Here is a 58,232-nt window from a genome sequence, read left to right as displayed (position 1 = left end):
GCATAGGAAACGTGCAAAATTTTGAAATTCTTCCTGATTGCCTGTTTCCACAAGAGACTGATAAATGACAACACTAATGGAACTGGTCCCCTTGAATATGTTATATTGACTCTAAATTGCATTTTCTGCTTAAGACCACATCAACACAATGACATTGCTTTCCTCCAAGAACGCCAGCACCAAATCAGAAAAATGATAGTTAATTGCAAGAAAAGCTACTAAGGCCACAACTGTGAATGGGCAAACCAGAGAAAACTGGATAGACAGGTCTGAGAATCAGGAAGTAATAAGAGACCCATCAGTCAGCAGACCATTGATCTGGAGAGATAAGAAAGGCTTTGAAGAACAGAGAGTGTGTGCGCTCAGGGCAGGCCCCGGGTCAGAAATACAGCATGCGAAACAGGACATTTGCTAAGAAATCGTCTAACCATCAAGAAAACAATAAGGGGGTAGGCGAGGATCTCTTATAGGACAGAGAAAGCACTAATCCTAAAAGAAAAGATAGATAAATTGGACTTTGTTAAAATTAAGAACTTATGTTCACTATAAGACAGCATTAAGAGTGTAAAGGCAAGCCGAGGCTGGAAGAAGATATTCACAACACGTATTTTCAAGAAAGGACTTGGGGCCGGCCCCCTGGCCGAGTGGTTGAGTTTGCACGCTCCACTTCATCGGCCCAGGGTTTCGCTGGTTCGGATTGTGGACGCAGACGTGGCACCGCTCATCAAGCCATGCTGAGGTGACATCCCACATGCCACAACTAGAAGGACCCACAGCTAAAATATACAACTATGTACTTGGAGTGGGGGAGAAAAAACAGGGGAAAAAAAAGAAGATTGGCAACAGTTAGCTCAGGTGCCAAGCCTTGAAAAAAAAAAAAAAGAAAGGACTTACATCCAGAACATAATTAATAAAAAGATTCCCCCCTGAGGTCTCTAGCAGAGGCAGTTTATTGCACGGATCTTTGCTGCCAGACATCCCAGGCCTTTTAAGGTAGGGAAGGCGGTGGGGACAACCTGCACTTTGCTCAGGAATATCTGACTTGTTGCAACATTTAATTACCCGTTCGATCGTTACAGAAAAACTCTCAACTGTAGCCGATAGCTGTTGCTGCAATAGTAGATTGCCCATACTTCTAACTCTTGTGCTAGCTTTATGTGCCAGGTTTTAATATCCTTGAGCCTGGGCAAGTTCTCAGGCTTTTAGAAGAAATGTGATTTGCTTGCACAAAGCTGATTGGTTTTGAGAGATCATTAATGTCCTTGAAGTGGTTTTTGTGGGTGCGGAACAAATGGTAGGTTTGAATTGGCCCCCCTTGTAAGAGTATTGAAATTAAATCTGCTTAACTTAGGAAGTCATGTTCATGCCCTGATTTTATAGACAAGTGTCCATAAATAAACATTGCGATACTCGAAGGAAAAAAAAAAGAGAGAAGAAAAAGATGGAACAGCCGCTGCACTAGCAAAAGAGCAAAAAAGCATATGAAAAGGCAATCAAAATCAGAAGTCATGGAAATGCGAATCAAAACCACTACACACCCATCAGAATGGCTAAAACTGAAAAGACTGACGACAGCAAATGCTGGGAAAGAGGTGGAATAGTTAGAACCTCCGCACACAGCTGGCAGGACTGCAGACTGGTACAAGCACTTTGGAGAACACGGGTTAAACCTGCACCTGTCCTGAGCCCGGAGCATCCTCTCCTGAAGCCGCCCCCAAACGAGATGAGTGCATGGAGCCCCCAATCACACACACAAGAAACTGAATTGCAGCTTTATTCCTAACAACCCCGAATGTTGGAGTGGACACAGCCCAAATATCAATCAGCTGGAGGCCAAGTTGAACCCACCGCAGTCTCTCCGTACAATGAAATACGACGTCACAACGAGAAAGGACAAACCCGCCCTCGCTCGGCGGCAAGGAGGCGGCTCACAGACGTCACGCCGAGAGAAGGACACCTGGGAGTCTGACTTCACTTACACAAAGCTCAGGGCCAGGCAAAGCTAAAGTGAGAGAGGTCAGAACAGGGGTCACCTGGTGGTGGCGGGGGTAGGGGGGAGTCGGGGGGCGGTGAGGGTTGAGCAGGAATTGATGGAGTCAGCAGGGAGCCTTCCCGGACGGGAATGTTAGACGTCTTGATCTGAGGGTAAGTACACAGGTGTGTACACGTGGAAAATTCATCCTGCTGTAGACGTAAGGTCTGCACAACAAAAATGAATACCACGGCCAGGCCAGCCCGGTGGCACAGTGGTCAGGTTCACACGTTGCCCTTCGGCAGCCCAGGGTTCCCCAGCTGGGATCTCGGGTGCGGACGTGGCACCGCTTGTCAAGCCATGCTGTGGTAGGTGTCCCGCATATAAAGTAGAGGAAGATGGGCACTGATGTTAGCTCAGGGCCAGTCTTCCTCAGCAAAAACAGGAGGATTGGTGGCAGATGTTAGCTCAGGGCTAATCTTCCTCAAAAAAAAAAAAAGGAATGCAATGGCAACTGATAACTGACAAGTTGAGGGCAACAGACAAGATGTTGGCTCAAGGAAAGACTCCTGGCGTACCCTCCCCAGGTCAGGCTCTAAGACCCAATGACGTGCAATGTGGGCAGCCCAGGCCCACAGGTGCAGGAAGGTGTATGACTCACCTGGGAAACCAATCAGGACGTGAAAGTTGGCCGCATCCTGGCAGATAAGGAAAAGATTCGCTCCTTATTTTACTCAACACAGAACGAAGGGCCACAGTTTATCAGGCAGTTAAGCACACAGGGTGCGTGGGTGTGTGTGTGTGTTCATGTGCGTACACACAAGTGGTCGATTTTTTTTACATAAGAAGTTATCTTCCAGTACAAGCGAGAATTCTTCAAGGTGGTGCACGGGGGCTGACTCAAGGGCCTTGGAAAGAGAAATATTCAGAAACTGGGTAAAATCTGTCTGCTCTGAAGATGTGAACTTCGACCCCATTGGCTTAGGTGTAGTTTCTCTTTCACAGACTCTATTTGTTCAAGATGGCTCTATTTGTTCAAGGTGGGTCGAGATATAATTTACCAGTTGCTAATCTTGCCCCATGGTGGTCTAACGGTTAGGACTGGGTGCTCTAACCGCTGTGGTCCAGGTTCGTTTCCCGTCAAGGAACCACACCGCCCGTCGGTCGGTTGTCATGCTGTGGCGGCTGTGTGTGGCTGTGATGCTGAAAGCTCTGGCACCAGGATTTCAGGCACCAGCACGTCACCCACAGTGGACAGGTGTCAGCAGACCTTCCAGACTAAGACAGACTAGGAAGAAGGACCTGGCCACCCACTTCTGAGAAAAATGGCCATGAAAACCCTGTGAATAGCAGCGGCATCTGACGTGGCACTGGCAGGTGAGGGATGGCGCAGGAGGGCTGGGCAGGGCCACACACGCGGGCAGAATCGACTCCACGGCACTAACAACGAGGAAATATTGCCCAATCTATTTCTTTACTGTAGAAGGGTAACAAATAAAAATCCGAGATAACTCTATGTTTGTTTATATCCTAAAATTCATTACTTTTAAATGCACGTTCATTCATTTATCAGATGTTTATTAAGTTCCTGCAATGCGCTATGTATCTAAGTCATAACCATCCTCCAAGGAGGGTCAAAGCCTATAAAACTTTAACAAAAGGAAAAAGAATTGCATTAAGCATTCCATAAAATTTTTGCCTTTCAAATGTAAATTTTATTCCTATTTGTTATTAGTGGAAGAGTTGTACACAGTCCTGAAAAAGAACAGCTCTTCAGTGTATAAGGATGCTAAGCATAGATCAAAAATATCTATGACGTTTGGGGCTATTGCTGGGAGATACTGGTTTACCAAAAAGATAAATTCTGACATGTAGCGTAGATGAGTGTTTTTGAATCTTAATATGCATAAGTAACTCGAGGCACTTATTCAGGACATTCAGGGTGGGGTCCGAGAGTCTTCGTGTTTAGTCACCGAAGCCAAATAACCCAGAATAAGTTTCCCCATACGCATCTCCACGTTACCTTTGCAGACATGCAGCAAATATATCTCCAACAAATGTATGGCTTAAGTACAGGAAAAAGTTAGCACAACAATAATGATTTACCTCTAAATAGAATCACAAATTTGGAGGACACCTTTAAAATGGTAAGCTAGAACTCCATCGTTGTGCTGGTTCTAAGAGACAAGACTGAGGACTTTGTAATAGTCTTCATTTACGAACAATCTTCGTTTCAGACTCTTGCGGTGTATGCTGGTTGTGTGTCAATGGGCAGAATGTGGCCCGGTGTTTAGCCCAATCCACTTACTAATGAGCTTTAATCGTCTCGCTAAAAGGGGAGGAGGGGCCGTGGGGGCAGCTGGCCCTCCCCGCCAGCAGGAAAGGAACTAGTGCTGATCGCCTGTGCGAGACTTCCGTGGGGAGCGTTCCTGTGTCCCTCGGGAGCAGGCACTACTTAATCCATAATGTCCAAGTCCCTTCCAATTTCAAGACTCCGTGATGGCAGTTCAACTTCATTGTCACCTAATGGGTCTTCAGTGAGTAGCTTCTGAACTGAGGCAGTGAAATTCACGCCGGGTCATAATTTCTTTCGCTGTCATTTCATGGTTGACGGTGACGTGCAACCTCAGTACCTATAACAGAGGGATGCAAAGAAGGGACACAAGGCAGCGCTGGTTCCCAAGGCCACGGCATAAAGAGAGACCCTTCGATTCCCAGCACTGCCTTCCAGCACCCAACGCAGAAAGCAAAGAGGAAGAACTAATTGGCCGGGTGGGCTCGGGTGAGGCCAGCAACAGCAACGGCAGTCTCCAATTCGCTTTCTCTTTTACAGAACGCTTGCTGTCACATCTTCCTGCTTGGTTCTCAAACACCCCTAGAGGTGGGACAAGGACCATTGTCCCTATTTGACAGATGGGAAAACTGAGGCTCAGGAGGCAGAAGCCTCTTGACTTCGAGTCTGAGCTCTTCCCACTCCTCCATGTCGCTTTGCTCAGCCCGGGGCAGGCGGCCGCAGCTCACAGCTCTGTGTCCTCTTCTGGGAAGTGGAAGAGTTGAACCAGTTAGGACCTCGAGCCTCTTCCGGATCTAAAGAAATGCCTGGTTTCTCCAGGAAGAGTTGTTCTCCAAACCAAAAGACGAGCCAACCAGGAACTTGTGGGAGGCGCTGGGTAGAGGACACAAATGGCTGAAATTTCTTTACAAGTTAGTCATTTCCTTCCTGACAGCCTTCTTGCTCTGAGCTCTTCCTTCTCACCCTGGCATGCAGTCATGCAAATAAACGCATCGTCACTCGAGAGTCAAGCCGGAGATCTGTGCGACCCATACCTGCGTCATGCCCTGCCCCTGGAACACGTGTGAAAGTTGTGCTGGTGTGATGGTCGTGTGAGTTCCCACTGAGCCTCTGGAGGTGCACAAATTCTCTTTCCTCATTCCGCTCCGGTTCTCTGGGCTGCTCTCAAGGTCCCCTGGGGTTGGGGATTACCCCTTTGTAGAATAACTTCCAGGGGCTCTTTTTCAGATTTAAGTAAATGGACAACCTGATTGTTTCACGCCAGGATGTAGGCTCCTGGAGAGACAATGCTGCTTACGACTGTGGAAACTCCCCCCGCAGAAGAGGCACCGTCACCCTTTCGAGCCGTGGATGTCAGATGTCTTTTCCCTAAAGACTATTCTCATGTTTTTACATCCTCATTTGTTGCTTGGATCGGGCTACTCACTGTTTCAACACATAAGTCTCCCTGCGTGAGGCTACGGTCTGGACATGTGTGCCCCCCCCAGAATGCCTGTGTTGAAGCCTAATGCCCAAAGTGGCGGCTTTAGGAGGTGGGGCCTTTGGGAGGTGATTGGGTCGTGAGGACAGAGCGCTCATGAACGGGATTAATGACTTAGAAGGGAGAATCCAGAGAGCTCCCTGGCCCCATCCGCCACGTGAGATTACAGCTAGAAGGTACCATCTACGAGCCAGACATCAGCCTGGTCTCGGCAGTTGCAAAAGAAACATGACTGAACAGAGACCCTACGTGTGCATAGACTGGAAAATACAATGTCATAGAGAAGACCCGAGACTGTTTTGAAGATAATGTGGAGGACAACTCCACCAGATGTCCAGTATTGAAACTAAGAGAACGTGACAGGGACACAAATTACAGGCTGAAAGTAATGGAACAACAGAATCAGGCCAGAGACTGTCCCACTATATCTGTGAGAACTTGACGTATGAGAGAGGAGGCCTCGGAAATCAATGGCGGAGAGGGCGGGCTGGTCAGTAAATGGTGGAGGAACGTCAGCCCTCCACATGGAAAATAGAGGAAAATGAGTTCCGTGAGGCACAACAAACACACAGCAAATTCAGATGGATTAAATGTTTAATTGTAAAAGACAGCATGTAAAAATTCTTAGACAAACATATAGGGCAATAATCTTATATCCTTAGAGTAGGAGAGGATATTTTAGACAAGACACAAAAAAGCAGAAACCATACAGGAAATGAATGATACATTTAAATTTTCTATCCCACGGAAAAGAGAAAGGTAAACAAGACCACAGCCTAGAAGAGACTTGCAGCAGAGAGTGTAGACAGACTGTTATCCAGAAACTGCAAGAATTCCAGAAAGAGCAAAAAAAGCGGGCACACAACTAAAAGAAAAGTATGCAAAAGATAAAAATGAAATATAGAGTTACCGTATGACCCAGCCATTCCACTCCTAGGTGTATATCCAAGAGAAATAAAAACATATATCCATTCAAAAACTTTTACACAAATCTTCATAGAAACATTATTCGTTATAACCAAAAACTAGAAACAACCTAAATGTCTGTTACCTGATGAATGGATAAACAAAATGTGGCACACCCATGCAATGGAATATTATTCAGCCATAAAAAGAATGAAGCGCTGACACACGCTACCACACAGATGGACCTTGAAAACATCATGCTCAGTGAAAGACGCCAGTCACAAGGGACCACAGGTTGTATGATTCCATTTATATGAAACGTCCAAAATAGGAAAATCTGTAGAGACAGAAAATAGATTAGTGGTTACCTAGGGCTGGGGAGTTTGGAGGAAAATGGGTAAGGGTGTTCTCTCATTGGTTTTCTAAAAGTGATTGTGGCGATGGTTACACAAGTCTGTGAATATACTAAAAGCCATTGAATTGTACACTTCTTTTTTTAAGTATGCTTTTTGGTGAGGAAGATTGACCCTGAGCTAAAATCTCTTGCCAATCTTCCCCTTTTTTTTAATCTCCCCAAAGCCTCAGTACATAGTTGTATATCCTAGTCGTAGGTCATTCTAGATCGTCTATATGGGACGCCACCAGCATGGCTTGATGAGTGGCACACGGGATCCGAACCAGCAAATCCTAGGCTGCTGAAGCAGAGAGCACAAACTTAACCACTTGGTCATGGGCCCAGCCCCAAATTGTACACTTTAAATGGGTGAATTGTACGGTATGTGAATTATATCTCAATAAAGCTGTTTTTAAATATTTTTATCTAAATGGATAATTCATAGAAAAGAAAAATCCAAGAAGCCAATAATCATGCAGAAAAGATGCTCACCTACAATGGTCATGAGGAAAACGCAAGTCAAAATGACGAGGCAGAAGTTCATTCTCATCGCGTCTGCCTCCGAGTCTCAGGCCCAAGCCTGGCGAAGAGCGTGGAGGACCGGGCAGCGTCAGACATGCTGATGGCGTGAAGTGGTACCCGACCTCGGCAAACTCTGGGAATGTCTAAAGGGGGTGAAGACGCTCATCTCTGAGTCAAGAATTCCTCCTCTAGGCGAAGACCCTGGAGAAATCCCCACAGGTGTGCTCAAGGAGATACAGAAACAATGTTTATTTGGGCCACGTCTGTTACCGTGAAAACGTGGAAGCAACACAGATATACAGGTGGATGGATAAACTGTGGCACACGAATGCAAAGAATACTGCAGTTCAAATGATAAGCTTTAAAAAAATAATTCTGAATCAAAATCACAAGTTGCAGACTAAATGCATGCAATAGCAAGTCTGTATATAAAGTCCGAAAACATGCACAACCGGACTAGGTGTTGTGACAGAGTCGCACGAGCGTAGGAGTGAAGCTGAAACCTGCAGGGGAGTGATCTACTCTGAGTTCATGGTGGGAGTTACCGTGAGGGGGGAGAAGTCAAATGCAAGCCGCGAGAAGGATCCGACAGGGCCTCGGCTGGGTCTGTTACGTTTCGTATAATAACAACAGTTCCAAGTGAGCATCGCATCACGCTGAGATTCGTAAGACTGGAGGCAGATATTCATTAAGCCGTTCTCTTCTTTTCTGTCTGCTTCAAAATTTAACAACTTTTGAGAAAAAGTGTTGATATATATTGCTACCCCGAAATGTTCACATGAACACACACAGGAGATGAACACGGAGACAGATAGCTAAGCTCCTGGAGGCAGCATCCAGAAAGATGGCCCAACCAGAAGCCTGGCTGCCAAGGGGATGTGGGGGCAGGAATTCAGGATTCAGAACTGGCGAGTACAGAAAGCCTGCAGCCAGGGCACCCCAGCAGAGAAAGCACGGGGCACGGAACTTGCAGGTACGAGCATGTCTGGGAGTGAGAGCCAGCAGCCAGAATAGCTCAAACTAAAAGCAGAGACCAGACGACGGACGAATCCAGAGATGGGAACCAGGCAGAAGAGAGACTCAGGTCAGAATCAACATGCTCACACTGAACCACAGAGACGAGATGAACATTGCAACGGGCACATCTAGGACAAGGAGAGAATTCTGCATTGCTCCTTGAACCAGGACCAACTCTTTAACCCGACTGTTTAGGAAGCATACACATGTGGTGCGTGCTGAATGAGGAGGAGGAGCAGAGAAGAGCAGCTGTCCCCTCTGTCAGGAGCCTGGGGCCTCGCCAGCAGAGAAGGTGGGACAGGTGCTCAAACCACTACAATCAGAGCAAATATATGCGCGGTTAGAAGGACCTGAGCAGGGCCAGCACGATGGCAATCCAGAGGGAAAGATACCAATGCGTACACGCAGACATCGTGACAAAACCCTGGGGAGCTCTTTCGCACAGGCTCCTTGCTGGAGCTTCTTGACAATCTGGCAGGTGGACAAGCTAAGTACCAGCACCCCCACTGCACACACGCAGAAACTAAGACGCAGTGAGGCACAGAGTCCACCAAGCAGGAAACGGAGGAGAAGGAGAAACCCGGGTTCTCTGATGTGAAGGAAGTGGGGCTCACCCCCTGCATTGAGTTCACCCTCAACTGGAACAATCAGGAAAGACTTCGCGGAGGAAGCAGCATTTGAAATAGGCCTCCAAGGCTGAGAAAGGCTTTTTACTGGTAGAAGATGAAAAGACCCAAGCAGGAGAAAACATCGTGCCAGGGACCCGTGAGAGAGTAGAAAGCCTGGTTTATTTCTTGGAACCTGTGCTGCCTCGTGCATACAAGGAGAAGTGTAATCAGGCATGTTGGGCATGCCAGGGGACGGTGGTGGTGGAAGGGGACGGGAGCCACGCTGAGAAGGGCCTTCTGCACCAGAACTGGCATGCTGTGCTGGGCGGGCTCCTGAGCGGGGTGGGACACAGATGGGGGCCCCCTGAGGAGGACGGTGGGCAGGGAGCCTCTGTGGGCAACTTCACCTCAGGTCGGCGACAGGAGAAAAGAATGCATTGTGTCACTCAGAAAAGTTTTTTGTGGGTGGCTGGTCTCCCTGACCATGAACCTGGGGGTTTCCAGAAAGGCAGTTCTGCTTTCCCGTCTCACGGCTTCCTCCGGCCGTCCAGCTGGGCAGCGCCTCGTCCACCGTCTTATCCCTCACATGGAGCCAGCTCTCCGAAACAGAACGGACTCTATGCAGAAAACATTAACTTTTCATATCCTCAATTTTTTTTTAAATGTGGTTTCAATACTGTCTACCTTAATAAACACTACACAAATTCCACACTGGGGAAAAAAAATTAAATCTCTTTGCCTCTGAAATAGCCGAGCATCTCAAACATCACTTGGGTACACCTTGTGAACGTCCTAAAACCCACTGAATCGTACACTAAATTGGTGCACTTTATGGTGTGTGAATTCTAACTCGATAAAAAGAAATGAAGAGAAACAAGCGTAAAATAGCAGTTGTGGGTCTGGGAGTGGAAGCGTTTCAGGCTCAGCATCACGGGCGATTTTTAGCAATGGTGCTACTTCAGAAAAATTATAACTGAACGTTCAAACTAAAATCACCAAAATGTTGCTCTATGCATACCAGAAGTTGTTGAATGATATGGTTTTCACCCAAGGTTTTCCACTTCTCTCTTCTGGTTTTGACTGGAGGAAATTTAAAAATTATGTCATCCAAAGGCTTTGTGATGGCCTGTCTCCTCGCTCTGGAGGTATCATCCGTAAAGGCCAAAGGAGGAAAAAGAGAAGAGAAAATGCAAGGGACCTCGGGGCAGAAAGGGTGGCCAGGCAGCCTTGAGGAGGTGACATTTAAGTTGAGACATGAAGAGCACAGAAATGGGCCATGTGAGCTGGAGGGGAGCAAGCAGCCTGGCCGCATGAAGTCATGTGGGCAAAAGTGGCTTGTAAACTGCAAAGCTCCAGGCAGCTCTGACCCAGTGGGGGCTTCCAGATCTCGGGAGAAGTGGCCAGGGACACAGGAAAGTGGGGGTCGAACCACATGAAACTGATGAGCCCGAAGCTGAGGAGCATTATCCCAAGCTGGTGGCAGTGTGCTCCTGCCAAAAGGCAGTCAGCAAGGGTCATGCTGGAGAAGGTACATGGGAGACATTGTAAGTCCTCTCCTTTCAGTGGCTTCCTGATTAGACCATTTTTGAGAGTAAAAAAATAAAAATAAATGCACTTGTCGGTTCTTGCCGGAACTTGATCCTGTTCAGAAGCCTTTTAAAGAGGAGAGGAAAAAACGCATCGTTAGTTTCAATTTGCCAGTCAGGAATGCAAGCAAGTCACAGCAGCAAAAGGCACGGAAAAGTGAAATTTTGAAAGGAAAGATCAGTAATCCTCTGGTCAGGGGGGTGCTTAAACTTTTTTGTGTTCTGGGCTCCATAGTGGGTTGAATGGTGACCGCTCCAAAGAGCTGTGCCCAGGTCCTAACCCCAGGACCTGGGAATGTGACCTTGTTTGGAAAAGGGGTCTTTGCAGATGTAAGTTAAGAATCTCAAGATGAGATCCTCCTGGATTTGGGGTGTCCTTGGAAGAAGAGAGGACGTAGGCACACGAGGAGGACAGATGAAGGAGGAGGCAGAGGCTGGAGTGAGGCAGCCCCAGGTAAAGGACCCCCAGGGCTGCCGGCAGCCCCCAGAAGCTAGGGCTGAGGCATGGAATGGATTCTCCTTGGGGGCCTGTCGACACCTTGATTTCAGACTTCTGGCCTCAGAACCATGAGAGAATAATTTTCTGTTGTTCTAAGCCCCTCAGTTTTTGGCAATTTGTCACAGCAGCCACAGGAAACCCATACAGACGCCTTTGGCAATCCAGTGAGGCCTAATGGGTCCCTAGTCAAGTATAACGTTTTTAAAATGCATATAACGAAACGTATAGGATTGAAAAAAATAATAACTGTACTGAAGTACACCTCTCTCCACGGACCCCGTGGGCCCAGGTGAAGAACTGGGAGACACTTCTAGGGCTCTCACTGGAGAATTTCTTGGTGCTTGTCCCTGTCTGGTAACAGGAGACACCCAGGAATCCTGCTAATTGAGTGACTTCCGTGTATCAGAACCCCTTAAGAACAGCCGCTGGCCAGGGGAAGGGCCATGTGTCACTCATGGCCATTTATGCATTCTGCTGTAGATACAGGAGTGTCCCCAGGCTTCTTTCACAGGAAATCAGACTGGTATGCAATGCCCAGCTTCAGTGCCAGGTGACTACGGGAAATGGAAAGCCCCGAACAGTGACTTTTAAGAGGGACAAAGGAATACAAAACACTTCTGTTACAAATCTTCTATTTAACCGGCTCGTAAAAGGCACCAAAGCATCATACCACATTTATTTCAGGGAAGAGGTGAGTGACACCAGGCTCTTCAAGAGGCCCAGGTGGTCCTTCAACACAGGGTCTGCTTAAACTCCAGCGGTGCCGAGAGTGAGTCTGCACTGCCTGCTGTGGGTCAGGGCTCCTCTCCCCACAATGGGATCCAATCCTCCTCACCGGGAAAAAAAAAGATTGTGATGACCAGCCTTTCAACAAATACTGTTTTTGCCTCCAAAACATCAGAGATAATCTTGCCTAAAATCAGCAGTGCATTCAACCTCAGAAACCCAAAAGGACCAAAATTGTTAGCATCAGATCACTGTGCTCCCTGAAGTACATCCTTAGCGGGAGGACCAGTTGCCAGCTGGCCTTGGTCAAACACTTGGGAAGATGGTTAGTTCAGAGAAAAAGAGAGAACTCTCAGGAGCGATGGCCAGAATCCACACTGGATCAAACGGAAGTGTGGGATCTGCACACGCCCTCACCTCCTCCAACACTTTCCCTTCCCCACCTCCAGAGAGCCGTGGCCTCAGACAGCCCCATCAACCTCACTGTGACATCCAGACCAGGGAGGCAGGAGAGCCTGCCACCGACTGAGCCTCATGCTTCCACGGACCCCTACCCATCGCAACGAGGTGGACAGACCCAAGACTCCATACTGTAATCCCTGGACTGTGAAGGTGATGAGACATCAGGCCCTGATTATATTATGTTACACGGCAAAAGGGATTAGGAATTAAGGTTACTAATCAGCTGATTTCGTGTGACTCAAAAGGGAGATTATCTGGGTGAGCCTAATCTAATCATATGAGCCCTTTAAAAGCAGAGAGTTTCCTCCAGCTGGTAGCAGAAGGGGAAGTCAGAGTCAAAGTTTGAGGGGGCCACATGGAAAGCATGACAAGGAATGTGGGTGGCCTTCAGGAGCAAAGACTGGTCCCCAGAGAACATCCAGCAAGGAAAGGGGGAACCTCGGTCCTACAACCAAAAGGACCCCAATTCTGCCAACAACCTGCCTGAGCTTGGAGGCAGGGTCTTCCCCAGTCCAACCTCCAAATGGGAAGACGGCCCAGCCGACACCTGGGCTGCAGTCTGCGAGAGCCGGAGCAGATGACCTGGTTGAGTCCACATGGACTTCTGACCTGCAGAACTGGGAGAGGACGAGTGGGTGCGGTTTGAAGCCACAAAGTTTGGGGCAACTTGTTTCACAGCAATAGGAAACTGACACAAGTACCATTCCATCGGGAGTGTGCTGGCCACTTGGCCAGCTGGAGCTGGTTAATTCATATGGGGAGGACGCAGCAAAGAGACCACACAGCAGCAGTTACTGAGCACTCCCTTCACGCCAGGCCCCGTCTACTCCTGCTCTGTCCAACGTGGCAGCCGCTAGCCACATGTGGCCATCAAGCATTTGAAATGGAGCCAGTATGAACTGAGATGGGAGACCCAGTGTGAGAAAAAAGAATGTAAAATGTCACCTTAATAACTTTTATATGCATTACATGTTGAACTGATAATATCCATGGATCTATTGGGGTAAACGAAATATATTATTAAAATTCATTTCACCTGTTTCTTTTGACTTTTTTAATGTGGCTTCTAGAAAATTTTAAATTAGGCCTGTGGATCGTGTTGTATTTCAGCTGGACAGTGTGACCCACGTATTATCTCATCTAATCCTCACAGCAACCCCGTAAGGTAGGTGCTATCCTGTGTTTCAGAGGAGAACACTGAGACTTTGCAGAATAAAGTAAATTGTCGGACATCGCACAGCGAGGGAGTGGCAGAGCCGGAATGGGAGGCCAGGCACGTCGGAGCCCAAGCCCATTCTCTTACTGCTGAGTGGGTCACCCTCCCAAGCAACAATCAGAGTTTTCATTTCCAACCGAGGCTTCTGGCGTCTTAAACCAAACAAATGGCTACGGATGGGGCAAGACCACAAGCCAATCATTTTAGGGGAGCATTCTGGGGTAGTGGGGGACCTTTTCTCCCCTTCAAATTGTCCTCTAGGAACCGGCTCTGATAAGCCCAGGAAACTGGATCTTCTAGATGAGTGATGAACAGTCATGAGGGAAATTCTGGGGTTCTCGGTCTCCTTCTCCGTGATATCTAAGGACATGTTATAAGAAAAGAAAGCTTATGATCCACACAAAGTGATCAATTTTTATAAATGGCTTTTATAAGCCCTAACCATGTGAATTACTAATAAAGAAGTAAAAATGTGCTGGTTATCTTTCTGTAAATTCCACCCAAGATCCTTCCAGTCTCCTGAAACAAAATCGCAGCAGAGCCTGTCCGTCAGGGGCACCTGCTGCGTCTCCCCTCACTGTGGACTCAGTCTGGGAACGGAAGGGCAGTGGCAGCCTGTGCTCCAGTGAGGTGTGGAGAAACAGCAGGAGGCAGTCCCTCCACCTGCCCTGAGGCCAGTCCCTCGAGGGGTTGGGGCCCAGGGTCTTCCTCAACACCAGGAGAAACTGAGGGACATTTGCAACTCTACAGGAAGTGGCAATTCAAAGACGTGCCCCAGTCCCTCATAATCACTTACTGTTCATCTGCTCTGCTCTGTCCACCAATCCCAAGACACTCTGTCCTATTTCACACTCCTTTAGTGCCCTATCTCAATTTGTCATTAATTTGCACTCCCTCTAAGAAAACTTTAATCTATTTACGATTCAGTACTTACTGTGTCAAGGATGCTGGGTTCCAAATTCCGCCCTAAGTAAAACTGTTATTACAGTTGCCATACCTGTCATCAAGGATGCCGAGGTCTGCAAGCACACCACTTCCCAGAAGGCCCCTGGGACTGCCCTCGGGGGTGGAGGTTTGGGGAGGTTGAATGCTGTTGGTGGGGGGATGTCCCGGTCATGTTTTGAAATCCATTCTATATTTGTTTTTGGTAATAACATGTGACACTCTTTGCTACTTCTCAAAAAATCTTGCTCCAAAGATGCTGACTCGCTGACATGGACTGTGGCTCCAGCAGGGAACTAGGCTCCTTCCTGCACGTCCCAGGGTAGGCTGAGTGCCACCTGGGAGGAGGTGCTTACCCTGAGTCATGCGACCAAATGGGGGTGCCTGTGGGGCAGGAAGCACAAACTACTACACCCACGTTCCCAAGATCTTGACGGGCAGGTTATAGTTTTTCTTACACTGAAGATGAACCGAAATTCTTGGTTTATAAAAGTTATGGCTGTCTTGAGCTTCTGTGTGTTTTAATTTTTATTAAAGTTTTTCCCGTGGTGAACTTTGGGTGCATATGCCTGAGTCCATCCTCTGCTTAGGATTAGCAAAGGGATGCTTGACTCCCCGAGGCCCTTTGCTCCCATCTCCACACCCCCTACGTGGCATCTTTCCTGGATTTATGCCTTTTAAAAATTGTCTGATTCGTACACGCACGTTCATAGCAGCATGATTCATAATAAAAAAGGTGGGAACAACCCAGACATCCTCCAACAAATGAATGGATAAACAAACGCAGCATATCCATACAGTAGAATATTATTCAGCCATAAAAAGGAAGGAAATTCTGACACCTGCTACAACACGGATGAACCTTGAGGACATGATGCTAAATGAAAGAAACCAGACACAGAAGGACAAATACTATACGATTCCGCTTAGATGAGATATAAATGATGGTCAAATTCACAGAGACAGAGAGTAGGATGGTGGGCGCCAGGGGTTGGGGAGGGAATGGGGAGTGAGTGTTCGATGGGGGCAAAGTTTCAGTTTGGGAAGATGAAAACGTTCTGGAGACGGATGGTGGGGATGGTCGCACAACCGTGTGAATGTGCTTCATGCCACTGAACTGTGCTCTTAAAAATGGTTAAAATGGTACATTTTATGTTAGGTATATTTTACCACAATAAAAAATTTAAGAACACTTTCAGCAACAGGAAAAAATATTCAAATTTACTCTTTAAATGATAAATATTAACCTTGTGAAAATAAAAACTTTCCAATCCTAAATGCTGAGTCAGCAGCTAACCAAGGAATGTAGGATGGGGGGGAAATGAAATTTCTATTTCTTCGACCTTGTGTGGAAAAAAAAATAAATTTGACTATAAATATATTTTCCCTTCTGTTGGAAAATTAAAGGTTAGCATTTTCTGTAAAAAAAACAAACAAAACATTGAGGAGTTGAGAGAGAATATAAATATCAATTTCCATGTAATTCTGTAAATTGCTTGTTTTCATTTACTTATTCCTTTGTTTCTCTGCTCTTCACTATTGATTTATTATAAAGTAGACCCCTACTAACATCGGTTTTACTTTTTATAAAGATAAAAGATACTTGTAAGAAATTTCCACAATGTAGAAAAGCATGCGGAAAAAATAAAATTCCTCTGAATTCAACAATCCAATGTAAACACCATCAACGTTTGGTTAACATTTTTCCAAACCCCTTGCTATTCTGATGTATCTAGATAGGTAGATTAGCTACAGAAATTAGAACGATTAACAGATAGATAGGTAGATAGATAGATAGATAGATAGATAGATAGTTAGATAGATAGATAGATAAATTTATATAAATAAAATAATTATATTTGCTCTTTGTTTACTCAGCAAGACGTTGTGGAGATCATTCCACGTTAAGGAGCATAAAAACATCTATCACCCTTTTTAAAGGCTGGTTTATCCCAGAGTGTGGATAAACCATAGTTTATGTATCCAGTCCCCTAATATTGGACGTTTTCGTTGTTTCCAATTTTTCCCTACAGTAAACACTGTTGCAATGATCACCCTTGCCCACATAACTTTGTGTACTTGTCCAGGAACCTCCTAGGATAAATTTCTAGATCTAGGATGACTGTGTCAAAGAATATGCACTTAAAGTTTTTGAACATTTCCCAAATCGCCCTCCAGAAAGCTGGTGGGCATTTTAGGCTCCTGCCAATGGCGCATGAGGTGCCCGCTCTTGTGCGCTCCCGCTGGCACAGGGCATCGTCACACTGCTTCCCTATTCGCCATTCTAATCAACAAGAGGCGCCTGGCTATTGTGATTTGCATTTTCCTGAGTAGTAGTGAGGCCAAACATTTTTTTCATATGCTATAATTACAGGCCATTTTATTTTTTCTTATTTGAATTCCCTGTTTATGATGCCCTCTGCTCACTGTTATTTATCATTTTCTTTATTAATTTGTAGGTTTTTAAAATATACCTTCATTCTTTGTCTGTCATATATTGCAAACATTTTCTCAGTTTACCACTTTTAAGTTTCTTCATGGTATTTTTTTCGTTTTATTGTACAGACTTTGATTTTTAGGGAATTGAATCTATCGGTCTTTCTTTGGTGCTTCTAGACTTCTTGGCATTCTCGTAGAAGGCTCCTCCACCCTGACACCACAAAGCATTCACTCAAATTTTCCTCAGGTAGTGCTAAGCTTCCATTTTACACATAAGTATTTCATTCTTGCCTGAATTTATTGTGATGTAAGAAGTCAGGTAGAGATCCCCTTTTCAGGCCCAGTGGCCAGCCAGCTGTCCCCACATCTTAGTTTCCCCCACTGACTTCAAATGCTCCTCTAACGGTTGTCATTTGATAGGTAAGGTTGTTTCTGCGTTCTTTCCTGTCCCTTAGCCGAGTGTCTGTTCCTGCCTCACCATCAACACGGTGGAGTACTGTGCCTTTAGACACATTTCCTGAGACTTGGGGTCCAGCCTGATGGCACGCTCCATCCTCTCTCCACGGATGACAACCAAACCCTGGACAGACACCTGGAGCAACTCTGCGAGGACTCTGAAAAGTCAATCACGGCAGGAGTATCAGGGAAAGAAATGAAAATTTGAAGAACCACCGTTAAGGCGATGAGCTTCCTGAGTTTTTTTCCTTCCTTTTTTCCAGACTTACCCATCGGGAAGCCGGAATCCCGGAACTGCACGGCGAGTGTGGACAGAAAAATTTCCGAGAGAACCACTCTCTTTCTGACCAGAGGACAGGAAAGGGGCTCCTGGGGGACAGACAGAGGAGGAAATCCCCTTCCTTCTTTTTTCTGTTCTCCTGGCCCCACCCCAAAGCAAGCCCCATCGCGAATCTGCACTCCCATGCTGGCGCCAGAGGCAGTGGGAGATTTCAGACGACCAAACTCAGAGAAAACCCTTCTTTTGGCCAGAAGAGCTAGGAAAGGGGCCCTGGCAGTTCAAAGAATGTGGGGGAATCCTCATTATTTTTCTCTCTCTCTTTTCTCCTGTTGCTTCGCCCTGAGGCAGATCCAGTTGCAAGAATTATGCAACAGTTCAAGGAGGTTAACCCATCTTTCTAGCCAAACACCTGGAAAAGGAGCCCTCAGGAGTAGAGGGAGATGGAGAAAGGGATCCTGTAAGTCCGTGCACGAATTCCTGGGTTCACCCCCAAGTTGCATGTGTGACCTAAAGGCTCACAGAGAAGGCTTTGACAACTAAACGACAGTGCAGCCCACCACCCATGCCCCACACTGGCCACTGGTCAGCGCACACGTGGAATGACAAGGTTAATAGAACAGAGGCTCCGGGAACTCAACAGACGTTGGAATCACAGTCCGCAGATGGCAGGTCAGTACTTTGCAGTCTGGCCTTAACCAGGTGGATAACCTGCTAAAACAGAAAAAAAGGAATTTAGCAGAAACCAGAGTTTCATAACATAATATTCAAAATGTCCATGACACAATCCAAAATTACTTGACATACAACAAATCAAGAAAATCTCAACAGCATTCAAACCCACGATGACCCGGATGTTGAAATTATCACAGCCTTCAAAGCAGCTGTTAGAACCAAGCTCCGTGAAGTGAGAGAGGACCCTCAGAAACAAGCAGAAACAGACATTCTCAGCAAAGAAATAGGAGCTGTAAAAAAGAATCAAACAGAAATTTTAAAACTAAAAATTTCAATAACAGAAATAAAACATTCACAGCTCAATTTCAGAATAGAGGACAGAAGAAAGAATCAGACAGCTTAAAAATAGACCAATAGGAAGGATCTAATCTGAACAGGAAGAAAAAAGATTTTGAAAAATTAACAGAGCCTCAGGCACTTCTGGGACAATATCGAAAGGTCTAATATTCAAGTCATTGGAGTCCCAGAAGGGTGGGAAAAAGAAACTGGTGCAGAAAAATTATTCAAAGAAATAATCGGTAAAACCTCCCAAATTAGGAAAAGACATAAATTTATGGATTCAAGAAGTACAATAAATGCTAAAGAAGATAAAACCAAAGAAATCCATACCCTGACATACCGTATTTATACTATTGGAAACCAAAGATAAAGGAAAAAACAATTGGAAGCAGCCAGAGAAAAGGCGTACATTGTATATAGGAGAACAATGATTTCAAAGACTGGCGATTTCTCGTCAGAAACGTTGGAGGCCAGAAGACAATGGAACAACACTTTTAAAGTGCTGAAAGAAAATAACTATAACCGATAAGTCTATATCCTGTGAAAATGCCCTTCAGAAATAATAGTGAAATAAAGACATTCTCAAATGAAGCGAAACTAGAATTTGCTGCCAGTAGACCTTCTGTAGAAGAAATGCTGAGGAAGTTATCCAGGCGAAGGAAAATGGGAACAGAGGAACTTGGAATGGTAACTTGGAACTTCAGGAATAGAGGAAGAGCAACAGAAATGGAAACTATGCTGAACTATCCTTCTTAAGTGCTTTAAACTATGAATGAATGTGGAAAGGATAAATTGTAACATTTGCTGATAGGGTTTTCAGTGTATGTAGATACAATATTTCTGACAAGTACAACGCAAAGGGAGGAAGCACAGAATTACCTCTGATTGTAAATTTTCTACATCTAACTCGAAGTGGGAAGATAGTAACCTGAAGTAGACCAGGTAAAACCCTAAGCAGGTATGTAAATTGTAATCCCTAGGGCAACCACTTAGAAATGATACAAGGAAACATAGTCAAAAGCCAATAAATTACCCTCTCTCTGCTCTCCACTGCATGAGGACAGAGAGAAGATGGCCACCTGCAAGCCAGCAAGAAGGCCCCCGCCAGACACCGACTCTGCTGGCACCCTGATCTCGGATTTCCCAGCCTCCAGAACCGTGAGGAATAAGTGTTTGTTGTTTGTGACCCAGTCCATGGTAATTTGGTATCCCACCTGAGCAGATGAGGACACCTCTAGAATTCCCAGACGCTCTCTGTTCTCACCTAGCGTCAGAATCGCTGTTTGCATGGGTGCCTTTCCCAGACTGCAAACTCCAGAAGGCAGTCACAGAGGGCAGTCGCAAGCAAGACCTGGCACTTGCAACAGGGACTGAAGAAAATGTGTGTTGGGTGAGCCACCAGCTAAATAAAATCTCCAACAGCAGAGCCAGGGAGCTCCTGACTGGGGCAGAGAGGGAGCCGTTAATCTGAGGTTGTGACTGCGGACGGGAGATGTTTATTTTTCGCAGCTTTGTTGGCCAGCTCGGTTTTGCAAATACACTGGGAGACGGAGTGTAGGAATCCCAGGGTGGGTCACGTGGAGCCTGGAATCCGGCTCAGGTGTTGGAGGGAACAGACTAATGGAGAAATGCTAGCGCTAGCTGCAGTGGGGTCTCTATGGGGCGAACTCAGCAGGAGCCAGATGGAGCAGGAGGTGGCGATTAGGAACTAGAATCTTCCCTCACCCCACAACCCTGGGCCTGTTGTCAGAGTTGTTTGGATATAACAAATAAAATAAAATAATAAATTCATTTTCAATATTTTTGAAATAACTAGTAATTTTAAGTAAAATAAATAAATAATTAAATAATTTGAAAGGGAACAATAATAAAAATGCTTTAGACAATTTAACAAGCACCGGCATCCATACCTTGAAAAGGAATAAAATCTCCCTGCCACCTCTTGCTTCCCTGCCTCCTCTATTTTTTTCTGGCACCACAAGTTATTTCCTTCCAAAGTGTTGCTGGCAACAGACTTCGATCTATTTAAAATTGTGAATAAAAGCTAAAGGTGTGGCTTATTACGCAATAATATAATCAAAGCATGGGTTTGAATGAAAGTTTTCATCTCTGTCCTTTGGTTTTGACTTAAGTTCTTAGTAAGACTTGCTTGAAAAAGATCAAAACCATTTACATAATTGCTGAGACCACAGGTAATCCTAATCCTTGATGAGGGCAGGAAGGATGGGCTTCCTCCACAATAGGGCCTGCAAAGCCCCTCAGAGGTTGGGCGATTAGATGAGGCTCTGGACTGCAGCAGAGGAAATGAGGCAATAGGGAGTGGTGTGGATTGTGGTAAACTGGGGAGAACATGCCAAGTCTAATGGAGCAGCTGCTTCTATGCTCCCGTCAGTGGTAGTTATCATCAGGAATGAAGATCAGGCAGATAATCTACCCATTTTCAGGAGAAGTTGGAAATGATAATTTTTTAGTGAAATATTCTTTTTCTAAAAAGATGATCTACTGGTCAAGAAAAACATACCTGTACACAAGCCAGTTATCGTGGCTTGAAATCTAAATGCCATGGCAGGGAACAAACGGGGCTGCAACGTGGGGCTTGGAAGAGAGGGAAGTCCTGATGTAAAACGAAGGGCCACTGAGACGGGCCAGCTCCCCGTTTCTACTGACCTCTGGACTCCATCACAGAACATCTGCTTATCAGGTGGATGTTCACGGAATGATGAGAGTGGGTTAGAATGCAAGTGCATTCTCAGCTTAATATTTCATTTCTTGACAAATGTCTGCTTCTTTTAAAAACAACAACAGTTGTTACCTATGATGCAACCAACCATTTAGTCATGTTGTCTTTAAGCTTAAAATTAGAACATACTGTTTCATGTAAAAAATGCAAAAGGAGCAAAATAAAAGCAGGCACAAAGCCCTGCTCTGACTGGGTGCCAGTCCATAGGCTCCTGCGCATCTGTATTCCCCGTGGATAAGTGTGCTGCTACTGCACGCAGAAAATGCAGAGGTAATCACAAATAAAAGCTCAACTTCAAAACACGGGAAAAAAACAGCCAATAAATTAATTTACATGGAATACTAAAAGAAATATTCAAATAATCCAAAAGAGAGTAGAAAAGAAAAAAGAGGAAGAAAAAACAGAGAGAACAAACAGAAAACAAATAATACACCTGCAGACCTAAGTCCAACCATAGCGATAATTACATTAAATGTGAATAGTCAAACACACTAGTTAAAAGACAGAGGCTGTCAGATTGGATTTTAAAAATATATGCCGTCTACAAAGAATCCACTTCAAATAATGACATAAATAGGCTAAAAGTTAAAAAGTGGGAAAAGATATATCATAAAGACGTTAATTTAGAAAAAGCTAAAGTTAAGCACAGGGTTATCATATGACCCAGCAATTCTATTTTTACGTATAAAACCCAAAGAAATGAAAATCTATCTCCACACAAAAACTCGTACATGAATGTCCACGGCAGCATCATTCATAATAGCCAAAAAGTGGTAACAACCCACACGTCCTTCAACTGACGAACTGATAAATAAAATATGGTGTGTCCATACACTGGAATATTATCCAGCCATGTAAAGTTAAGTCCTGATTCATGGGACAACATGGGTGAGTCTTGAAAACATTCTGCTAAGTGAAAGAAGACCACAAATTGTATGGTTTCACTTATATGTGCCAAGAATAGGTCAATTTATAGACAGAAAGTAGATTAGTGGTTGCTCAGGGCTGGCAGGGGTAGGAAGGGAATGGGGATTGGTTGCTAATGGGTATAGAGTTTCTTTTGGGGTACAAAACGTTACAAACTTGATTATGCTGATACACCCTGCAAATATGCTAAAGAACATTGAATGCACTCATTAAATGAGTGAATTGTGTGCCATGTGAATTATATCTCAAGCAAGCTGTTTATTAAAAAAAAGAAAGCTACAGTGGCTATATTAACATCCAACAAAATAGCTTCAGAACAAAGAAAATTACCAACGATAAAGAAGAATAATATATGATGACAAAAGGGTCAAGTCATCCAGAAGACATGACAATCCTAAATATTTATGCACCTAACAAAAGAGACTCGAAATACATGAAGAAATAAGTGTAGAAAGGAGAAATAAATTCTAAAATTATGCTTGGAGACTGCAACCCTCCTCTCTCAGTGATTGATAAAACAAGGAGAGAGAAAATCCCTGGGAATAAGGAGACCTAAACAACACTGGCAAGCAACTTGCCCCAGTCAACGCTGACAGAACGCTCGACCCACCCCGACAGAACACGGTTTCTTTTCAAGGCCACACAGGCTTTCCTCACGCTAGACCATATCCTGAGTCACACAGCAAACCCTAACAAATGTAAAATTATGGAAGGCATACAAAGGATGCTCCCTGAGCATACAGAATTAAGCTGCAAATTAGTGACAGAAAGATATTTAGAAAATCCCCCTAAATACTTGGGAATTAAATGACCTCCTTGTAAACAATCCCTGGGTCAGAAAGGAAGTCACAAGGGAAATTATAAAATGTTTTGAATGGAATGAAAATGAAAATACAACTTATTGCAATGTGTGTGATGCCAGTAACGCACTGCCGAGAGGGAAGTGTGGGGACACTAAGTCCTTACGTTAGAAAAGATTGTTCTCAAATAAATAATCTAAGCTTCCACCTTATGAAACATGCAAAAAGAAGAGCAAATTAACCCCAAAGCAAGCAAAAGGAAGGAAATAATAAAGATAGGAACAAGTATGAGTGAAATCAAAAACAGAAAAAATAGATGAAATCAATAAAACCAGGGGGCCAGCCTGGTGGTGTAGCGGTTAAGTTTGTGTGCTCTGCTTCAGCAGCCCAGGGTTCGCAGGTTCGGATCCCAGGCACGGACCTACACATTGCTCATCAAGCCGTGCTGTGGTGGCATCCCCCATACAAAACAGAGGAAGATGGGCACAGATGTTAGCTCAGGGCCCATCTTCCTCACAAAAAAAAAAAAAAAGAGAGAGAGAGATCAATAAAACCAAAAGCTGGTTCTTTGAAAAGATCAGAAAAATTGATAATCCTCTAGCCAGACTGACAAAGAAAAAAAGAGGGAAAAACAAAAATTATCAAAATAAGGGATATCATACAGATCCCAGAGACATTAAAAGGATAACAAAGTAATATTATAAACAACTCTATGATAAATTTGACAACTTGGATGAAATTGACCAATTCCTTTCAAGGACACAGACCACCAAAACTCAGTCAAGAAGGAATAAATTAAACAGTTCTGTGTCTATTAAAGAAATTGAGTTTGTAGTTTTAAAAAATGTTTCCAAGAAAGAAACTCCAAGCCCAGATGGTTTCACTGGCAAATTCTGCCAAAGATTTAATAAGGAAATAATGCAAGTTCTACACAGGCTCTTCCAGAAAATAAAAGATGGGGGAACACTTCCAAGTCATTCTGCGCAGCCAGCATTATCCTGATACCAAACCCAGGGAAATACCACACACGAAAGGAAAACTACAGACCAGTATCCCCCACGAACACAGATGCAAAAGTCCTTATCACGGGGCCAGCCCAGTGGTGTAGCTAAATTCACACGCTCCACTTCAGTGGCCCAGGGTTTGCTGGTTCGGATCCCGGGTGCAGACATGGCACCGCTTGGCAAGCCATGCTGTGGTAGGCGTCCCACATATAAAGTAGAGGAAGATGGGCATGGATGTTAGCTCAGGGCCGGTCTTCCTCAGCAAAAAGAGGAGGATTGGTGGCGGATGTTAGCTCAGGGCTAATCTTCCTCAAAAAAAAAAAAAATTCTCAAATCAGCCAGCAATAAGGAAAATACACCATCACCAAGTAGAGTTCATCCCTGGAAAGCTAGGTTGGATCAACATTAGAAAACCAATCAATGGAATCCACTGTATTACCAGACGAAAGAATAAAATATACATTATTGTCTTAATAGACACAGAAAATGCATTTGGCTAAATCTAACATCCATTCATGATTTAAAAAACAAAAACTCTCAGCAGATCAGGAATGTAAGAGAACTTCTCTAACCCGGTAAAGGACATCTACAAAAAACCTACAGCTAACATTATACTTAACGTTGCAAAACAGGACGCTTTCCCCCTAAGGTCAGGAATAAGGCAAGCATGTCCACGCCACGCTACCAAATTGAGAACATGCCCTCCCAAAAGCCTAGACGAGACTTACAGCCACTCTGTTCACAACTGCTAAAACCCAGAACTACACAAAACACGGATGAATCTCCAATACATTGTGTTAAGTGAAAGGAGCCAGACACAGAGGTCACATTCTGTGTGATTCCATCTATACGGCGTTCGGGGAACGGGGTCTGTGGCTGCCTTGGACCGGGGCGGGTAGGGTGGGGGGGTCTCCCTGCAGAGGGCAGCACAGGGAACCGGGGGCGGAGCTTTCTCTACCCTGATGTGGCGGTTACGCATTTGTCAAAACGTAGAGCCCCGAACGCCAAAAAAAGAAAATTTTCCTGTATGTAAATTTAAAAATAAATTTTGTAAAAGCTAGCAAAACACACACACACACACATTTCCTAGCCAATCCTTATGGATAAATTTAGAATAATTGTGGTTTTTTAAAAAGAAACAAAGCTTTTTGGTAATTTTCTTGGAACTGCATTGCATTTATAGATAATTTACGGAGAATTGACATATTTTCAACAGAAAGTCTTTCCAAGAACGAGTCATCTTTTGTGCCCTTTAATTGTCTTTAATTCTTTCGCTTTGGGTGCTACACATTTTCTGTGAAAATTGTCCGAGGTTTTTTACGCATTTTGTTGTTATTGTGAATGAAATGTCTTTTCCATTACAATTTTTGAACGATCATTATTGGTTTAAAGGGAAAACACAGATTTATAAATACTTATTTTATAGCTGGCCACCTCCCTGACCTCCGTCATCGGTATTAATGTCCGTTATTAATTAATATGATGACACATGGCTTGCGTCAGCCACAGATGGTGACTGCTCTTTTCCACCGTGGATGTCGACTTCCCTTTTTTAATTACGATGACTAACGCTTCGAAAACAGCCTTAAAGTGATTCCACTTTTGCCTTCTAAGTTTCATCTGCAAGTAGGAGGTGAAACAGCTATTCAGTCTTTTCCTCTGAAGTGTCACTTTCTGAACTGAAATGTCGAGTGGAGCCTCTGCGCCTACGTCTGTATTTCTCACAGCAGCTTTGCATTAATTACAAATTAATGATTCAGGAAGATTGAAAATTTCAAAAGGAAGAAAGCAAACCATCGCCCGTTCCCAGCACTCCAACAAACCGCCTGTTGGTGCTCGCTCCTGGGCTTCTCCTGTATCGTTTTTACTTAGCTGTCGTCGTGACCGAGAACCTGTCAGTCCAAAGGCTGGGAGGACTTCCCGGATTCTGCGTACAGACTCCTCGACCCACAGTCCCGGGCACATGCCCACCTCTCCGTCGGAAGGAGGGGTAAAGACAGAGGGTGCGTATATACTTTTGAATTGGTGCTTTATGAGGAAGATAAACAAACACATAGATACAGAGAACAGGTTGGTAGTTACCAGGAGGGAGGGGCAGGGAGAGGGAGAAAGAGATACAGGGGCACACGTACCGTGACGGAAGAACCAGACCTTGGCGTGGAACACAATATGCTCTACACGGAAGTCAAAATAAATGATGTGCACCTGAAATCTATATAATGTTATAAACCAACGGGACCTCAATTAAATGAACAAATAATAAAAAATTTTAAAAAGAGAAAGGGAGGTTAGAAGAGTCGATGAGGAAAGGATCAGAGTGACGATCTCCTCTAAGGATCCATCGGAGATGAAAGGAAGGAAGAGGCTCGGGGTGTGGGAGCCAGCCCCGTGTTCCCTCACTGCCCCGCGGATGACAGAGCTGGCAAGGAAGAGAATAATAAGCAGAATGTTCAAGTGTGACTGAGCAGGATGATCATCAGCCAGAAAGTCCAGAGAGCTGTTCCCAGCTCTGTCCTTGTCATTGCCTAGCTGGGTGGCCTTAGACAAATCAACTCTCCTGCGTAAAAAGAGCAGATTGCATTTCTCAGGACGCTTCCAGCCCTGATTTCACGTGTCTGTTTCTTTGATAAACCTGAGCAACTGGCCTGGGGGTTGGGCGGTCAGAGAAGACAACTGAGAAGCAATTCCAGGTTATTCCAGATCATGAAGTCACCCGCTTCTGTGCTGGGAAGGACCGCAGGGGTGACCTAACTCGAGTTCCCACCCTGGTAGGAATCCCCTCCATAGCACCCGTGACAGCCTCCTTGAATTACTCCAGAAACAAGAAATTTGCTATCTCATAAAGCAGTTTGGTTTTTAACAGTTTCATGGATAGAAAACTCTTAAAATGAGGCAAAATCCCTTGTGATTCAACGTTCACAGACTGAAGAGGGGCTGCCTCTGTAATGACAGACACAGCTCTCTCACAGGCACGTAACCGTCTTGTCACTGCCCTTCGGTGAATTCACAGGCGTCAGGGGAACCGTGGTGATGTTTATAAAGAATTCCTTCAACACGCGGCATCTGATCACGTGGATTTAGGTAGAGGAGATCTATTCTGTAGAAATTCTGCTCATAAATGGGAGGCTTATCGTCAAAGTTTATGTCCAAAAAGTTTCATAGCAATTGTTTTCTAATTTAAAACAAACGTTAAGATGGTGCGGGGGGAAGAAATGAAATAAAAATGGTTGTGTTAAAAAACAAAGAAGATAGTGGGTAAATTCTCATGCTACTCTGAAAGAAAATACAGGTGAATTGGCAATGCAATTTTGCAATTTTGTTGCTATCCATTTAAACAAAACAGGAAAAAAAAAACCCGAATAAGGCATGGTTAAATCTTATATTTGTTTTCGATTCCTGCTGTAACAAATTACCAAAAACTGAGTGGCTTAAAACAACACGAATTTATTCTCTCAGTTCTGGAGAGCAGAAGTCCCACGTGGGCCTCCCTGGGCTAAAGCCACAGTGTCAGTAGGGCCGCGTGCCTTTCTGCATGCTCTGGAGGAGATTCCCTGTTCTCGTCCTCCCAGCTTCTAGAGGCCTCCCGCCCTCCCTGACTCGAGCTCCCTCCTCCCCCTTCAGACAGCAGTGTGGCGTCTCTCAGACCTGCTCCCGCAGTCACAGCTCCTCTCACTCTCTCCTGCCCTCTTCTTCAACTCTTAAGGACCCTGTGATTACACTGGGCCCACCAAGACAATCCAGAACGGCCTCCCCATCTCAAGGTCAGCTGATTAGCAACCTTGATTCCATCTGCAACCTTAATTCCCCCTCGCCGGGTGACCTAACCTATTCACAGGGCCAGGGACTGGGGTGTGGACATCTTTGGGGGTGGGGTGCATTATTCTGCCTACTACAAGTATTTACTCCATTGCTAATACTTGATAAGAAGATACAGTCAGAGGACAAGAAGCAAGCGCACACCCATTTTGTCAAGACCTCAGGGGACATCTGGGAAGCTACAAGGATGCCGTGGTCGTTGTCCCTGAGACTTCCTACCTCTGAGGCCTCGTGTCAATGCCTGTGGCTCTCCTTTGCTTTAACGCCACCCCCGCCTCTCCCAGTCCATCAGTCTGATATGGGGTTTGGGGAAGGGTTCTATTCATAAGTGGAATGAAAAAGGAGAGGCTGATTTTCCTCCAGGTAAACAGATAATATTTGAAAGAAATCAAGAAAAAGGAGCTTAAAAGTATACCTTTGAGAAAGAGCAGGAAAAGGAAGGTGAAGAAAGAAAGGTGGGGAGACCCATGTGTGCCTGATCCCCCCAGGGGAGGAAGGGACGTGACAGGGGACAGCTGACGGGGCCGCGAGGCCCCGCTCCCTCCGGGGCACCTTCATTTCCAGGAGAGGGCGTTAGCGGGCTCAGACACGGGGGTGTGCCCACAGCGTACGCTCTCCTTTCCTGGGTGTGTATCGGACTGAACTGATGCCCAGACTTTTTAAAACCCTGACGGGCCAAAGCTGAAAACTGTTCTTTAAAAATGGTAAGAAGCTTCCGTCTAGAAATGGGTGTGGTTAAAACCCACCAGGGGAGGATGTTAAGCCTCAGAGAGCAGACAGCCTCCTGAAGAAAGTGACAGGCTCCGTTCTGCATCCACAGACTGTCTGATCCCAGCCCTGTGTCCTTCCCATGGGTCTCGGTGGCACTCGCAGATGCCAGTCAGGTACAATGCCAGGCTGAGACAGTCTTCATAACCTGGAGCCAAAATGTCCTTTCTTTTATGAACAATGACACTACAATAGGGCAGTTGGGGTTTTTTTGTTGTTTTTTGTTTTGTTTTGTTTTTTAGTGAGGAAGATTGGCCCTGAGCTAACACCTGTTGCCAGTCTTCCTCTGTTTTTTTCTCCCCAAAGCCCCAGTACGTAGTTGTATATCCTAGTTGTAGGTCATTCTAGTTCTGCTGTGTGGGATGGTGCCTCAGCATGGCTTGATGAGCCGTGTGTAGGTCCACACCCGGGTTCCTAACCAGCGGAACCCCGGGCCTCCAAAGCAGAGCGTGTGAACTTAACCACTCCACCACGGGGCCGGCCCCAGCAGTTGGTTTTTTAAATGACCTTATTACAAAGCGAAAGTATCAACTCCCGACACAGACAGGTTTTCTTTCCTACGGGTCTTTGAAACAAGAAAGAGTAAGAAGCCTCAGACAGCATATGCGCTTGTGGACGAGAGTATGAGAGCATCTCTATGTTTCTAGGCATCTGATAAAGACTGAAGGGGGAAGAGATGAAAATACAGTTTTATGCAGGAACAGAAGCGCTTTTTCACCTTTCTTCCCCTCGGCCCCTGCGTGGTGCACACCCCAGCACGGCAAGATGGAGATGTGGGGAGGCACAGCTTGTGTAACAAGAGATCATCCACAACTGACGACTGGGTATTCATTACTGTGCAAAGGAGCAGAGATCCACCTCGGGAGACTCACGCCTGGCTTGAATAACCAAAGAAAATGTGAGGCATTCCTGGAAATTGGGAAGTGTTCCCACGGTGCAATGACGTGGGACCCACATTTGAAACCAGCACCTGTGTCCCCGAGTGTGAGTCAGAGGTCTTCTTGGACACTCATTGACCTGGGAGTTGTATAAATAAGAGAGAAAAGGGCAGAAAGAGGTGCGAGGTATATATTTCAGATTGTTACATCCATTCTCAAAAGGCATTAGAACATTTTGACTATTTGTGTCCATAAGTTACAATATTTAAATTAGGCTTAACTATTAACACTTTTGGCCAAAGCACATTACACATTTGCACAAAAATAGACTATAGTCTTCAGAGGGAACAGAAATGTTCTAATTGGCATCCCAGATAAATATGCTATTTGATAAAGTATGAAAGTGCTTTCATGAGAGGCACTGTCCTTTAATCTTACTTTTTCTGATAAAATCAGAACAGAATAGAGTCTAGAAATAGATCTGCATATAAACGGCCAATTGCCTTTCTACAAAGGTGCCAGGGCAGCTCACTGAGGAAAGAATCACCTTTTCAACTGTGTTGTCCCAACAATTGAACAATTGGGCTTCCATACAGAAAAGAAAATGAACCATGATTCTTACATCACATACAAAAATGAACTCAAAATATATCTAAGACATAAATGTAGAAGCTAAAACTGTAGGGGCTGGCCCCGTGGCTGAGTGGTTAAGTTCACGTGCTCCACTTCAGTGGCCCAAGGTTTCGCTGGTTTGGATCCTGGGCACGGACACGGCACCGCTTATCAAGCCAAGCTGAGGCGGTGTCCCACATGCCACAACTAGAAGGACCCACAACTAAAAATACACAACTATGTACTGGGGGGATTTGGGGAGAAAAAGCAATTAAAAAAAAAAAGAAGAAGATTGGCAAGAGTTAGCTCAGGTGTCAATCTTTAACAAAAAACAAAAAAACTATAAAACTTCTAGAAGGAAACAGGAGAAAATCTAAGTGACCTTGGATTAGGCAAAGATTTCTTCAAAAGGACACAAGAGAGCACAAACTATAAAGTAAATATTTGATAAATTAGACTTTATCAAAATTTTTAAAATTTTGTTCTTCAAATAACAGTGTTAAGAAAATGAAAAGGCAAGCCACAAAAAAATAGTTGCAAAAAATATATCTGGCAAAAGACTTATATCCAGAATATGTAAAGAACTCTTGCAACTCAATAATAAGGATACAAACAACTCAGTTTTTAAAAATGGTCAAACGACCTAAACACACATTTCATCAAAGAAGATATACAGATGGCAAATAAGCACATGAAAACCCCATGGGTCACAAGGGAAATACAAATTAAAACCACAAAGTGATACCCCTATATGGTCACTAGAATGGTTAAAATCATAAGACTGACAATACCAAGTGCTGACCAGGATATAGAGCAACTGGAACTCACAGACATTGCTGGTGGAATGCAAAATGGTGCAGCCACTTCAGAAAATAGTTTGGCAGTTCCTTAAAAAGTTAAACATAAACTTACCATATGCCCCAGTAATTCCACTTATAGGTATTTACCACAAAAATAGAAAACATATGTCCACGTTAATACCTGTAAATGAATGTTTATAGCAGCTTTATTCGGTGTCTCCAAACACTGGAAACAACCCAGACATCCAGGAACTGGTGAATGGTCAAACAAATTGTCACGTCTCCACACCGAACAGGCGACTGAAACACAACAGTGTGGAGGACTCGTAAAAGCACTCCGTTAAGTTTCAAAAGCCAGACATAAAGGACCACATGCTGTAAGATTCTATGCACATACAATTCATAAAAAGAAAAAGCCAAACCACAGTGCTGGAAAGCAGCTCAGGGGTTGCCGGGAGCTGGGGGTGGAAGAAGGAGATTACCCAGAGAGAGAGAGACGAGGGAACTGTTGGGACGATGGAAATGGTTTATGTCATGATCGTGGTGGCTGCAGGACTGTACACATTTGTCAAAACTCATTAAATGGTACACTTCAAATTGGTGGATTTTATTGTACATAAATTAAACCTTGACAAAGCCGACACCCAAAGCATCCAGATCTACCACCAAGGACAAGAGTGTCTATGCCGTCACCGGGAGACCATCAGTGGGGAAGTAAGAGTTCAGTTTCATTTTGCCAGAGGATTCTTCTAAATCTAGGTGAGTGAAAGCAAAACAGGGTGCAGAATTTTCAGAGTTTTCCTGGCGCCTCCCCCACCCCCAGCCCCTTGCCCGACCGTGCGGCTCTCCCAGCACGCGGCCTGAGACTCTCAGTTTCTCTTCTTATTAGGAGGGTTTGACCACAGGCTCAGAAGGGGTTTTGGTTCTCAGCTGCCATGTCAGCACGTACTTTCCAAACTGCGGCCCCAGTGGACATCTCGAACCTGTAGCCTCAGCCGTCTGTGTATGCTCACACCGATCCTCATCCTTCCGCTTCAGGTGACACCTGGCTAAAATTTACATCAAGGGCAGTCTTAAAGAGAGAAGGGTCTTCCCTGGACCCATCACAGGATGACACGGGTGGAAGGGAGAAGGAAATGCCAGTGCCTGGTGCATAGCTCAGATGTCAGCTCCTAGGAAAGAACCACCTGCCCTCAGATATAGTTGGTGCACCCCAAGACTGGGCCCAGCACCTTCCCCTCACTGTTTATCCCCTGTGAACTGCATTGCCCCCTGTCACCCAGCCCAGCAGGAGAGGGCTATTGCCATGACTCGACTACTCCAGCCTCACTAAGATGTCAGGGCTTCTTCGCTCTTCCCCACAAATGCCCACACCCATTGAGTCCTGGTCCACGTGCTTCCTGGAATGTCCAGACCGCGCTCTCCCTCACTGATCGCTCCTGCTCCAGCTTCTCTTCCTCACCACTTAGGGCCATATCCTCACATTCCTCCTAGACAGGCAGAAGTCAGGCAAGGCAGAGGGGCCACCCAGTTCCTCTGTGCTCCACTCCCACCAGCTTCATGCAAAGATGGAAAGCAGCCCACGTGGGGTCGAGCCCTCAAAGGACAGTTTCTGGCCAGCAAGATGCCACCCTCAGTAGTGAGAGCTGAGTTAGCAAGAATGCAAACAGCAAGGCCCGGCTGGCGCGAGCAGCTACCAGCGCCCAGGGAGCTCTTGTCAATAGCGCCACCCACCGCGCCCAGGTACCTGGAACCTCCTAAAGCTGCACAAGCCACTATGTCACCACCAGAGGAAAGGTTAGACAGCGGTTATCGAAAGGGAGGCGGTCTGGGACGTACAGTCTTTGGTACCAAGGCCCTCTCCTACTTGGATGAGAGGAAATCTAAAAGGATGCTTCATAGGGAGAAGATCAAAATTGGAGCCCCGAGCCCGAACATAAACTTTTCCATTCTCACAACTGGCCCAGAGGCCACATCACGATACTAGTGCAGCCCGAGGAAACAAAATGGAGCTTTTTCCACTGGAGAAGTTCCCAGGCAAATGAGTACTTTTCCTGTAGAACCTGGCTGGAGACCAGCTTGGTCGGCTGGGCTCCCCGTCCCCCCACCCTCAGCCAGTCCTTTGAATTACGTGAGGGCTTCTGCTGACATTTGTGGCCGGGCCATTCCGTATGGTGGGCTGTCCTGGGCACTGTGGGGCGCTTAGCCGCATCCTTGGCCTTGACCCACGAGAGGCCAGTAGCACCTCCTCCCCCTGTTGTGACGACTAGATCGATCTGTCTCCAGACATCACCCTCCGCTGGTGGGTACAGCCACTCCCAGTTAAGAACCACCGAGTTACGTTTCTTCCTCTTTCTTCAGCCTCTAGATCTCTTCCCCTCCGCTCCCCTGTCTCTCCACTCCGCAACCTGCAAATCTGCCCCCAAAACAAAGTCACCCCTTTGTCCCAGTTCTGGAGCCCAGAACCTCCATCAGGGATCCAGGGGACGGTGGCAGAGACAAGAGCTCTCCCACGTGAGAGCATCCCCAGCACAGAGTCTAAAATGACTAAGTGCTATTGTCCCTGGGTGAGTGCCACCCAGCAAGGAGCAGCCTAGGCCTGCCTGCTGGGCATCACCCAAGTTTCCTCAGCACCAGCCGGGGATCTTCTGGCTCAAGGACGCCCATGCTTTGTCTGCCAATGCCCAGGCCCTCAGGAGAGCAGCAGAACTTCCGAGGAAGGGCCTTTCCTGACCCAGATTTAAATATCAGAGGAACGGGTTTCAGAAGAAACTGAGGTGAAAGGAAACTGAATTACTGGGTGCCACTTCCCATCAGCGGGACCCGCCACAGCAGGCAGCTGGGGGAGTCCCCCGGGCTGCCTGAGTCACAGATGCGGTCCATAAAGGGCACCGAGAACATACCTGTCGGGAGCAGCCCACAGCACAGACAGAAACTTTGTCTTCAAAGCTCTTGGGCCTGTTTTTTTCCCACTGCCTGTCTTCAGGGGTAAAGACAAATCAGACTTGGTCATAATCCTTAGGTCTGCGGGGGAAATAACTTCTGAGCTTGTTAAATGTCATCGATTGCTGTGTTCCTGCCTCCACTGACCTGTCACAGCCAGCACATACGTTTCTCCAGGACCCGGACTTCCGTGAACTCCATCTGTTGGGCAGCGGTAGCCACTTGCGCCATAAGTACGAACAAGATGGTGACAAAACTCTGCCTTCAAGGTGAGGAGTGTGTGTGCAGAGTCTCTGCTCAGACAGTAGTTCCCGGTCGGGGGATCAGGTCTGGGACAGACAGTGTCGGTGGGCACTGTCCAAGACAGGGGCCGTCGATGTCCACGCCCACCCCCCACCTGCCCCTCCCCTCCTTCCATGTGTTGCATGAGATCAGATTAAAGTGAAGGGCAGCCTTGAAGGAAAGTACACTGTGGTTTCTCACCTGGGTTCTGGTGAGAATGTTCTGGAGGTCTGGCTGTACTCGAGCTCCCCTCCCACTTCTGCACCGGCCACTCCCACTCTGCAGCAGGAGGTCCCACCCACTCTGCAGAAATGGAAGGGGAGCTGTCCCCACAGTGTCACTGCTCAGCAAACACCGAGCCTGCTCAGTGCCGCCCTCTGCTTTCTCAACACCACGCCCAGCCTCAGGGGCAGCAGGGAGGGCAGCAGCCTGCTGGCCGACCACACTCTGCAGCCTTCCCTTGACACTCCGCAACCCTTCTTGCTACCCGGTGACTGTCCCCATCTCTCTGTCCTTTTCCTCTCTCCTGGACAGCTATCTCACTCTCCTCAAGCCTCCAGCCTCCCTCGATCTTGTTCCTGTTTCACCGAGAAAAGAGAAGCAGCCGGAAGAGAAGGTGCCCAGCCTCTGAGACCAGAGCTGAGGTCCCCTTGCAAACAGGATCTTCACGCAGGGGTGACTTCCCTTGCCCCAAGCCCACCAGGCCCAGCGCTGCCCACAGCATGACATCACACAAGGCCGCCACGACGCTTACCTAAGCATGCTACCCCGAGGCTGGCCGGGAAGCCGCGGGGCTAGAACGTGGTGTGGGCATCTCTTCCTCTCTGATTGACAGGCCCATGGCCTGCAAATGGACGGGAATGCGTCAGAGGGAAATTTTCAACTCGAGCATAATTCTACCGGCATTTCTCTAGATCCTGGGAATATAGCCGTGAACAAGGAGACGAGCTTCTCAAACAGTGGGGGAGACAGACTTGAAACCTGTACACGCAGGATTACAAACTGTGTTGATCCCGTGAAGGAAAGAACCAAGGAGTGGCGTAGGAAGAGAGAGAGAAGGAGGGGGAGAAGGAGAGAGAGACAGAGACAGAGACAGAGATGTGATTAAGCTCAGGCTCTTGAGGTGGGAAGAGAAGCCGGGACAATCCAGGCGAGTCCACTGTCATCGCAGGGTCCTTGTAAGAGGGAGGCGGGAGGGTCAGAGTCAGAGAAGGAGATGTGAGGGCAGGAGCAGAGTCAGAGAGGGATTGGACGCTGCTGGGCTGCTGGCTTTCAAGATGGAAGAAGGGGCCACAAGCCAAGGAATGCGGATGTCCCCCAGAAGCTGGAAAAGGCAAGGAAACAGACGCTCCTTCCAGAAATGAACCAGCCCTGCCGACACCTTGACGTTAGCCCAGTGAGACCTGGGTCAGACCTCCAGACTGTAAGAGAACGAATTTGTGTTGTTTGAGGCCACCACGTTTGTGGTCATTTGTTGCAGCAGCCACAGGACACTAGTACAGGACCTTAAATGCCTTCTGCTCCAATCCGTTCCTTGAATGACAAGCAACTATAAAAGGGAAATGAGGTAATATGACAAGGCGGCAAGACGACATACACTAGGCACCAAATCAAATGTGCAAACAGGAAGCACACCGACAGTTGAGAAGGCTTCTAACTCCTGGTGGGAGTCCAGGAAGACACTCCTCAGGCCGCTGGAACAGGACAATCTGGAAAAAGGCTGTCCCAGCCCCTAACGACAGGAGTGGTTCATCCAAGACCCCACCTCGTGTCAATGACCCAACAGCCTCCCGAGACAAGATAAAGACTGGAGAGAGCCAAGCACCCACGGATAACTGTCCTAGGGTTACAGAAGTCACCCTCCATGCCTCTGGGAATATTTCATAACAGGTTCCACGGGGCGCCCCCCACGAGGAGCTCAGCACACAGTGAACGGTTAGGACAGAACTCGACTCAGCCACAAAAGACTCTGAGTTCCTACGAGCTCCGAGCCGGGCCCTAGACAGACCCAGGACACAAAGAAGAAGAAGGCAGTGCGTGCTCTCACGCTGCTCACCGTCCAGATTAAACAGGATACAATGCTACCGTGTAGCATACGGAATACGTGGCTTCCAGAGTTTTAGACGCACAGATGGGAAATAGTTTATGGTTTGCCCACTGCATTTTCAGAGCCACGTGTCTCAATGTGCCACTGCCCGTGTGGCTGGGTTATGGAGTGTCCCCTCCTCCCCCACGTCTTCTCTGTCCCTACAGGAGTCAGGACACCTGACGTCAGGCTCAAGGGAGGGCACCGGTGTCTCTCCACTTAGAAACATTAGCAAAGTTCATTTCTTTCTTAGGCAAATGGAAACATAAACGAGGTCTAATCTTTTCTTCCCTGACCCTACTGGATCACCTGAGCCCCTCAGGGAGAGCTGCCTTAGCATCCCCCCATCCTGGGACACTATGGAGGAAGGGGATGGGCAGTGGCTGCACACCGGGGTCATCAGGGACTCGACGCTGCTCAGCACAGTCATGAGAGGAGGGGTGGACACACGACCTCTCTCCCTGATGCTCGTCAGAGCCAGCAGCCTGTTGGTCAATTAAGGAGACTCTTGGAAAATCTGTGGGATTCTAGAAAGTCCCGTGGGATGTCAGAACAGCATGCTGTCATAGAAAAGAACAAAATCAGGAGTCCTGGGCCCAAGCTCTGCCTCCAGCAGGAGTGGGCCACATCATGCGGGTAGATTGTTACAATAACGACCACCCACGCCCGTGAACCACGCTGCCCATATTCTCCCACCTTGGTCATGTGGCTTTGCTGCTCCTCCCATCAAGAAGCAGAGTCAGTTGACTCCTCCTTGCCTCTGGACAGAATGGAGCAGGAGTGACTTGCAACTTCCAAGGTGAGGCAGCTCCTACTTTGGCCCTCTTGGAGCCCTCTCACCAGGGTTGCGGACCCAGGATGAAAGGCCGCCCAGCTGGGTGGACTGCTGCACTAAAGAGCCAGGGGAGATCGACTGAAGAGCCGGCCGGTCCACCCTCGGAATCGTGAGGAACGATCAGCCTTCGCTGTTTTAAGCCGCTGAGTCGGGGCAGCAACGCTGTCTGATACATCCCTCTAGTCCATTTATTCCTCTTGGGTGCATCTGTTTCCTCGTCTAAAGCACGAGTGTGGACTAGACAGTCTGGGGCCCTAACGCTCTGAAGCCACATTAATAAATAAAGCAGTGGTGAGGGGGCCGGGCCCCCGAGAGCGACACTGCAGAGCGAGTAGGCCTCCTGTGGCCAGAGTCTGTCCCAGGCCAAAGACGCTGACCAGGAGGGCAGCGAGTCCCCTCCAGCTGTGCTCTCAGAAGCGTGGGGTGCGGTCCCCGAGACAAGTGAGCTCCAGACCTGCGCTCACGTCCTGCCTCTATCACACTGGCACAGGCCCTTCCCCAAAAGTCCCTGTAGCTGCCATGAGCCTGTGTCCTCCTTTGCAACCGCAGATAGAAATAAGCAGCTTAAAGACCTGTTGCAAAGATTCAATGAGATGTGTGAAGCAATCGGTGCCAGCAGGCACTGAACATGGTGCTTATAATCTGCATACTTCAACACAGAGGCACATGGAGATGACCACCTCCAACAGGAAGGGGAAAGAAAGATGATAGGGAGCCGAGGACGAGAAGTCAGCTGATTTCAACCGTGCCTACGCCTTACACGATTAGGCTTTACGTCTAGAAGGGCTTGATGCAAACTCTGTGCAGTTCACAGAGGCAGGACGGAAGAGGACGTAGGAGGGTGGCCCTCCCTCGCTTTAGATGAACGAGTGCAAACGTCGTAGCGAGTTGCCATGCAGAGGCCAGTGTAGGCTGCACGTTCCTTGGGCCACAAAGCGATGGCCCTGGGCTCCACGACTAAGCGAGAGGGGCCTTTTAAGAACAGCAGTCCAGGGTCACTGGCACCTCCCAGTGGCTGGGTCATTCTATTTTTTTCCTGGTCCTTCTCTAAACTCTCAACTTCCCCGTTGTAGAATCTCGCTGAGTTGACCTCTGACTTCAGGCTTATTTCCAGAAGTGTTCAGACTCTCCGTTCTGAAAGTCTCTTTCTTTAAAGTAAATATTTCATTCCTCCTTCGATTCTGACCTTTTCTTGTCTATACGAGGGGATCACACAGAAGCTATCAATGCTCCCTGATGGCGTTTGACTCCCAAATTACAGCTGCCATTGAGGGCACGAAGTCTCGGTCCCTCCACCTAAATGTATGCATGTTGTGAAATCTAGAGTGTAGGGGGATGTTCAGAAAATAACTTCGTGAACAGGACTTCCTTCCTGTGGCCAATTTTATGTAGACATGTCGCAATTGCAGGGAAAAAAAAGAGAGAGGTTAAAAAAATACACTGGACTTGCTGAAAAAGTTATTTCTTGTAAAAGCTTCTCCCCACCACTTAGGAGGACATGAACAAGCAGGTTCCCCCTGGTTTCCTAAATTTGTGAAGGTAAACAAAACCTTGCTTCAGCAGAGGTTCTGTGCCTAAGCCAGTGACCCTAAGCCCAGCCGAGGGACGAAAATAACACTGAGGGTCGATCATACCAAACCCTGGGGTCCACCACTGGCTCCACTTGGGGCCTGTCCATCAGGTTCTGTTTGAACACTTGTCACAACCTCAAAAAAAGTAATGAAACGGGGCCCCTACTGGACCAAGCCGAGATTCGGGTAGACCTTGCATTTGTATTCAATTCCTTCCGTCCCAAATATAGCCCCTAAACTCCTCAGTGCACATCACCAGTGGCAAACCTCTCTTTGTCTTCATCTGAAATGTCCTTGTTTCACAATCACTCTTGAGTGACACTTTAGCTGGGTTTAGATTTTAGCTTGACAGTTATTTTTGCTCACCTTTTTGAAGATATTATTCGATTGTGTCTGCTTTAATAAGAATGTTGGGAGAATTGGGCACCCCTATGGGAAAAAAATGAGCTTGGGCCCCTACTCACACCATATGTAAAACTCAATTGCATGTGCATTATAGGCCTGAATGTGAAGGCAACACTGTAAAGTCTTTAGAATTAATGTAGGAATCTCGCTGCATAAAGTTGGAGTAGGGAAAGTTTTCTTAAGACAAAAATAAGTCATTAACCATAAAGGGAAAAATTGATAAATTCAACTCTAATAAAATTTAAAACTTCTATTTATCAAAAGATGTCATTAAAAAGGTGAAACGGCAATCCACAGAGTGAGAGAAGATATTTATAACACATGTACCAAACAACTGGTTCTTATCCAAAATATGTAAAGATCTCCTACAAATCAATAAGAAAATGACAGAGGTGGTGCAGCGGTGCAGCGGCTAAGTGCGCACATTCCGCTTCTAGGCGGCCCAGGGTTTGCTGGTTCCGATCCCGGGTGTGGACAAGGCACTGCTTGGCGAAAGCCATGCTGTAATAGGCGTCCTACGTATAAAGTGGAGAAAGATGGGCACAGATGTTAGCTCAGGGCCAGGCTTCCTCAGCAAAAAGAGGATTGGCAGTAGTTAGCTCGGGTATAATCTTCCTCAAAAAAAAAAAAGAGATAATATAACTGAAAAATTTGAGGACATTTTTCACAAGAAATCCAGAAGGCCAATAAACATGTGAAAACATGCTCAACCTCATTAGCAATCGAGAACTACAAGTTAAAACCACAATGAGCTACAATTATGTATACCCTATGACACACAATTCCACATCTAGTATACACCCGACAGAAACACAAACACCAGAATCCGTGTAAAATATGTATATATAGCAGTATTGCTGGTAATTTCCAAAGTCTGGGGGGAAAAAACAAACGTCCATCAACATTGGAATGGATAAATAAATTGCGGCTATTCATTCAAAGGAACAATATACAGTAATGAAGATGAACAGCCTATGGCTACACACAACGTAGATAAATCTTTAATAAAGTGTTGAGTGAAAGGAGCCAGTCCACCCACCCCAAAAATAAAAATGCATATCATACGGTTCCACCAATATCAATTGGGAAACAAACAAACTAAACCATAACGTTTAGGGACACACACATAGGTGATGGAAGCAGAAGGCAAAGTGGGGATCTGATGACCATCGGCCAGGACAGTGGCTGCTCTGGGGAGGGAAGACCATGAGGGGGAAGGAGGGCTGCTCTGGGGAGGGAGGGCTGCTCTGGGGAGGGAGGGCTGTGATGGAGGGAGGGCTGTGATGGAGGGAGGGAGGGCTGTGATGGAGGGAGGGCTGTGATGGGGAGGGCTGTGATGGGGAGGGCTGTGATGGGGAGGGCTGCTCTGGGGAGGGAGGGCTGTGATGGAGGGAGGGCTGTGATGGAGGGAGGGCTGTGATGGGGAGGGCTGTGATGGGGATGGCTGTGAGGGGAGGGAGGGCTGTGATGGGGAGGGAGGGCTGTGATGGGCAGGGAGGGCTGTGATGGAGGGAGGGCTGTGATGGAGGGAGGGCTGTGATGGGGAGGGAGGGCTGTGATGGAGGGAGGGCTGTGATGGAGGGAGGGCTGTGATGGGGAGGGCTGTGATGGGGAGTGCTGTGATGGGGAGGGTGGGCTGTGATGGAGGGAGGGCTGTGATGGGGAGGGAGGGCTGTGATGGGGAGGGAGGGCTGTGTTGAGGAGGGAGGGCTGCGATGGGGAGGGAGGGCTGTGATGGAGAGGGCCCTGATGGGGAGGGAGGGCTGTGATGGAGGGAGGGTGGTGATGGAGAGGGCTGTGATGGGGAGGGAGGGCTGTGATGGGGAGGGAGGGCTGTGATGGGGAGGGAGGGTTGTGATGGGGAGGGAGGGCTGTGATGGGGAGGGAGGGCTGTGATGGGGAGGGCTGTGTTGAGGAGGGAGGGCTGTGATGGGGAGGGAGGGCTGTGATGGGGAGGGAGGGCTGTGATGGGGAGGGAGGGCGGTGATGGAGAGGGCTGTGATGGGGAGGGAGGGCTGTGATGGAGGGAGGGCTGTGATGGGGAGGGCTGTGTTGAGGAGGGAGGGCTGTGATGGAGGGAGGGCTGTGATGGGGAGGGCTGTGATGGGGAGGGAGGGCTGTGATGGTGAGGGAGGGCGGTGATGGAGAGGGAGGGCTGTGATGGGGAGGGAGGGCTGTGATGGGGAGGGCTGTGATGGTGAGGGAGGGCTGTGATGGAGAGGGCTGTGATGGGGAGGGAGGGCTGTGATGGAGGGAGGGCTGTGATGGGGAGGGCTGTGTTGAGGAGGGAGGGCTGTGATGGGGAGGGAGGGCTGTGATGGGGAGGGAGGGCTGTGATGGTGAGGGCTGTGATGGGGAGGGAGGGCTGTGATGGAGGGAGGGCTGTGATGGGGAGGGAGGGCTGTGATGGGGAGGGCTGTGGTGGGGAGGGAGTGCTGTGATGGAGGGAGGGCTGTGATGGAGGGAGGGCTGTGATGGGGACGGAGGGCTGTGATGGGGAGGGCTGCGATGGGGATGGAGGGCTGTGATGGGGAGGGCTGCGATGGGGAGGGAGGGCTGTGATGGGGAGGGCTGCGATGGGGAGGGAGGGCTGTGATGGAGGGAGGGCTGTGATGGAGGGAGGGCTGTGATGGGGAGGGCTGTGATGGGGAGGGCTGTGATGGGGAGGGAGGGCTGTGATGGAGGGAGGGCTGTGATGGGGAGGGAGGGCTGTGATGGGGAGGGAGGGCTGTGTTGAGGAGGGAGGGCTGCGATGGGGAGGGAGGGCTGTGATGGAGAGGGCCCTGATGGGGAGGGAGGGCTGTGATGGAGGGAGGGTGGTGATGGAGAGGGCTGTGATGGGGAGGGAGGGCTGTGATGGGGAGGGAGGGCTGTGATGGGGAGGGAGGGCTGTGATGGGGAGGGAGGGCTGTCATGGGGAGGGCTGTGTTGAGGAGGGAGGGCTGTGATGGGGAGGGAGGGCTGTGATGGGGAGGGAGGGCTGTGATGGGGAGGGAGGGCTGTGATGGAGAGGGCTGTGATGGGGAGGGAGGGCTGTGATGGAGGGAGGGCTGTGATGGGGAGGGCTGTGTTGAGGAGGGAGGGCTGTGATGGGGAGGGAGGGCTGTGATGGGGAGGGAGGGCTGTGATGGGGAGGGCTGTGATGGGGAGGGCTGTGATGGGGAGGGCTGTGATGGAGGGAGGGCTGTGATGGGGAGGGAGGGCTGTGATGGGGAGGGCTGTGGTGGGGAGGGAGGGCTGTGATGGGGAGGGCTGCGATGGGGAGGGAGGGCTGTGATGGGGAGGGCTGCGATGGGGAGGGAGGGCTGAGATGGAGGGAGGGCTGTGATGGAGGGAGGGCTGTGATGGGGACGGAGGGCTGTGATGGGGAGGGCTGCGATGGGGAGGGAGGGCTGTGATGGGGAGGGCTGCGATGGGGAGGGAGGGCTGTGATGGAGGGAGGGCTGTGATGGAGGGAGGGCTGTGATGGGGACGGAGGGCTGTGATGGGGAGGGCTGCGATGGGGATGGAGGGCTGTGATGGGGAGGGCTGCGATGGGGAGGGAGGGCTGCGATGGGGAGGGAGGGCTGTGATGGGGAGGGCTGCGATGGGGAGGGAGGGCTGTGATGGAGGGAGGGCTGTGATGGAGGGAGGGCTGTGATGGGGACGGAGGGCTGTGATGGGGAGGGCTGTGGTGGGGAGGGAGGGCTGTGATGGGGAGGGCTGCGATGGGGAGGGAGGGCTGTGATGGAGGGAGGGCTGTGAGGGGGAGGGAGGGCTGTTTGGAGGGGCATGCTTCCCAGAAACGAGTCAGCTGGCACTGTGTATTTTATGCATTTTTCTGTAAACTTTGACACAATAAAAAGGGGAAGTTAAGGGTGCCTGCTAAAAGAATAGGAACACCATCTGTATCTTCCAAACCAGCAGATTTAAAGAAATCAGGAGAAGTGGGCAGAGGGGCTATAAAAACTTGATGAATGAAACGTAAAGTGAAAGGTCAAGGAAAAGAAGAAAACAGAAAGGGCAGTAAACAGAAGGCACACCATAAATGCAGGGAGAGGAGGTAATTCAGCGAGTTAGGGGCATCCACTCACTGGAGGGCTAACCCCTTGAAGCCCAGGATGCATCACAGAGGGGAAAGGAGGCTCCCACCCGGAGGCCGTGCTACAGTCTCTCTCTGATTAAAATAAACATGCAAGGGCCAGCTAGTGGCGAAGCGGTTAAGTTCGTGCACTCTGCCTCGATGGCCCGGGTTCGCAGGTTCGGATCCCTGGTGCGATCTAGCACCGCTCGTCAAGCCGTGCTATTTCAGCGTCCCACCTAAAGTAGAGGGAGATGGGCGTAGATGTTAGCTCAGCGGCAATCTTCCTCAAACAAAAAGAGGAAGATTGGCAAAAGATGTTAGCTCTGGGCCAGTGTTCTTCACAAAAAAAATAAAACAAAATAAACATGCATTGAGACGGCCGTTTGTAAGCATGGGAAAGTTCTGAGAGCTGATTCAGCAAAATGACCAACAGCTATCATCTCTGGGTGGTGGAACTGTGGGTAGCTGTTTATTTATATTTCTAACTCTTCTACAATTGTGTTACTTCAATTGTCTTTTTAAGATTTTACTTTTTAGAGCAGCTTTAGGTTCACAGCAAAATGGAGAGGGAAGGTACAGAGAGCTCCCATATGCCCCACATGGGCAGAGCCCAGCCCCCAACATCCCCAGCCGCCTGGTGCATTTCTTACCCTGGATGAGCCCAGGCGGACACATCATCATCACCCGGCGTCACCTGGGGTTTACATTCGGGCTCACTCTTGCTGGTGCACACTCTGTGGGTTTGGACAAATATATAAGGACATGGATCCACCAAGATAGGGCTATGGGGGATCAGAACTGGCCACCCCAAAATGTGTCTCTTTGGCATGAGGATTATTTTGGGCTGGTTACTGTTAAAAACTGCTGACATGGGAGAAGCTCTGAAAAGTAGAAGTTACCCTTTGTTAAGAGACATTTACATTGTAAAGGAAATCTCCATCTGTAAAGGTGTCTCCCTCTCTGCACCAGGAAGAAGGGGGATGACCTTATCTCTAGAAACTCTTATCAATGCTGAAGGCAAGGACTTAAATCTGCATAATAACCTTACCCTTGTTTGCTGTGCTTTTCTGGTAATCTCCCATAACTGACTCCCCCACCCCCAACATCCTCCTTTGTCTTTAGCCGAGGAGGGTATTTAAGGTGGTGGCTTCCGCCATTTTGGCGAGTTGCTCAGTTTGCCTGAGCCTCTCCCATGTATACATATTACAAAGCTTTGTTTGATTTTCTCCTGTTATTCTGTCTCATGTGAATTTAATTCGGTGTCCAGTCAGAAGGACCCAGAGGGTAGAGGATCTGTCTTCCTCCCCTACAAGATCATACAGGGAAGTTTCACTGCCTAAAAATCCTCCAGCTCTGCCCATTCATTCCTCCCCAAACCCAGCCCCTGGCAGCCACCAACATTGTTACCATCTCCATAGTTTTGATTTTCCAGAATGCCATAAAGGTGGCATCCCACAGCATGCAGCCTTTCAGACCAGCTTCTTTCACTTAGGAAGTCCATTTAAGTTCCCTCCACGTCTTTTCAGGGCCTGGCAGCTCGTTTCTTTTGAGTGCTCAGTCACATCCTGTTGTCTGGATGTACACAGGTCACTTAGCCATCCACCCACTGAAAGGCAGTGCGGTGCTTCCAGGCTTCAGCAAGATTGTTTTTAAGCGATGGAATTAAAAGGGTCGGTCAGCTGAGGCCGTGGTGTGGAGATCCCTGTGTGCTAGGCTGGGTTTGGATGTCATTCAATGGGGAGCTAGTGAAGATTCCTGCCCAGGGAGGTGGTGGGACAAAAGCAGGCTGTGGGAGGAGGATCCGTCTGCTGGTAGCTGCAGAATTCGGGTGTGGTGGGGTCAGAAGCAAGAACTCAGCCGGAAGGGCTGAAATAGTCCCGAAGGATGGGTGGAGCGGGACAGCATTGAGGATGCTGCAAGAAGGGAAAGAAAAGTGAGGCTTTGAATTCTTTTAGGACGTTTTGGAGGAAAAGTGATGGAACCTGGTGCATTCAGGTGGACGAGTAGGACGCGGGGAAGGAAGGGGTCGGGAAGTTGGTCGTGGAAAGCGCGAGGGGAGGCTTTCTTTAAGTTGGTTCGTGTTAGGTGACCTCAAGGCATCAGGGACTGTGTAAGACGACGCCTGGCACAGCTGGGTGCAGTCAGAACATCTCCTAGGACGCCAGGGGGGCCCAGGAACACGAGCGCTGGACAGAGCGTGCCATGCCCTCAGGCTCAGGTCACCTTCTGACATCCCCCCTCACTGCAATCCTTTGAGGTGGGAATTATTATTGTCCCTGTTCTGCAGACAAGGACGGCGACACTCGGAGAGGTCGAGTGGCTTGTCCAAGACCATAACCAGTGGAGGACGTAACTAGAGCTTGAACTCACGTCTCCTGTGGACAAATCCCACTTTGCTTTCCAATAAACCACTCCCATAGAGACGGTCCCAGGTGTGGGGCTGAGATGCAGAGAGGCGGCAAATGATCCCACAGGAGATGAGAGGAAGCTGGTAGCAGGTGTGGACTGCACCTTCTGGGAACTTGGCAACCAAAGGCGCGAGAGCACAGTGATAAGTGGGCAAAGGATGGAGCAGGTGGTCCCAGAGAAGAGAGCTACTCACGTGGGAGTACAAGGACACGCATCATGTCACCTGGCACCATGAGGAGGCACTTCACACACTCTGCTCTCTTCTTCCTCAGCAGATCCTGGTGCTAAGGATCGCTGTCCTTCCTCCCTCTTGTAACTCAAGAGTCAGAGGTCCCGAGTGGCACACAAGCCCTGAGATATAGTAAGGCAAGAGGTTAAGGGCACAGGCTTTGGGGTCAGGAGGACCTACCTTTTAACCTGGCTCTGTAATGTCCCAGCTTCAGTGTCCCCATCTGTGAAGTGGGAACAGCACTGGCGACCCCACAGGCCCCTGTGACGCGCTCCGTCACCTCAGCTATTATTATGACTACTACTATTACGAAGTCATAAGAACTCACACTGGCCTGAAAATGAAGGCTTACAACTATCAAGCACTTCACGTGTGTCAGATACTTTGTTCAAGTTTTTAGGGGCCGGCCCCATGGTCTAGCAGTTAAGTTTGCACACTCCGCTTCAGCTGGCAGGGGTTCGCTGGTTCGGATCTTGGGTGCGGACCTAGCACTGCTCATCAAGCCATGCTGTGGTGGTGTTTCACATAGAAGAACTAGAAGGATCTACAACTAGGATAGACAACTGTGTACTGGGGCTTTGAGGAGGAAAAAAAAAAAAAGAGGAAGATTGGCAACAGATGGTCACTCGGGGCCAATCTTCCTCACCAAAAAAAAAACTTTTAGAGGTCTGAGCCCCTATTTTTTGCTCCAATTCAAGCAAAGTTTCCACTCTATTATGCCTCTTCTTTGGAAGAAACAGTCCATAGGAAGGAAGAAATTGAAGATGCTTGAAAATGGAGGGCTGGCTGAGAGCACGAGTGAGGCAGCACGGCGGGGCGGCCAGTGGGGCAGCCAGGACCCACTCTGTGGGAGTGGACGGGGAGACGTGCGAGGACACACGTGTTGAGTGGAAACCCAGGGCGCAACCGTTCAGCCGCAGACATTTACTGAGAGCTTCCTGCACGCCCAGCACTGGTCTGGGTGCTGAGCAAAGGAAAGTGGAGCATTTTATTAAAGCTGCCAAACGCCTTTCATACGCTATTTGTTCACGGTGAGGGAGGTTATGCTGACCCATTTTACACATGAGGAAACTAAAACTCAGAGACGTTAGGTAACTTGCCCGAGTTTAAAAAACCACAAATAGGAAACGATGGGCCAGGTCTCCGTCTGCCGAGCTCCCCCCTCCGCCACGCTTCTTAAACGTGGAGACGCAGCCCAGGACAAGGGCCAGCGGCAGGCCCAGGCTGAGGACTTGCAGAGAAAGGCCTGCATCGTACTTTCAGAACATATCAGAACGTTGGTGTGCCCTCTCCGAGCCTGAACCTTGCTGGGGGTGCAGGAGCAGTGCCCCAAAGACAGATGGCGGGCTTTACACACGGGGTGACCACCCATTGATTGTCCCTGTCAGGGACACGTCCTCACTAGATGCCCCCACAGACATCTCACCACCCTGGATCCCACAGCTGTGCATCGATGCTCCCTTCCCCGCCCATATATCCTTCTTAGCTTTGGCACCTTATCAAGCAGGCTGCAGACATGGGTGCCTTCCCCTAACCCTTGGTACACACATTGCTAACTGGCTATCAACGCTTGCTTACAGTTTTTCTTTTAATGTAAAATTTACAAATGTTGAAATGCATAAATTTTACTGGCATATTTGCTGACTTTTGACAAATGCATAGACCTGTGCAACACAAACTCCTCTCAAGATACAGACATCACCACGAACCCAGAAAGTTCCTTCTCGCCTTTTCCTACTCCATCCCTGCCCCGCCCCCACAGTGACCACTGTCCTCATTTTTTCCCACCACATAGCAGATGTGCCAGTTCTAGAAGTTCACGTAAACGGAGTCCCACAGTAAGTCTGCTCCTGGGGGGGGCTCCCCTCCTCAGCTGAAGGTTGAGACTTGTCCGTGTGGCTGTGAGGAGCAGTGGTCTGACCCTTTCTGTCCCAGCAACATCCATCGGACGCAATGCTGTGGTTTGTTTGTCCCTTCTCCCCCGATGATGGACACCTGGACTGTTTCCAGTTTTGACCATCACGAATGAAGCTGTTCTGTGCATTCTTGTGCCAACTGACACACCTCTGAGAGTAAAAGGGCACACTGTTAAAAGTTGGGCTACAGCACCGGGCGCACTGGGAGTGCCCAGAGTGCCAGCACGTCTGCTCAGCGCAGAGCACACCTCCAGTCTGCTCAGCATCCACCCCTCGCGGCAGGAACCTGCCAATTCCAGCTCCCCAGGCATCGCTGGCCCTCCTGGTCCCCTCCTCCACACCCAGAGCTGAGCACCCCATCTCCCTGCCCCCTCAATTCCCTCCAAACCTTGGACTCAGGGCGCTCATCTGCCCTAAGCATGGAATCTAGGCCCCCAACAAATATTTGCTGATGGCTTGCCTTTCCTCCTTCACACTGGTTTTCTGGAACAGCGGATTTCCAGGTGCCCTTCAGCTAACTGTAAAGTTGCCAAATCTTCCCTTTGTAGTAGAACTGTCAGGGTGTTTCAGAGTTCACACGCACCTTAGAGATCCCCCACCCCATCAGGCCTTCTCATGTGTCACTCCCGTGATCCAGAACATTCTCCCTACCCAGCTCCCGGGCTGGCCAGCTCCGGAGCTCAACTGAAAAAATCTGGCCGTCTGTGACTGCCCGTCGTCTTTCTCAGGGAACCCTACTCTGCGCCCCTGCAACTGTCGCAAGGAGCCAGGGCTGCCTGGCTCACCTGGAGCAGCGCTGGGCACACCGCACGTTTCCAATCAGGTTTGGTGGCACCCTCGAATCGGTGTCTGATTTTTGAAGTCCTGACCTGACACTGCCAAGTCCAGGTTTCTACTTTAGCAGATAAAACGGCCCCTGTCCCACATGAGGTCACCCCGAATTACTTCTAGCCTTCCTGAGACCCCGGGTGTGGGGTCATTTTGAACGTTTTACTTCTGGTGACACATCCGAGGCTTGGTGAGGGCAAGATTCACGTCTGATTGTTTTTGTAAGCCCTACGGTGCTTGGCCAAGCATGCCTCACCCACTGAAGGGCTACAAGAAATATCTGTGGAAGGAGAGGACCCGGAGAGCGAGAGAGCATCCCAGAAGGAAAACCGCTGAAGGCCAAGACCCTCCGCAGATAGTGTTCGTCGTGTCAGTGGAGAAACAGGAGCTCCTGAGTCTAGACAACTGTTTTTCTTAAGAGCAAGTCTGAGGGCCAGGCCTTAAAGAAAAGAGAAAGGGCCGTGGAGCTCCAGGGAAAACTGAGATTCAGACAAACGGCCTAAAGGAACACGTTCGGCGATGCCGACCTTGGCAGGTAAGGCCTCCTTCAGGGTGGAAAGTGGTGTCCTGTGTCAAATGTGTCTGAAGAGCGAGTGAGAGCTCTGCTGGGCCAGGAGAGGAAATCCGTCAACCAGTGATATGCGAGTAAATCCCGGTCAGACGAGTGTCATGCCCTTGACTCGGCCATTCTTCACCGCCGACTATGGGCCTTTCTTGACCGTCTAAGAGGACTGAAGGATATGCAGGATTTATTTTCAGGGTAAACCTTTTCCGTTGCAATGAGACCTCCTCCCCCAAATTCTTCTCTAGGCACTCTGGAATTAAGAAGTGGGAGCTTTCTGGAAGCAGCACCAAACGGTGGGTGCCAAACCTGTGAGACGAGGTCCGCACTAGACACAAGCTTGGCACGCAGCCCAGGGCCTGGCCTCCCTGTCCACCTCTCCCGCACCACATGAGTTAAACCACATTTGACCTTCAAACCCACAGGCGCATCAACAGTGTGAGATGAGACACAGCGCTGGCTGTCCACTCAGAAGGGGAGGGAGGTGGCCACGCCGCTTAAATAGAGCACATTAGTCACCCCCTCCAGCCCCGGCTCCTGCCCACAGCTGCCCTTTGCTTTGTTATTAGAACAAAAGTGCTCTCCGCTCCAGAAACATCCGGGGACAAGTGCGTGCAGGAGTCGGAGTAATAATACCCAGGAGCAGCCAAGCAGAGCCCCGGATGAGATGGCGCTTCACAAACAGGCCTGGGCAGCACACGGGGCCGTGTCACTGCACAGTCGTCAGGAGCCTGAGAACAACGAAGACACATCTCCACAACCTAAAGAACTAAAGAGAGTGAAATACAACACAGAAATCAGCTGATTTAGAAAAGACCTGGAATTAGGCCAAGGCGGTGGTGGAGGACAGGACGCAGGGCCACGTCGCCTGCAGAGGAGCTCACACAGCAGGCCTCAGCCGCCTGGCCCCAAAGCCTGCTTCCAAGGCTGGCCCTTGGCTGGCGTCTGGGCACTTGGACTTAAGGAGGGTCCCCACCACCCCCAGGACTGAGAGGAGGGGCTCCTGGGGCCTAAACTGTCTGTGCAAACAGCGTGGTTGGTGCTGAACACCTGCTCTCCTCCTGGGGTCTGGGACTGGGGTACGTGTCAGCAGAGGGTGCTCGTGTCCCCCCAGTAGATCCCTGGGCGCTGGGTCCCTAATGTGTCCCTGGCAGACAGCACTTCACACGTGTTGTCACAACTCTTGCTGGGGGAATTAAGTGTGCCCTGTGTGACTCTCCTGGGAGAAGACTCTGGAGCGTGCGTCTGGTTTCCCGTGAGCTTCACTCCACACACCCGTGCCCTTTGCAGTGGCAATGCCAGTCTGGAACCCAGGCCGGCCTCACGCTTTGTCCACGAACCACAGCCCTGGAAGTGGAGGAAGGGCACTGTAGGGGAGGACGGTGGAAAAGGGCACAGTGCTCCTAAAACTCCAGCCACGCAAAGGCCAGTAAGAGGCCACACACAACGGATGACAACTGGGAAGACCTGGAGCGGGTCGTGAGGGGTCACAGGAATGGTTAAAACCAACTGAATAAATAAAACAAGCCATGCTGTGCTTTTCGAGGGGACTTCCAAATTTAACATGTTCTGACTGTAAACTACATTGATTACCACAAAAAAGAAGAAAAACAGGACTCAGTTTGCTCTTTGTCGTGGGTTTAACTGTGTGTGTCTCTCCAAAAGATGCACTGACGTCCTGGGCCCTGGTGTCTGTGAGTGGACCTTCTTTGGAAATAGGGTCTCTGAGAATGTGGTCGAGTTGAGACGAGGCCAGGCTGGATTAGGGTATCCCTATAAGAGGACATTTGGACACAGACACAGGGAGAAGGCCACGTGATGACAGAGACAGATTGGCGGGATGCGTCTACCAGCCAAGGGACGCCCAGAAGACAAGCGACGAGCAGGAAAGACCCTTTCCGAGGGCCCCCAGAGGGAGCAGGCCCTGCCCTTGACCTCAGACTTCGGCCTCCAGAACTGGGAGAGGATGCTTTCCTGCTGTTTCAAGCCCCGCAGGTTAGCGGTCCAGACACTGCAGTGGAGGAAGCTCCTGCACCCTCCGCTGAGCAGAGCGAGTGAGTGGAGAGCGTCCTGCCTCAGCCAGCCTAGGAGCTGCATCCACGCCGGGGTGTTCCACTGAGATGCCCGTGAGCCTTTTCCTCCTGTGTGAAGGGGAATCAATCGACAGTAAATGGAATGGCATGAGTCACGGTTTTAAAATCAATCACGCGAGCGAGCGCCCACCTAAGTCTCGGTCACCTCCACTCTGGAGAGTGGAACCTCGGGTCCTGCTTCACAGCCAAGGGCAGGCCGACTCGACAGAGGCTGTGCTGGCGGTGGGGGGCTTGTCCTCGGGCATCGGAGGCCGGGGAAGAGGGAAGCCTAGAGCTGGCCAAGCTTCCTGCCGTTGGGAGGAATCAATCACACGGCGGCCAGCTTTGAAAGGGGCTGTTCATGCGTGAGAAAAATATGTTAAAATTCTGTGTGCTGGAATTGAAAGCAAAAAGTCTACTCCCCCGAAGCACTTGTTCAGGGTGATTAAAAGTTCAAAGACATGGGGCTGGCCCCGTGGCCAAGTGGTTAAGTTCGCACGCTCCGCTGCAGGCAGCCCAGTGTTTCGTTGGTTCGAATCCTGGGCGCGGACATGGCACTGCTCATCAAACCACGCTGAAGCGGTGTCCCACATGCCACAACTAGAAGGACCCACAACGAAGAATATACAACTATGTACTGGGGGGCTTTGGGGAGAAAAAGGAAAAAAATAAAATCTTTAAAAAAAAAAAAAGTTCAAAGACAGACTTGAGAACCTTGATACCACAGAGCACAGTTTACGTCGCATCGTGCCCAAGAGTACCGAAGAGCGCAGGGCGGGATCCCTCCCGCAGACGTGGACGGCGGACGGATCACTCACAGCCCTGTAAGTCATCAGTACCAAAGAAGTCACACGTAAGAAACACTTTACGGTGTCCAAGCTCCTCACCAACACGTCGAGAGACCCTGCAGCTTCCAGAAGGGGCCTTAGAGTCTCCGACGCCCCACGCTGAAGGATTAGGAAATTCCGGATCCCAGGAGGTGAAGTCATTCTCCCAGAGTCACACGAGGGAGGGACGGGCTGGGCTGGCTCTGAGGCTCTGGCTTCCTGCTCCCTTCTCATGCTCCCTCTCCACGTGGCCCCGGGGCTCTGTGACCCTCACAAGAACTCTTGGTGCATTTCCACACTCAGCTGCTTTGACAAGTGAGAAAATGGGGCGCAAAGAGGCAAAGTGACGTTCCCAGGATGCTCCGCTATTGAGTGGTGGGGTTGGGACGAGAGCCCGGCTCAGCCCATGTTCCCCTGAGCACAGCGCAGCCTCCCGATTCTGGGGAGAAGGATTTGTTCCAGCTGGGGATGGGGTAGGAGTGGGAGGGAGGGAAAGCTTCCAGAAAGAGTTTCCTCGAGCTTTGGAGGGTGGGAGCCTGTGACCGGAGTGGAAGACATCCTCGGTGACAAGAGGGGAAGGAAGAGGAAGGCATCTCGTGAGGCAGCCCAGACAAGGCCAGCTCCAAGTCACGCGCAGCAGAGCAAGCGCGGCGATGGGGACGTGTGACGGCTCACCCCTAACTGTCATCATGGGGAAGAATTAAGAACCTGGGGTTGCCCAAGTGAGGCGCAAGATCTCCCTAGTGGCTCTGGTCCATCCAACAGGCCGAGGACGATGCTGGGTCTACAGCCGGGTGTTGGTCTTCACCTGTGAGGATTCAGGGAGCACTACAGGACCATCGAGCCTCCTGGTGGGTTTCCGCACTCCGGAGACAGCAGAGTAGAGGCTGCGTGCCCGCCCTGCTCGGGGATACAGTGGGATTGGGACAGAGAATCCAGTCCCCGCTCTGCCCTGACCCGAGTGTGAACACGGGAGGTCCTCTCCCGCTTCGGGCCCCTCTGCAGAACGGGGACGGGTTCACGGTCTCTGCAGTCCATGCTCCGAGGGGCTGGAGGTGAATGTGCCTGCCCGGGCTGGGGACGTCCAGGAACAGACTTAGACATCAAATGCCTCGGGGAGAGCGGCAGGCGAGTCTTGTCCCTGGGACTCATGGAGGGCTATTTCTTGCTTCCAACTTGTCGGTAAAAAGCACTGTCTCTGAGTTCACACCTGTGAGGAGCCTTCACCTTTGACTTCCCTCGACTGTGATGGTCCTGAATTGGGTCACCCTGAGTTTCAGAAGGAGGCCATGTGGCTGCGGCCGGCCATTTGCAGGCTGGGACAGGAGGGCGCAGAAAGACTCCAGTGAAGAGCGCCTGCCCTGTCCCCACGCGGCCACCACTCTGATCGGGAACCCTTTCGGAACCGGACATGGTCCCGGTCAAGGGCTGGGAGCATGGGTATGGAAGGCTGGCACCCGCACTTCCCAGGAACCCTCCGAGTGTGACCCAGCTCTGTGTCTGCAGAGAAGGGCGGGCAGAGCTCAGGGGACCCAGCACAGGCCCCCAGCTGGGAGCTGGGGACTGTGGGGCAGGAGGGAGGTGGAGCAGGTCCCAACAGGAGGTGGAAGGGAGGCCACGTCTGAGCACCAGCTAGTGCAAGGGAGCATACACATTTTGTCCCGTTTGACCCTCCCAGCGACCCTCAGCCGTAGATCTTATCGGTTCAGAGCAGTTGAGGGGGTTGGTGACTTGCCCACAACAACAGCCCCCGGCCCAGGCCGGGTGGGCAGCCTGTGGCCCCCTGCCTTCTGCTGCTGCCCACGGCCCACAGAGAGCTGACACTCACAGCCAGACTGGCCCATGTCATGTCCCCATCTGGGTTGGGACAGGCGCTGGCACGCAGAGCCCCACCCCCGCTGTGGGCCAGCCGCAGGAGAGGGACCACAGGCCCCGTGGCCAGGCTTCCAGCTGGGTCGGGCGGCAGCAGCCCTGGGAAAGAGCGCCAATGGGGAACTGAAAAACAGCAGCCTGACCCAGCTGGAGCGGGGAGCCCGGTTCCCAGGGACTCGGCCTGGGGATGAGGTCGAAACCACATTCGTGCTTATGTTTTGTTCGTCGATCATTTCTAGAACACCATCTGCCTTCCTCAGTGTGGGTGCACCTACCTGCCTGTCCCGGGCTTCGCACAGAGCCTGGCCAGCAGCAAACAGGATTCGTCCTTATCGACTGACTCTGGAATGGGGGTTTGTCGGTGCCGAGAGGCAGACCGAGCCCAGTGAGGGGGGCCATTGCCAGAAGAGGGCAGAGGCAGCACAGAGGGGGCGTCCGGGCCTCTCTGGGAACCGTGCACAAGCCGGGTCCGGTGACCTCCCTCCTGCCCCTGCACCCTCTGAGTCTCACAGGGCTGCCCTGAGTGCTGGGTGCAGGGGCCCCACCTCGGGAGACCCCGATTCTGCTCCCACCTGTGCTGCCCCATGCACATGCCCAGCCTTGCCTGCCCTGCCCTGCCGTGGGCCCCCAGCACCTGAGATGTCCATTAAATAACATTTTACCCCTCTCCTCTGGGACTTTCATCAATGCCCACGACCTCACTTAATACTCGAGGAACCCTCTTCGCCGAGGTTCTCAGTGGTACACCCAACACCACGCCACCTGCCTTCAAATGCTCTCCACACCTTTTGGGACCCACTTGGGTTGTGACATTCCTTAGTGGAAAGGACAGGGTGGGAATGGATCCTTCTGGTCAAGAACAGAGATCGTGGGGCAATGCTGGAGCTCCAACACAGCCGATGGCTCTCCTGCTGCCTCCCTCCCCCGACGATGTCAGGTTTACTTTACTTTGACCCCTACTCTCCAGGGAGTCACCCCAATTCCCTGCCTGGGAAGCCACATGTGAACATGGCTTACTGTGGCCTCTGAGTGTCAAGGGGCAGGAAAGCCTGCCCGCCCCCCGAGAGAGGACCCAGGACGCTGCCCTCCACCTGCGATTTATTTGTCGTCACCTGGATGTCACCCTGTGGCTCTCAGAGACTGAGCTGGGAAGCAGGGGAACTGAGGCCCCAGTGCCGGGGCAGGCAAGGGGTTGAACCAAAGATGCTCTGAGCCCCCAGCCCTAAGATTTATGATTCTAACTTATATAAGAGACACGGCCATTTCCTCATCGGAGGCTGTGGGCTGGCAGAGGGCCTTGAGCACTTCCACTTCTGAGAGTCAAGAACCATCCTCCGGAGAGGGTATCGGGGACGCCGGTGAATTCACCCAACCCGAGGCCAGGCCCTGGAAGGTGAAGTTCCTTTGGTCGTTTCTAACGCCTAACGTCAACGTGCTTTCCTATAATTTGCCTCTTTCTCCAAAAGATGGAATTTTTTTAATTCCCTTCTTCGAGGTTTTACTTCACTATGAATTCTCAGAATGACATCCACGCCTACTTTTCAAAGCAGTTTGGGCTCCTAAGTCGAATAGAGAAGCATTTTTGACTTTGTCCCTACTTCATCCTGAGAGTTTGGATAGAAACTCAACTCATGTCAAAAGCCGGGAGCCTATTTTGCGAATAACTTACTGCAGAAGCTCCTGTGGTTACTGTCGGCAGCCTTTTAGCCAGCTTTTAAGAGTGACCTTGTAAATAAACTTGAAAGTTGAGAGTTTCACCGACATTCGAATCTCCCATTTGACTCTCCCAACACTTCCAAGGTGGGGGTTGTGATCCCCGAGTGACAGAAGAGCAGGCTGAGGCTCAGGGACTGTGCCTTCTAAACCCTCCCCAGCTGGACCGGCGCCGCAGTCGAGGGGCTGAGCCGAATCACCAGCCCTTCCCAGCCCACCGCACAGCCCACCCGTGTTTCTAAAACCCCAGGTTTTGACAACAGCTGCCATTTTGTAGTGGCTTCAAACCTCTCAGTCCGCAGAGCCACGATTCTCTACTCTTTGTGCCCACTTTTTTATACTCAGAGTTTGCACGGCTCACTGGAAAACTTGAAAAGACTCAAAATTAGAGTCAATGAGACTGCAACGATGCAACCAGACTCTGAGAGTGTAGCAGGTCACTGGGGGCCACAACCGAGCCGGAGCTGTCACGTTTCTCCGTGGCTGACCTGTGGTCATGTGCTGCCCTGACTGTGGTCTCCCGTATGCCATGTCCTTGGACGCAGCAGGACTTGTCGGCTTCAAGAAACGCTTTTGAAACTTCCTTAAGGACCCTTTTGCTCATGGCTTCCCTGGGGTGGGGGTAACTTCCTCCCACATGCAGCGAGAGGGTAAGGGACCTCCAGCCCAGCTGACAAGGTTTCCAGATCAACAGGGACGTGAGGGGCCGGGCGCGTCTCTTTCCAACTCCATGTTCAGTGATGCCATGTTGGTGGTTTGAGATTCCCAGAGTGGAAGCATTTACAAATACTAAGAAATCAGGGCTGGGGCCGGCCCCATGGCCAAGTGGTTAAGTTCGCACGCTCCACTGCGGCGGCCCAGGGTTTCGCTGGTTTGGATCCTGGGCACGGACATGGCACCGCTCATCAGGCCACGTTGAGGCAGCGTTCCACATGCCACAACTAGAAGGACCCGCGACTAAGATATACAACTATGTACCAGGAGGGATTTGGGGAGATAAAGCATTAAAAACAAAAAAAAAGATTGGCAACAGTTGTTAGCTCAGGTGCCAATCTTTAAAAAAAAAAAAAAAGAGAGAGAGAGAGAGAGAGAGAAATCAGGGCTCCCCCAGGACGGCTGGGGGCTAGAATCCACCAGCGCACCACCTGAGGAAGGAGCCTGGACAAGCACTGGGCTGTGTTCTGTTCATCTGTCCAGTGAGCGGTTGGCTTAGATGAGCTCCCAGAGCCTTCTGGCTTCTGAACCCAGGTTCTTCACCATACAGCAGATGGGGCGCAGGGGAAGGGCCCAGCGCCCAGGGCTGCCGCCAGGGCTTCCCTCGAGAAGTACCTTCCCTCTTCCCCAAGACTTAAGACATATCAACCTTTTTTGGATCCTAATTCAAGCAAACCAACTTTAGGAAGACGTTCTCGAGAAAATCACAGAAATGAGAACGCTGCCTGAATATGAGATGATAGAAAAGAATTGTTGTTAAGTTGTCTGGATGGAATCATTGTATCACTATGTTTTTTTTTTAAGTTCTCATCTCTAAGAGCATTTGGACATATTCATGGATGAAATGAGATGTCTGAAATTTGCTTAAAAATACCAAGATCAGGGGGCCGGCCCGGTGGCGCAGCGGTTAAGTTCACACATTCCGCTTCTCGGCGGCCCGGGGTTCACTGGTTCGGATCCCGGGTGCGGACATGGCACTGCTTGGCAGCCATGCTGTGGCAGGCGTCCCACGTATAAACTAGAGGAAGATGGGCACGGATGTTAGCTCAGAGCCAGGCTTCCTCAGCAAAAAGGAGGAGGACTGGCAGTAGTTAGCTGAGGGCTAATCTTCCAACAAAAAAAAAAAAAAAATACCAAGATCAGACAACCCAAATGTCCCATCAACTGATGAATGGATAAACAAAATGTGGTCTCCATGTACAATGGGATACTATTCCGCCATAAAAGAGAAACTCTAACACATGCTACAACACGGACACATCTCAAAAACATGATGCTAAGTGAAAGAAGACAGACACCAAAGGCCAGATATTATTATTCCACTTCTAAGAGGCACCGAGGTGGTAAATTCATAGAAAGTAGACTAGAGGTTACCAGGGGCTGGAGGCGGGGCGGGGGGCAGGGGGAGGCGCAGTCCGTGTGTAACGTGGGCCGAGTGGCAGTTTGGGAAGATGAAAAAGTTCTGGAGATGACGGTGGTGGTGATTACAGAACAACATGAATGTGCTTAATGCCACTGAACTGAACGCTTAAAAATGGTGAAAATGTTAAGATGTATGTCCTGTGTATTCCACCACAATAAAAGCAATACCAGGGCGGGTGAGCCACACGCTAATGATTGTTGAAGCTGGACGGTGAGAACTCGGGGATTTCTCTTCCCGTTCACTCTCCTCCCGTGTGTGTTTGAAATGCTTCCATACCAACACACTTTCTTGAAAACTTACCGATAAAACGACAGTCCAAAGACCCAGG

General features: G+C 49.2%; 1 long non-coding RNA gene across 2 annotated transcripts; it reads right to left on the bottom strand.

The window, feature by feature from the left end:
• Positions 1–23,831: 23,831 nt before the first annotated feature.
• LOC123281670 (uncharacterized) lies at positions 23,832–46,550 on the bottom strand. 2 transcript variants are annotated; one of them, XR_011498949.1, is made up of 5 exons: positions 45,942–46,550; positions 44,747–45,252; positions 43,990–44,073; positions 34,058–38,672; positions 23,832–32,203 (listed from the first exon to the last, which is right to left on the bottom strand). It is a non-coding gene; the product is annotated as an uncharacterized lncRNA (long non-coding RNA). The 2 variants fall into 2 exon arrangements; XR_011498948.1 differs by having other exon boundaries at positions 23,832–38,672.
• Positions 46,551–58,232: the final 11,682 nt, after the last annotated feature.

This window comes from Equus asinus, chromosome 28 (genome assembly GCF_041296235.1).
Source record: "Equus asinus isolate D_3611 breed Donkey chromosome 28, EquAss-T2T_v2, whole genome shotgun sequence".
Classification (NCBI taxonomy): Eukaryota; Metazoa; Chordata; class Mammalia; order Perissodactyla; family Equidae; genus Equus; species Equus asinus.
The sequence above is the reverse complement of the archived record's forward strand: the minus strand, read 5'-3'. Positions and strand labels throughout refer to the sequence as shown.